The sequence below is a fragment of the Hemitrygon akajei genome, chromosome 27, assembly GCF_048418815.1.
Source record: "Hemitrygon akajei chromosome 27, sHemAka1.3, whole genome shotgun sequence".
Classification (NCBI taxonomy): domain Eukaryota; kingdom Metazoa; phylum Chordata; class Chondrichthyes; order Myliobatiformes; family Dasyatidae; genus Hemitrygon; species Hemitrygon akajei.
Window position 1 is genome coordinate 40,259,362 of NC_133150.1, and position 72,089 is coordinate 40,331,450.

The 72,089-nt window shown below is 41.0% G+C and overlaps 1 protein-coding gene and 1 long non-coding RNA gene across 2 annotated transcripts; both read right to left on the reverse strand.

Moving 5' to 3' along the window:
• Positions 1-1,150: 1,150 nt before the first annotated feature.
• On the reverse strand, positions 1,151-6,296 carry LOC140717285 (uncharacterized). The gene is made up of 3 exons (XR_012096509.1): positions 5,995-6,296; positions 4,127-4,205; positions 1,151-1,481 (listed from the first exon to the last, which is right to left on the reverse strand). It is a non-coding gene; the product is annotated as an uncharacterized lncRNA (long non-coding RNA).
• A 3,483-nt stretch (positions 6,297-9,779) lies between these two features.
• Positions 9,780-50,807, reverse strand: LOC140717007 (uncharacterized). Its single transcript, XM_073030202.1, has 7 exons — positions 50,448-50,807; positions 44,028-44,099; positions 38,317-38,376; positions 19,660-19,729; positions 14,899-15,219; positions 13,636-13,956; positions 9,780-9,880 (listed from the first exon to the last, which is right to left on the reverse strand). Exons 1-7 carry the CDS (start codon positions 50,805-50,807, stop codon positions 9,780-9,782), a joined length of 1,305 nt encoding a protein of 434 aa, XP_072886303.1.
• Positions 50,808-72,089: the final 21,282 nt, after the last annotated feature.

A 72,089-nucleotide genomic window follows, 5' to 3' on the forward strand; every position in this document is an offset into this window, starting at 1 on the left:
ATTGCTCACTGAAAGTGCTACCTTGTGGATACAATGGTAATGAAAGCATTCAGCACATTCTCCTTCTTCATCTTACATACTGGAAACTAAAGCTGAAAAGGCATTTTGTAGACTCAAAAGACCCTGGTTAGGGCACTTTTGCGAAACACAGTAATTTGTAATTCTGATTGCAACACTATAGGAAAGATGTGGAGGTGAGGGTAAAGAGTGATGGTAAAGATGTCATCAGAATGTCACAAGGGTGGCATTGTAATATAATGGTTAGCACAAGGCTTTACCATGCTAATTCCTGCTTCTGTCTGTAAGGAGTTTCTATGTTCTCCCTATGTTTGTGTGGGTTTCTTTCAGGTGCTCCAGTTTCCTTCCACAGTCCAAAGACCGAGAAGTTGGTAGGTTAATTGGACATTGCAGATTGCCTGAGGTTTAGGCTGGGGTTAAATCTGGGGGATTACTGGGTGGCTCAGCTCTAAGGGCTTGATATCTCTATTCCACACTGTATCTTAATCAAAGAATAAATGAAATAAATAAATAGATAGATAGATAGATAAATAAATAAATAAATGAATAAATGTTACCCGGGTTGTAGCTACAGGGAGAAGTTTGACAAACTTGGAATGTTTTTGGTGCAGTATAGTAGGCTGAGGAGAGGCCTGATGGAGGTTTATAAAGTTACAGAAGTCACAGTAGGAAAGATGGTCAGAATCTATTCCCAGGGTTGAAATATCAAATAATAGTGAGCATAGTTTGAAGGCAATAGGGGGAATGCTTAAAGAATGTTTGCAAGATGAGTTTTATTTACACTGATGGTGCTGACTGCATGGAACACACAATCAGACGAGCTGGTAGAACGGGATATCATAACTATATTTAAGAAGCTTTTGGATGGGGATATGAAAATGAGGGATTTGAGGGATATGGACCATGTGCTATAAGATGGCAGGAAAGTGTGCTGAGCCTTCCAGTGGAAATTGTTGGCCACTCAGTGCACGGACAACATGTGGGGTTTCCCAACCCCTGCCCACTTCCCACAGCATCTGCACTGCTGAGGAGCCTCAGGATATCCATGCTTCCCTGACACTTCCTGGAACAAATATGCATCAGACATTTCACTGGAGACATAAAGGTAATCAATGAGAAACCTACCGTCCGATACTTGTAGATACACATCAAACACCAGAGTCTTGCCAGATGTTGCAATTCCACATCTGTAAACTCCTGTATCTTGAAAGACAAGATTCTCCATTGTAACAGTAAATATTCCTTGGGATGTCTTATCTCTGATTGTCATTCTTCCAGACTGTTCAGTTTGCTCATTTGTATTCACTAACGATGTGCATTGGTGACCCCGCATGTGGCAGAAATACTTTGTGTGTGAACGGTACATCGGTGCATAGTGACAATCGATTGTGACCGCTCTTCCCACAACTCCTCTTACTTTATCTTCTGCCCATAAATCACCCGAAACTGAGGGAGAAATTGATCTGAAAATGGACAGGTAAAATCAAATTTACACAAGCAGATTCAAGATTACTTAATGTCATTTCCTGTATACAATTGTAAAGCAGAACAAAATCATTGTTCTTCAAGATCTGAAGCAGAACAGATAAAAACACATGATAAAGAAAGCAATAATAATGTGTTCTAAGGAATCTACCACAATGTCAATTGATGTAATTGAATTCGACATTGACTGGAAAGAGAACAGCATCGTCCCTCATCATGTCCTCAGAGCTCTTCACAAGTAATGATTTTTATTTGATTGGAGTCATCATTATCACTGCCCAGTGATATCTCAGTGTGTTTCCACAATTCTGAATCAACAGAGTACTGATCCAGTCCCATTCCAGGCTGGTGAGCAAAAGATCTGTGGTGGATAAATGACCAGAAGCAATTCTCTGAGACAGGGTCTACCTGAATTTGCAAAGGCAAGATCTGATTTTGGATAGTCAACATGATTTTAAAGGGGCAGTGTGGCTTGAAGGGCCAGGATGTCCTATTCTGGGCCAAATGTTAAAATAAATAAAAAGAAAGGATGTTCTTGTAATGTGCAAGCCCAGGTAGATTAGAAGATCAAAAGCCCATTTTATTATACTAGGAGACCATCCAATAGTTTTATAAAAGTGAGAAAGAAGCTGTCCTTGAAGATTGTAGTACATGCTTTCAGACTTTTGTAATTTCTGCCCAATAGGAGGGAAGAGGAAGAAAGCATGTCAGTGGAAGTTGGGTCTTCAGTTAGACTGGGTGCTTTACCAAATCACTGAAAGGCATTAAAATCAATAAAAAATATAAATTATTAAAAAGGTCCAAAAAGTATAATTATGTATGTATGAACACTTGTGTGTACCAATCAAGATATGGGGAGAAGCTGAGGTAATATCTACAGATCTCACTGCACTCACCATTGAAGGATCTAATAAAGGAAACACTACATCTGCTTAAAACCAGCTCTCCTACAAAAGTCAACTTCCTCCAAATCCCACACCAGTTTCCACATTGATTGTTGCACTGATGCTAATGTCATGTCAACATTTTTTCTCATCTGGACTGTGGAACATCTTCAACAGACCCAGAAGAAGTCCTGCAGTGAACGTCCCAGGGCAAGCAGTTTGACAATCACATGAGCTCATTACAGACAGAGCAGATTCATGAGGAAAGGGTAATGGATGTTGTCTATCTGAAACTTAGCAAGGCCTTTGATAACGACCCAAATGTTCAGGCTGAGCAAACAAATTGAATATATCATTGGCTTGGTGGGATGAGTTAGTGGATTGCTGTGGGGTTTTTCAAATTGGAGGTTTTGCATTTTGGCAAGTTAAACCAGTACAGTACAGTACATGTACATGTACAGTAAATAGTAGGAGGAAGCTATGGAGAGTGTTGCAAAAAAGTGATCTAGTCCTCCAGGTACATTGTTACCGGAAAGTGATGAAACAGGTAGACAGGATGATGAAGAAGCCATTTGGTACATTTATTTTGTTTGGGCACTCTGTACAAGATTGTTATGCTATGTTATGGCTGTACAAGCTGTTAGTGAGACCAAACTTCAAATAGCATGTGCAGTTGTGGTCTTCTGGTTACTGGAAAGATACCATGAGACCTGAAAGTGTGGAGCCGAAAAATCATGAGGACATTCCTGAGATGGAGGGCTAGAGTCATAATGGAGGGTTGGATTGACAGTGATTTTTGCCCTGGAGCTTAGAATGTTGACAGGACATTTAACAGAGGTATATAAAATCATGAGGGGCATCGATAAGGTGAATGATCACTGTCTTTTTACACGGGGAGGGTACGGTAAAGCAAGCAGGTGCAGGCTTCCGTTTAGTGGGGAAAGTACCTAAGGAGCAATGTTATACACATAGGGTCTCAGGTGTATGCAAAAATCTGCCATAGCAATCCATAGAAGGGGATACATTTACAACATTCAAAAGACATTTTGACAGATACATGAGCAGGAAAGGCTTAGAACAGGGGTCTACAAACTTTTTATGCCATGTGCAACTAAGGAGTCCATAAAGTCAGTGTCACTGGTTAATCTGTCCTGTTCCTTTTAATACTTAATTTATGCACCTTTGTTAGTTTATTTATGTGTAATCCAATTGTAGATTTCATCCTTACTTTCATATGTTACTATGTGCTATGTGTGTTACACCTTTGTTTGGAGAAACATTGTCTGATTTGATGGTATGCAATCTATAGTTATATGACAATAAACTTGACTTCACTCGACTCAACTTGATCCTAGGTTGGGAATCCCTGGCAGAGGAGGGTATGGAATAAATAAAATAAAATGTGCTGAACTAGATGAACATCTTGGTTGACTTGGATGTGTCAGGCTGATGGGCCAGTTGTTCTAACACACAACAAACACTTTATGACTCAGAACATGAGCTTCAACTACGATATTTAAATTTTTAAATATTTGGAAAAAGAAATTTATCTTTGATCTCAGGCTTAATGCATATGCAAGAACATCAGGAATACTCAGTTTCCAATACATCATTTCATCAACGTTAATCCTGTCAAATATGTTTAACACCAGTTAAAGAGAAATATATTTCTCTCCCAGCTGGCTCTATTTTCAAGCAGTAACATTGAAACCACCTGTAGAGAGAATCTTATACTTTACATTTGAGGTGAAGTAGTTTTTTCCCTTTGAGCAGTTGTCATCGATTCTGTCACAGTGTTTTCACAGAAATGAATTTTCCCTGTTAAAAGAAAATAAAATTCAATTTTGTCTTCTTTGTATTTAGAGGAACAAAAGAGCACAATTGTTAGACCGATAGGTACCTGAGCATGGTGGACCAAAAGTGATCAATACTTACTGCACATTAAAAATATTAAAGATAACCTTTTTTCGTTATATGTACATCAGATCACTCAGTGAAATTCATCATTTACAATGACCATCACAGAATAAGTGCTGGGGGCAGCCTGCAAGTGTTCCATGCTTCCAGTGCAATAACAGCTTGCCTATGACTTACCAAAGCTAACCTGTGCGTCTCTGTAATGCTGGAGGAAAGCACGGCACCCGGAGAAAACACCTGCAGTCACTGGGAGAACTTACAAACAACTTGCAGACAGTGGCTGGAATTGGGCCCTGATCACTGATCACTAATTGCTAGTCTACTGTGCACCCAATTACATTTACTGACGCCTTAGATTCTTCCCCATACTCAGAAACTGATGGTGTGGAGATGCATCTGGAGAAGTTAAAGGTCTTGGAATAATTCTGTCTAATTAGGGAAAGGCCCAGTCAGGGAGATGACCTCAGCCAGCATCCGGAAATCTCCTTCTAGGTCCGCAACACTCTGCAGAGGTGGTCATAGCTGTACTTGAGTATTCAGGGAGATAATGGTTCAAGTACACTTTTTGTCCAACAGGATAATGCAGGAGACATTTTCAATGAAAAGGCAAGACTTTTGTTTCCCATATCTCTTGATCCCTCTACCTCTGATAAAAGTAACTCTATCTTTCTTGAATACAGGTTCAACACATTCTGGGAGAAGAAATGTTTCCTAATCCCTGTCTTAAGTTTCTCACCATTCAGATAATTTCGAATCCTCCATGCTTACTTACTTACTGCCCATTACACCACTGGCCTTTAGGGCAGCAATGCAGGTTTTCCATCTCTGGTGGTGTTCAGGGCTTCCTTCATCATGTCAGTAGATTCCTCTTGGTCTTCACTGCTGACAGTCATGCACGTCCCGAATTGAGACTGAGCAATACCATAAATCACTGAAGTAGAAGGATTCTTCATTCCTGTTTCCATAACCGTTTTGTTTTACCACTCAAGTTTATTAGTCCCGAGCGAAACCCCCGAACCTGGAGGAGTGGTGGATCACTCTGAGTCTGGCCTCTACACTTTGACCTATTTAGGTATGGGTGACCCTACAAAGAGCCAATGCATAAAGCCCTCACTCCAGCCAACATACATTTACAGGTTATTGAGGCATGCAAGTCCCCAAATCTAAGAAGAAGCTTGTGATCCTCTTGGAGCTGAGATTCTCTTGACTATCCAGAATTCCCTGGTACTGGAAGTGTCCTAACTGCATTTGTATCAGCCTGGTAAAATATTGCAGGTTTTTCTGAGATCACCTTTAAGCCTGCTGAACAGCAGCAAATAAAAACCTAATCAACCGGTTCTCTGTTCTGTGTCACTCATGACATCCCAGAAATCAGTCTGCTGATCCTTTGCTAGCTTCCTTCCATAACAAGAACATCTTTCATCAGACCAAAACTGTTGGTAGCATGAGAAGGAGGAAGAAGAGCTTGTCTGACTTATTGAAGCTTCTGGCCAGAATGGGAAGGACAGGTATGGGCCAAATCAAGACAGAGAGTCCCAGGCACAGCAGTGTATCGAATCAGCAAGAACACCTTACCATCTAAGCCATGTTTATTGGATATTGTGTTCCAACAATACAATATCCAGTACACATCAGTCATTCAGTTGTACTCCTTTGACCATCTTAATGAATCAAACTCTGAACTACTTACCCATTCTGTTGACTTCAATCACATATCTGCAGTTCCTGACATTGTTGGAAGTGGACACTCTGATCATTTCACTGGACTTTGTTCCATTACCATTTGAGACTTTGCAATAATACAGATAGTTATTGTATGTTAAGGATTGACAATGTAGATCCAGTTTATTGGTATCAGAGATCTTTGAATCCCCAGATGCGGTCTTTTCGTACCATGAGTACTGAATGGGAAGGGATCCATTGACAGGCTCACAGAACACTGACACATAGTTCCCACAACTTGAGCCTCTTGTTAGTGGTGAAAATCGAAGCAAAGGAACAGACACAGGTTCTGTGGAAAACAACCAAAAAACATATGAAAATCAAACACACAGTAGATTTCAGCAGTTCTGTATCTGAACCAGGACCCACACATCTGGAATCTCAGCAGCTCATCTACCTCTCTGTGTCTCTGCATCCTTGTATCTGCCTGAACTGCCTTGTCTGCTATTATCCCCGAACACAGCAGGTCTCCAGATCAGGACAGCAGTAATGACACTGAGTATGTATCTGCGTGAAAATCGGAGTTACAATCTCTCTGAGCAGCAAGGAGACAGGCCGAATGGCATCCAACAGCTTGTCTTGCAAAGGGAGCACTTGTGGGTGTCCTTGAAACTTATTGAGTTCTGCTTCAAATATACCCAACAGTTTGGCCTCCACAGCTGCCTGTGGCAATGAATTCCACAGATTCTCCAGCCACTGGCTAAATAACTTCCTCCTCATCTCTCTTTGTTTCTGAGTCTGTTCCCTCTGGTCCTGGAGGTCCACACTATAGGAAACATCCTCTCCACAACCACCAACTTTTCCGTGCTCATTCTTCTGAGCTCCTGCAAGTACAGGCCCTGAGGCTTCAAACACTCCTAATACATTTGGGGAGTTTGACATCACCTGGAATTTAATATCTGGATCTCTTTAGAACTGATGTACAGGGAGTTCTTGGGGTTCAAGTCCATTGCTCCCTGAAAGTGGCAACACAAGTGGATTTAATGGTAATGAAAGCATTTAGCACACTTTCCTTCTTCATTTTACATACTGGAAACTAAAGCTAACAAGGCATTTTGTAGCTTCAAAAGTCTTTGGTTAGTGCACATTTGCAACTTACAGTAATTTGTAATTCTGATTGCAATACCATAGAAAAGATCTGGAGGTTTCAGGGAGGGTAAAGAGTGAGGGTAAAGATGTCATCAGGATGTCACCCGGGTGACATTGTAGCATAAAGGTTAGCACAAGGCTTTACCATGCCTATTCCTGCTGCTGCATGCAAGGAGTTTGTATGTTTTGCATATGTCTGCATGGGTTTCTTTCAGGTGCTCCGGTTTCCTCCCACGGTCCAAAGACCGAGAAGTTGATAGGTTAATTGGTCATTGTAGATAACCTAAGGTTTAGGCTGGGGTTAAATCTGGGGGTTTACTGGGTGGCACGGCTCTCAGGGCTTGAAACACCTATTTCACACTGTATGTCAATCGATGAATAAATCAAATAAATGAATAAATGTTACCCTTACACTGTGGGTGGTGACTGCATGAAACACAGTCAGAACAGTTGGTGGAAAGGGATATCATATCAATATTTAAGAGGCTTTTGGACAAGGACATGAAAAGGGAGGGATTAGAGAAATATGCATCACATGCAATAAGATGGAATTAGTTTAAAATGATATCACAGTCAGTGTAGACATGGTGGGCCAAAGAGTCTGTTCTTGTGCTGGACTGTATCTCAAGTTCTCTCTAACCCCGTTGTGCTATTTCCAACCAGGAATGGGCTGGATGGGGAGGCTGATGGCTGGTCAGTGGGTGCCGGTGGGTGGATTACGAGAGCACAGAGGGAGAGAGTGCAGGGTAGGGGAGGAAGTGACTGACCCATGAAGCAGGGATGGGAAACGGAATAGACTGCCTTAGGAGGACTGAACACAATCTGTTGTGATCTGGCATTCCTTTTTATGCTTTTTGAAGTGTTTAGACTATGTGTAACACATGTTTCTCAATGACCTGTTAATATCAGATTACTAGTTTAGTCTGAATGCAAACCACTGACAGTGATATTTCATACGGTTCAGAAGCTGGCTAATGTGCTGAGCCTCCCACTGGAAACCAGTGGGTCAGACCCCACACTGGGTGAGAGCAACAAATGGCGTTTCCCGAACCCGCACACTCCCCATAGAGGTCTGCACTGCAACAGAGCCTCGGAATATCAGTGCTGCCCTGACACTTCCCAGAGAAAACATGAATCAGACACTTCAATGGAAAACTAAAGTCAATCAATGGGAGACCTACCATCAGATACTTGTAGATACACGACAAATATTAGAAGATCGTCAGATGATGTAATTCCACATAGATAATGCCCTGTATCTTCAGAGACAAGATTCTCCATAGTAACAGTAAATATTCCCTGAGATGAGTTATCTCTGACTGTCATTCTTCCATACTGCTCAATTTGTCCTTTTGTATTCACTAAGGATGTGCATCCGAGATCCCACACGCGGCAAAAAATCTTTGGGTTTGAGCGATATATTGGCGCATAGTGCCAATCGATTGTGATCGCTCTTCCAACAACTCCTCTCACTTCATCTTCTGCCCATAAAGCACCTGAAACTGAGGGAGAAGTTTCTCAGAAAATGGACAGGTAAAATCAAATTTACACAAGCCAATTCTAGATTCTAGATTCAAGATTGATTAATGTCATTTCCAGTGCACAAGTGTAAAAGAGAATGAAATCATTGTTACTCTAATGCAGCACAAAAACACAAAAAATAAACAACATAATAATAATAAATAAAGATGCTTTATTTAAAGCTGTTGGAGTGTTCTAAGGAATCTGCCCACACTGTCAATTGCTATCATTGAATTCCCCATTGACTGAGAAGACAACAGCATCGTCCCTCATCTCATGCTCACAGCTCTTAACAAGTAATGATTTTTATTTGATTGGAGTCATCATTGTCACTGCCCACTAATGTCTCAGTGTGTTTCCACATTTCTGAGTCAATAGATTACTGATCTATCCTATTCCAGTCAGGGGAGCACAGGATCTGTGGTGGGTAACTTACTGGAGGTGATCTACCTGAATTTGCCAAAACAAGATCTGATTTGGGATGGTCCATGTGATTTTGTGCATGGGACATCCTCTTTCAAACAAATATGGCTGAGTTTTTTGGAAGATATAATCAAAGGGACTGAAGAGAGCAGGACAGTGATGTTTAGCCCATGGACTTTAGCAAAGCTTTTGACAAGATCTTTCATAGTAGACTGATCTATAATGTAAGACCACAGTGTAAGCTAACTGGATGGATACTGAATAGGCTTAGTGGAAGGGATCAGATTGTGATCGTGACATCTGACAACGTCAGACTTTATCACCAGTGGTGTGCCATCGGGACCAGTGCTGTTATTTATTAACCACTGTAATTTGCCATTAATATTAATAATTTGTAATGATAATATAAGTAGCATATTTGATAAGTTTTGGATGACACTGTAGTGCGATGGACAGTGGAAAGAGTTGCCGAATTTCTGGAAAATGAACCAGTGTTCAGCCACATTACACTGTACCAGCACAATCCTTCCACTTGAGTCCATCCCCCTTGCCTGAATTTGAATCACCTACTTCTCTTCTCACTACCACCATTGAGTAGGATGTACAGGGGTCCTGGACCCGTTTCACTCGTCTCAGCGCTGAACTGAATCTGCAGGTGAGGACGCACTTTCGGGGACTCTGCGACTCATGTTCCACGTATCATTTGTTTACATGTTCCTATTATTTGTATGATTCATCCTCTTTGCACATTGGATGTTTGTTAGTTTCTGTTCCGTGTAGTTTGTCATGGATTCTGTTGTGCTTCTTTGTTTTATGGGTATCTGGAAAAAGATGAATCTCTAGATTGTTTATGGTATACATAGATTGGTAATAAATTTACTTTAAACTTTAAACTAAGGAAGTGGCCAATGGAATTGAACTCAGGCACTGTGAAGTGATACATTTTGGGAAATTAAACAAACACAACTTACACAATAGGGAACGAGGTGTGCAACTACATTGGTCCCTGAAAGTGGCAACACAGTTGGATGAAGTGGTGACCAAGGCAAATGTCATGCTTGCCTTCATTGAATGGGGCATTAAGTACTGTTGGGATGGCATGCTAGAGCTGTAAAGGATGTTGACAAGACTTCACCTTGTCCAGAGGAAGAGTGTGATTAATTTAGAGAAGGTACAGAAAACATCCACAAAGACGTGGCTGGGACTGGAAGGTTTGGGTCATGGGTAGGCTGGGACTGTTTTCCCTGAAGTGAACTCTGCTGAGAGGTGACCTCACTTTAAAATTTAAGAGGAACAAAGATATGGTGGATAATCACAGTCTTTATTGCAGAGTAGGGACTTCAAAAATAAAGAGACTTGTCTGAAGGTGAGAGGAGAGTCTTAGAGGGCTGGGAGGGGTAGTGTTTTCCACATAGAACAGTGTGTGTGGAAAAGGTCAGAGGAAGTGCTGGAGGTGGGTACAAATACACTATTTGAAATGCATTTGGACAAGTTAATCTACAGGAAAGCTTTAGAACAATGTGGACCAAATGTAGGGAAATGGGTGAAGCTCAGGAAGACACCATGGTCAGCAGGAATGATTTGGGCTGAAACACCTGTACCCATAACCTGTAACCCTCTGACTCTGCAGCATCCTCTCTAAACTGGATCACACTTCTGAAAGTTTACATTCAGAATTCTATTTCATTGCAAAAGTGTGACAGCTTATTGTCTCAACCAATCAGATTACACTTCAATTTTAAAATTCAAAGTTCAAATCAAAGTACATTAATTATCAAAGTATGTATGTGTGGTGAACTAGATATACCTGTCTGACTGCTCCTGTGGCTCCTCCCACAGACCCTGCTGACTGCTCCTGTGGCTCCTCCCACAGACCCCTGTATAAAGGCGACTGTGGTTTGCTGCTCTCCCTCATTTTCCCAGGATGTAGTGTTGTTCTTCAGTCAATAAAAGCTGATATCTCACTTCCTAAGTCTCAGTGTGAGTTATTGATGGTGCATCAGTATGCTATATACAAACTCAAGATTCATATTCCTACAGGCAGCCACAAAACAAAGAAACCAAATGGAACCCATTTAGAAAAAAAACTGTCAAACACCCAATGTGCAGGAAAAAAAATCGTGCAAACCATAAAAGTAAGCAAATGACATTCAGAACTGAACTTTGTGAAAGTGAGTCACAGACACAAAGCCAATCATCACTGCAGCCGATTTAGGAGCCAATTACCGTAGATTTCGCACTACAGAGCGCACCTGATTAAAAGCCGCTGGTTCTAATTTTAGAAAGAAAATCAATTTTGTACTTGTACAAGCCGCACTGGATTTTAGGCCGCACCGGATTTTAGGCCGCAGGTGTCCCACGTTGTAATATGAGATATTTACACAGAAAGATATTACACGTGAGGATTTTTTAACTTTTAATTAAATCCATATGGTAACATAAACAAATACATATTGCAAATGCTTTTTTTTGAACCGTGCCTGTAACGCGGCTACTTTTAAATATACATACGTATCGGTAACACACAAATTAAGTTGCGTATACTTTTTTACTGAACAACATTCCAATATCTCCTAACGACTGGTAAAAAATATATATACTGCAGCCTACCAGGAAAAGTTATTGATCGCCTTTAACTTAAAAGCAGCGTTTTCGCTCGGCTAATGTGCTCCCCCCCACCTTCCCGTTTATCGCAAACCGGTATTTCCCACAAGACGCGGCGAAATCGGATGTGACGTCATAGCATCCCGGGATGTAGTACAGAAAACAAATATAGTTAAAACACTTCTAACTTTAACTAGAAAATACTAACAAATGAATTACTAAGCGAAAATATTATAAACTAAATAACTGCCATAAAGGCAGCACAATGCTTTTCTTCGAGTGTTTTCCATGTTGATGAGGGTGAGTACAAATGACTGATTTACAATAATTTAATTGTGAAAGTGCGCTTGATTTATCGTACAATTTCATTGGACCTCTGTGAACTACTCATCAATTTTATTGGTCTACTGTTACGAGGCAAAATGTTTTTGGCGGCATGAAAAAAAACCATGCATTAGCCGCACCGTAGTAAAGGCCGCAGTGTTCAAAGCTGTTCAAAATGTGGGAAAAAAGTAGCGGCTTATAATCCGACATCTACGGTAATTGAAGGCCACAGACTCAGTTCAGGACAGAGATATATCAGCCTTTCAGAGCAGAAGTTGAACACTGGACTTTCCCTCACCTATGACAGGCATTGCTGTAGTGTTTTATAAGAGTTTTGAATTTTTATTATCCTGTTCAGAATCATGAAATGAGGCAGCCTTGTTCGTATCTGTAAATTCACTCTTTCTAGTCCATTCAATATTCAATAGGATTCAATGAGATACCCCTTCATCAAAGTCAAAGTAAAAATTTGTTATTAGAGTGTGCACTTCTTACCACATATAACCCTAAGATTCTTTTTCTGTGGGCATACTTAGCAAATCTACAGAACAGTAACTGGAAACAGGATCAATGGAAAACAAGCTGTGCAAATTTTGACTTTGACTTTATTGTCCCCAAACTTGGCCACAAAGCCATCAATACTGTCATCCAAATCACTGACATGAAATGTGAAAAGAAGTGGTTCCAATACTGTGGAAAACCTTGAGTCATTGACAGCCAAACAGAAAGGCAGCATTTTGTTCACCCTGTTTGCCTCCTGCCAGTCATCCAATCTTCTAACCATTCTTGAATCTTTCCAGTACCACAGTGGCTTCTTCTTTAGCAGCCTCCAGTGTGGCATCTCATTAAAGGCCTTCTAAAACACCAAGTAAACAATATCCACTGACTCCTTTGTCTATCCTGCCTGTAATTCCCTCAAAGAATCTTAACTGACTTTTCAGGCAAGATTTCCCCTGTATGAAACCAAATTTAATCATATGCCTTCAAGTAACCCGAAGGCACATCCTTGATAATGGACTCCAACATCTTCACAACCACTGAAGTCAGGCTAACTGGTCTATATTTCCCTTTCATTTGCCTCCCTCTATTCTTAAAGAGTGGAAGAACATTCCCAATTTTCCAGTCCTAGAAAACCATTCCAGAATCTAGTTATTCTTTAAAGATCACTTCTTATGCCTCCACAATCTCTTAAACTGCCTCTTTCAGAACCCTGGGGTGCATTCTATCTGGTCCAGGCAACCTATTGACCTTCAAACCTTTCAGCTTCCCAAGCACCTTCTCCTTAGTAGCAACTGCACTCACTCCAGCCCCCTGACATTCTCGAAGTTCTTTCATATGGTTTTGTCTTCTTCAGAGTTCTTCCTTTTGTTTATATGACAGTGTCACTGTCTCACAACACGACACCCATTCTCACATCTTCAATTCAGAAGTCACAAGTGCAATTATGTTTGAGATGTTCCACATCTTCCAGGAGGAAGTGCCAGACTTAACTGTTCTTTGCACTTTATTTCTACCCCATGGAGGCTGCAATGTGTAGCTTCTACAAATGCAAAGAAATTCCCTACCCTCACTAGAAGTATAAGAGCAGCAGTAACAGAGTAACAAAAAGAAATATTTAAATGAATCCTCCCTTGAAAGTAGAACTTACTGGTGCCATTGATTTCTGTCACGTAACTGCAGATCTCTCCGTTGTTGAAGACTATCACTTTAACTATTCCACTGGATCTTGCTCCAAGCCGATTCGAGGCTCTGCAGTAATATTGATGGTGCTGGTGGGTGAAGGATTGACAATGTAGAGCCATTTCATTGGCATATGAGATCTTTCGATGCCCAGATGATGTTTGTTCATACCAAGCGTACTGAATGGGAAGGGATCCCCGGAAAGATTCACAGGAAACTAACACTGAGCCGCCGACACGTGAGACATTTGCTGGTGACAGATATCGAACCACAGGAACAGACACGGGTTCTGTGAGAAAGAAATAAACATTCAGACACTGAATGAACATCTGAAAATCAAAAACTCTTCTGCAACTTTATTAGGTACACCTGTTCACCTAGTCATTAATGCTAATATCTAATTAGTCAATATGTGGCAGCAACACAGTCCATAAAAGCATGCAGACGTGGTCAAGACGTTCGGTTGTTGTTTAGGCAAAACATCACAATGGGGAGAAAATGTGGTCTTAGTGACTTTGACAATGGAATAATAGTTGGTGCCAGATGGGGAGGTTTGAATATCTCAGAAACTGTTGATCTCCTCAGATGTTCATGCACAACAGTCTCCAGAGTTTACACAGAATGGTGCAAAAACAAAAAGTGAGCAGCAATTCTGTGAGCAAAAATGCCCTCTTAATGAGAGAGGTCAGAGGAGAATGGCCAGACTGGTTCAAGCTGACAGAAAGATGACAGGAATTCAAATAATCATGCATTATGACAATGGTGTGCAGAAGATCATCTGAATCTTGAAGTGAGTGGGTCACAGTAGCAGAAGACCAGGAATATACACTCAGTGGCCTATTTAATAGTTATGGGAGACACCTAATAAAGTGGCCACTGAATGCTTAAAGGCAGCAACGTGAGATATCCGTCACATGTTTGGTGGCTTTCATGAGAAAATAACCTGCCATAGAGAGGGAAACTTTGGCACTGATATTAACGCAAAGGTAGTGAGGGATGGACAGGGTCTGGACAAAGATCTTGGAAACTGTGCTGAGGCTGAGCAGGAGGAGGAGTTTGTTGTTCTTCAGACACATCCACGAGATGGGTTTTTCTCCATTCTACAAGATTAACCCTGGGATCGGCACATCGTCACTTCCCAGGACATCTAATGCACTGACCCTTCCCAGAGGAAACACGGATGAGACATTTATTTTACTGAAGGCACAAAGTCAGTCACTGAGAAACCTACCTTCAGATACTTGTAGATGTAAATAATATCTCGTATCGAGACCTGATGTTATAATTCCACAGCTGTACCATCCTGTATCTCCAGAGCGAAGATCCTCCATAGTAACAGTAAATATTCCCCATTCCGGGTTATCTGTGATTGACACTCGTCCACTCCATCCGTGTCGCCCATTTGTTTCCACCACAATTGAACATAGTGGAGTCCACCCATGGCACCAATACTTTGTGTTTGAGCGGTGCTTTTCTTGATAGTGACAATCGATTGTGGTTGCTCTTCCCACAACTCCTCTTACAGATTTCTCTGCCCACAATGCACCTGAAACTGAGGAAGGCATTTTCAGATTTGAGGGGACGGGAACAATGAATGCAAACTAATATTTTTGAAAATGACGATAAAAACCCATTCAGGTCACGTCCAGCATGTGACACGTGTTGCCATGGCCAATGATTTTGGTGTGAAGTGCTGACAGTGCTGTTAGTGTCAGTGCTCTCTCCCCTGTGTCAGTACATTGTGGGTTCACTTCCCACTCTAGAGTCCTGAGCAAAAACCCAGGGCTGACCTTCCACTGCAGTACTGAGGGAGAGCGGCAATATTAAACTTCCAATGACCTCCTATCACCCTTTCAAATGTACACAAAGTTCCCAACGAATTAACTTGGGATGCTCCCAGATTTTTGTGTGTGTGTCTCAGATTCCAGGAAATTGGAACTGGAGGCAGAGCCTAACGGCAACTCCTCAGCTTGCATCTTCGGAAACAGCTCTATTTCTATCTTTGATAGCTCTTTTTTTCCCTCTCAAGATTCTTTTGAAGTCCCTGACCTGAAGTTACACGCTCAATTCAGTTCTTGGCGGAAAAAGGACCCGCTTTCAGGACCTCACGACTGATCGCTTTTCGATATGCCAAGGTTGCAGCCTGGAAGACCAGCATGCTTTCAGGGTGCCGGATTTTCGTGGCTCTGGAGGCGGGCGGATTCAAGGCTGGTGCGTCGTGGGAGTACACGGAAGATCGTAAGCAGCGAGCTGGCTGCAGGCTGAGTACGCAGGGGCCCCGAGTTCTTTGGGCACAGGGCTTGGAAAATGCAACGCAACAGACTTCTAACACCATAAATCAGCGAGTCACTTTGTTATGTCTCCCTTCTACCTGTGAAACGGGGACACCTCTTTTCCCTTATTAGGGAGAGAGAGAGCCTGTGATATGTCAAATTACCGGGTGAACAAATAGTCTTTAGGGAACTTGCTGGGGGGGGGGGGGGGAGTGGGTCATTGCTTTGTTGCTGCTTATACATGGGAGGAGGAGTTGGGGGGTTTTTGGTGTTCAAACATTTAACTGTCATTCATTCTTTGAGGCACTCCTCTGTTTTTGTGGATGTTTGTTCAGAAAAAGAATTTCAAGATGTACATGGTATACATTTCACTGATATTAAATGTACCTATTGAAACCTATTGAGATGGGGTGGGTAAGATTATTTGAGATCATGTTTCAAATCTCACCATTAGGCTGGTGTCCTGATTTACTCCTCACTTACAGACAAGTTTATAAATTGCAGAAAGAAACCCCTCATGATACCTAAATCCAGGACCTCTGATTCTGATGGAAGTATATATTTTCTACCTATCAAGTATTTCTCTGTGTAATTAGTAGGTGGTGCAACAATGGTCATTAGTACTTTAGTGTCTAGAAATCCAGGTGCAATTTCAATTTCTCAGAGGGTACATTGAGAGTTTATATGGATGATTTATTAATTATTTCTGGATTAAAATCACATATCAATAATGATAATGAACAACTACCAGACTGTCAAAATCCCATCCGGATTGGAAAGGCCTTTCAGGACAGAAATCTTTCATCTCTACCCACCCTGGTTTACCTTTGACACCAGATCTAGTAATGTTCTTTACTAATTGCCCCACTGAAATGGCCCAGGAATGACACTGATTTCAAGACAATAACGTCAATTGTCATACTGGTCCCTGCAGACTGAGATAGACAATAGACAATAGACAACAGGTGCAGAAGTAGACCAGTCGGACCTTCGAGCCTGCACCGCCATTTTGAGATCATGGCTGATCAATTACTATCAATACCCGGTTCCTGCCTTGTCCCCATATCCCTTGATTCCCCCATCCATAAGGTACCTATCTAGCTCCTTCTTGAAAGCATTCAGAGAATTGGCCTCCACTGCCTTCTGAGGCAGTGCATTACACACCCCCACAACTCTCTGGGAGAAGAAGTTTTTCCTTAAATCTGTCCTAAATGACCTACCCCTTATTCTTAAACCATGCCCTCTGGTACTGGACTCTTCCAGCATCTGGAGCATATTTCCTGCCTCTATCTTGTCCAATCCCTTAATAATCTTATATGTTGCAATCGGATCCCCCCTCAATCTCCTTAATTCCAGCATGTACAAGCCCAGTCTCTAGAACCTCTCTGCGTAAGACAGTCCGGACATCCCAGGAATTAACCTAGTGAATCTACGCTGCTCTTCCTCTACAGCCAGGATGTCCTTCCTTAACCCTGGAGACCAAAACTGTACACAATACTCCAGGTGTGGTCTCACCAGGGCCCTGTACAAATGCAAAAGGATTTCCTTGCTCTTGTACTCAATTCCCTTTGTAATAAAGGCCAACATTCCATTAGCTGTCTTCACTGCCTGCTTCACTTGCTCATTCACCTTCAGTGACTGATGAACAAGGACTCCTAGATCTCGTTGTATTTCTCCCTTACCTAACTCTACACCGTTCAGATAATAATCAGCCTTCCTGTTCTTACTCCCAAAGTGGATAACCTCACACTTATTCACATTAAGCGTCATCTGCCAAGTATCTGCCCACTCACCCAGCCTATCCAAGTCACCCTGAATTCTCCTAACATCCTCATCTCATGTCACACTGCCACCCAGCTTAGTATCATCAGCAAACTTGCTGATGTTATGCTCAATGCCTTCATCTAAATCGTTGATGTAAATCGTAAACAGCTGTGGTCCCAATACCGAGCCCTGTGGCACCCCACTAGTCACCACCTGCCATTTTGAGAAACACCCATTCACTGCTACCCTTTGCTTTCTATCTGCCAACCAGTTTTCTATCCATGTCAATATCTTCCCCCTAATGCCATGAGCTCTGATTTTACCCACCAATCTCCTATGTGGGGCCTTATCAAATGCCTTCTGAAAATCAAGGTTCACTACATCCACTGGATCTCCCTTGTCTAACTTCCTGGTTACATCCTCAAAAACTCCAATAGATTAGTCAAGCATGATTTGCCCTTTGTAAATCCATGCTGGCTTGTCACAATCCTATCACTGTTATCTAGATATGCCACTATTTCATCTTTAATAATAGACTCTAGCATCTTCCCCACTACTGATGTTAGGCTGACAGGACGATAGTTCTCTGTTTTCTCCCTCCCTCCTTTCTTAAAAAGTGGGATAACATTAGCCATTCTCCAATCCTCAGGAACTGATCCTGAATCTAAGGAACATTGGAAAATGATTACCAATGCATCCACAATTTCCAGAGCCACCTCCTTTAGTACCCTAGGATGCAGACCATCTGGACCTATGGATTTGTTAGCCTTCAGTCCCATCAGTCTACTCATCACCGTTTCCTTCCTAATGTCAATCTGTTTCATTTCCTCTGTTACCCTATGTCCTTGGCCCATCCATACATCTGGGAGATTGCTTGTGTCTTCCCTAGTGAAGACAGATCTAAAATACTTATTAAATTCTTCTGCCATTTCTCTGTTTCCCATAACAATTTCCCCCAATTCATTCTTCAAGGGCCCAACATTGTTCTTAACTATCTTCTTTCTCTTCACATACCTAAAAAAGCTTTTGCTATCCTCCTTTATATTCCTGGCTAGCTTGCGTTCGTACCTCATTTTTTCTCCCCGTATTGCCTTTTTAGTTAAGTTCTGTTGTTCCTTAAAAATTTCCAATCAGCTGTCTTCACACTCACATTAGCTCTGTCATACTTCTTTTTTTTAATGCTATGCAGTCTCTGACTTCCTTTGTCAACCACTGTGGCCCCTTTCCCCCCTTTGAATCCCTCCTTCTCCGGGGGATGAACTGATTTTTCACCTTGTGCATTATTCCCAAGAATACCTGCCATTGCTGTTCCACTGTCTTTTCTGCTAGGATATCCGTCCCTTTAACTTTGGCCAGCTCCTCCCTCATGGCTCCATAGTCTCCTTTGTTCAACTGCAACACTGACACCTCCGATCTGCCCTTATCCTTCTCAAATTGCAGATAAAAACTTATCATATTATGGTCACTACCTCCTAATCAGTTTCCAGAAACAGGAGACCTGATGTTCTTGCTTAACAGCCCCCAGGCGATTTCTCCATCTGGACACATTCTCTCCCAACTGACTCCACACTATTCCCCTTTTCTCCTTATCTGCTTCCACTTCTCACCCACTCAAAACTCCACCCCTTTCCCTCTCTGTTCTATTTGTCCACTGTGCTTCAGCCCTCCTCAATCCCTGACCACCTAGTGGACCCAGACTCACACATCCCCCTCTTCTATTTACATGATCTCCCTCTCCACTCACACTTGATGCAGAGTCTCGAACTGAACTATTGATGTTTCCCCTCCCTCTGACACACGCTGCTTGACCCACTGAGTTCCTCCAAGAGCTTACTATGAACTCCGGTTTCCAATGTCTTTCGTGTCTCCAGGTATTCAAGTACTGTTCTGAAAATGGTCTACGACTCCCAAACCAAAACTGATTATGCGAATGTCCAGCGCAGTTTGTTACTCACCAGGTAGGAAACCAATCAGAAGAAATGAGGTCCACATCATTTTATTCATGGAGACCCAGCCAGGACCTGCCTGTCCTCAGAGAGAAATAACTGCGAAATAAAAATGAGGAAGAAAGCAACAGGGAGTTTGATCGAAAACCACAACTGGAGTGTGGGAAGTGACGATCTGCAAAGCTTTTAGCTATACTTAGCAAGAGAGAAACATTTAAGCAGTTCCCAAAAATCAAATTAAATGTTGACAAGAGCTAAAATATTTGGATTAAGAAATTTATCAACGGGATGAGTTGTAAAGTAAAAGGCAGACAAGATTGAAAAGGTGATTACAGGACTGAAGGTGTTATATCTGAATGTATGCAGTATATCAAATGAGGTAGATGATCTTGAGGCACAGTTGCAGATTGGTAGGTGTGATGTTGTAGGCTTCACCGAATCATGCTGATAAAAGATTTTAGCTGGCAGTTGAATGTCCAAGGATACACATTGTATCGAAAGGACAAGCAGGAAGGAAGATAGGGTGGAGTGGCTTTATTGGTAAAACATAAAATCAAATCATTAGAAATAGGTGACATATGGTTGGACAGTCTTGAATCAATTGTAGATAGAGCTAAGGAACTGCAAAGGTAAAAAGACCCTGATGAGAGTTGTATACAGACCCCCAAACAGTAGTAAGGATGTGGTCTGCAAGTTACAACAGGAGATAGAAAATGCATGCCAAAAAGGCTGAAGGAACTGAGCTGGCCAGACAGCATCTGTGGGCTCAAAATATTGACTGCCCTTCATTCCATAGATGCTGCCTGATCTGCTGAGTTCCTCCAGTGTTTTGGGTGTGTTGATCAGATTTTCAACATCTACAGATTTTCTCGTGAATGTTACACCAGTCATGGGAGACTTCAATGTGCAGGTATATTGGGAAAATCAGACTGGTGCTGGATTCCAGGATAGGGAATTTATAGAGTGCCTCTGGGATGTCTTTTTAGAGCAGCTGTTGGCTAAGCTCACTGGGGGATCAGCTATTCTGGATTGGGTGTTGTGCAATGAATCAGGATTTATTTGAGAGCTGAAGGTAAAAGAACCCTAAGAAAAACTGATCATAATATTGGAACACCACCCCTGAATTTCTAATGACCAGCACTATTTATTGTTCTTGTGTTAAAATGTTTTTATGTGATTGTGGTGGGAAGTTTCAGTTCATTTATTGTTACAGTTTAGCTTGGATTATACAGTTATTTGCTTGTGTTTTTGTGGGTCACATTAACTGTAATGGGGGGGGTTGTGTGATGGTTAACTCCCCCATCTGTATGAGGCTGGTTGGGTTCACTCTCCGGGTCATGGTTCCCAGCCTGTTTTGTGTTTATCACATTACAATGGTTGTCGAGTTCAATGAGTATCCTCATCTGTCATTGTGAACCAAATGTTCGCCACATTGGTGTCAGGTGTGGGATGTGAAATTGACCACGAGATTGAAGAGCTACGATATTGTATAGAGTGCCTTAAAATATGGGTAATAAGTCCAGGACTGAGCAGTATGCCTGCCCCGTACTGGGCTCATGAGACGAGACCTGAGGGAGGACCTTGGTGCCCCAACGGAGCGAGCGTACCAGGCTCCCCAACCTGGCGGGCATGGTGGAGCACATCACCTGTCTCTGTCACGACCCGCACCGGGGAATATAAGATGTTGTAGCTATGGGAGGATACACTTGATATGATATGTTTCAATGAGGTCACTCCTCATTCTTCTGAATTCTACTGAACGCAGGCTCAGAGCCATCAAACGCTCTTCATATGATAATCCATTCAATCCTGGAACCATTTTTGTGAATCCTCTTTGAACCTTCTCCAGTTTTAGCACATCCATTCTGAGATGAGGGACCCAAAACTGCTTACAATATTCCAAGTGAGGCTTTGCCGGTGCTTCAGAAAGTCTCAAAGTTACATCTTTACTTTTATATTCCAATATCACATTTGCTTTCTTCACCACAAACTCAACCTGCAAATTAACCTTGAGGGAACCCTCCACAAAGATTTTGAAATCCCTTTGCACTTCAGTTTTTAGTATTTTCTCTCCATATAGAAAATAGTCTGCCTTTTATTTCTTCTACCAAATTGCATGACCATACACTTCCATCTAACATTTATTTGCCAGTTCTACAAGTCTATCAAAGTCCATCCATAGCCTCTCTACTCCCTCAAAACTACCTGCGCCTCCACCTATCTTCATATCATCTGCAAACTTTGCAACAAAGCTATCAATTACATTTTTCAAATTATTGACATATGTAATGGCTTCCTTGTAATGTTATCTGCTAAGGCTAATGTAATGGCTTCTCTGTAATGCTAGCTGCTGAGGTACTGTAATGGTTTCTCTGTAGCAGGAATGTTTGGGTTATGACGAGAGATAACAGGATTTTGGAATTCAGTGCTATCCAATGAGAGAAATGTTATTCTTTCTTGTGTGTCTGGGAGCCAGGGTTTTTGTGGGTTTTCATTGAGGAGAAAGGAAGAGGAATGACACTTGTGGAGAGCACTGGTAAACCACCGGAGGGCGTATACTGGGATCCGAGGGTCCGATGGTCGGTGACGTTCAGTGGGGATTGATGGTGGAGGAATGCCTGCTGAGTGAGCTCCAACAATACTGTGACTTTAATTTGGGCCCTTTTATTTTGTTTGCTTACTTTCATACTAACCTTTTATTAAGATTAAGTATCATAAAGTCTATCATTTAATTGCATATGGTGTATTGTCTGATATTTTGCATTGTGGGTTTGTAATTGGGGGTATATTACACAGCATCCACACAGACGTGAATACCCAGTTTGGCGGGGCTGAAAGCTGATTCCCCTAGACCAACGCGATCTGGGCGAGCCTGAGGGTTACAATTGTGGGGGCTCACCCGGGATTGTTTCTGTTTGGTGCTGTGTGACTGCCCTGTTTAAATCTGTAAATCTCTGCTGGTATGGATGCCACTGGATTATAGCAATGGTGTGCATCTGTGGGATTGCGGTTAGTAATGCGTGTGTGTTGAGTGGGGTGGATATTCGTACCCCAGATGAATTGTTAATTCGATGTTTGAGTGTGGTTAAAGCTGTTGGCGAGTTTGAAATCGTAGCACAGAAGTTTGACAAAATGGTGGGCTCAGACCTTGTTTTAGTTCAGACTAGCTCTGACATAACAACAGCGGGGCTGCCAGCATCTATTGGTGACCCAGGTGAGGCGAGGCCATGGCATGTCCATACTGTCAGGGAGGAAGAGAAGGGAGCCCAGCAGGCTGGGTCACAAGCTGAGCTGCCTGCAGTTGGGATATTCAGTGACAGGGTCCTATCATTTCTGAGGAATGAGGGGAAAGAGTGGTCGGGTTTGGAAAGTTTAATAATTCCCCGTCCCCCAGTGAAGAGTAATGGTTCTGAGTTGGCATCAGCCTTTACCTCCCTGGTGAATAAGGCAGCAGGTCCCCGCCAGATGCTAACAATTTTCTCTGGAATAACACCCACCCCCAAGGGGGAAGAGGAGTATGAGACATGGTTGGAGCACATCTCTCAGTTGTTAGTTGAGTGGCAGTGCTCTGATGATGAAAAGCGACAGAGATTGGTCGAAAGTTTGAGGGGTTGGAGGCTGGGGTAGTAAGAGCTGTGAAAGTCAGAAGACAAACCTACCAGCATTCCAGGTGAAACCAGAGGAGGGAATGGACCTGTTAAGATTCTTCATCAGAACCACTTGTTACCCCTGGGACAAGAGTTGCAGGTAGACCTGGAGCCCGACTTGGAGCCTACACCTAGTAAGAGGACTCTGTGAAAACATGGGGAGACTGCAGGGCCCCCAGCGGGAGAGGCTGGGTTGGGGCCCGTCCCTGAGAGGGATACTGATTCAGAGGATGATGATTTGGATGTGTGACTCATGCTGCCTTTCACTAACTCTCCATTGATTGAGGAGGAGACTCCTGGCCTTTCTCCCACTGAGTCAGGGAAAGTGGGAGGGGCTACCTGTGGGCATTCTGGGGTACAGCAGGACCCTGAAGAAGAGGAGGCAGGTCCTGGACATGGGACAGGGGGATCCGAGTTGCAGAGGGGCCCGAGTGATAGATCGAAGAAGGATTCGCCAAGCAGAGCCGAGATACCCCCAGCAGTACCTGAGCCTGAAGAGTTAGGTGAGGAGGTACGGAAGTCTCAGAGAATTAGGAAACCACCGGATAGGTTGGCCTATATAGTGCCTGGGGAACAGGACGTGATATCTACTGTTTTGGGGAGCTATGTCACTGCCTTTTGCACCTAGATTGAGCTTTGTGTTTTGCAGGAAGGGTTGGCGAATTATCTCAATGTCATGAGGACATGACTAAATTTGGTGGGGTGGGGGGGGGGGGAGAATGTAATGGCTTCTCTGTAATGCTGAGGTAATGGTTTTTCTGTAGCAGGAATGCTTGGGTTATGATAGGAAGAGGGTGACACAATTTGTTTATATATAGCATCTATTGGTACTTCTCTATATTCTGCTGATAAGATAAATAAAGAAGACAGAAGTTCTGACCACATCCTTTGCTGAGAGTGAAAATTACAGAGGACAGCTGTGCCTGACACAACAGAGTCAGCACTCTTACTATACAAAGTACAGAATTTAAGCAGATATATATTCATATCTAATATACTGTACTGTTTCCCCTAAAACATATGTAACAAACTCAAAGTAACAAAAGCTCTCTGTCTGTACTGAATTATTTTATCATTTATCCATTTCTATACAATGTGAAAATAATTGTGTATAAAAAATTGCAAAGACAGCAGCAAAAATTCAGGACAATATAAATATATAAATCAGCCACATTCTTGGATCACCTCAACCCTCACACTACAATGAAATCAGTGTTAAACAATGAAACAACACACACAAAATGCTGGGGGATCTCAGCAGGCTGTGCAGTTGAACAATTAACATTGTTTTGTTAAACTTCAAGATGGTGCTGATACAGATAATTTCAGAACATGCAGTATGCCAGTGATACTAAACATGATTCTAATTCTGTATTATTTCTCCAATAAGTGTGACCTGTGAGAATTGTTATCCCTTGTACTAAAGCTCTCTCAGACTTCATCTGGTCCAGGGAATCGCACAGCAGGACTCTGGATAGATCACTCTTCGAGTAACATTGAAAGATCTAACCTGTTGAACAGGGATATTGGGAAGCTAGCAACTGAGAATCCGTGTAAAGGTATGCAGAGTTATGATATGGAGGTAAGACAGGTATGATAAAAATATCTTCTCCTTAGACAAGGGTGACCTGTCTGTTTACAAGGCCCTATGATTTTATGAGAAATAGAAACTGCAGCGGTTGTCTACTTACATAAACCATTTCCTGTCAAAATGCAGTTGAGTTGGTTTAGGAGAGGGTCCGATGTGGCTTTTATCCATTGTGAATATGTAATTCCATTCAGTAGCTTTTCCCCTCACATCTAACTACAGCAAAGTGAAATCCCATCAGAGCTTTTGAAATTGCACTAATGGAGGGAAAAGAATTCAGAAGAGGTGAGCTCTAAAAGTTACTTCAAAGAGTGGGCACAGCCTTCAGAGAGGGAATGAAGTGGAGTACTGTGTGCTGAGTTTGCACGAAAAGCTCCTTCTACATCCCACCTACTTCCTACTTCCTCATCTCTATTCAAAAGGGATGTCTAAAATTGCTTCTGCCCTCTCTGCCCCGGCCAGCGACGCTGCCGATGTTGGGCGAACATGCTGCTGAAGGCGCTCTGACGTCCACACGTTTACAGAAGTGAAGAAGGCAAGCTCTTCCTGGGCTGCAGGAGGGAACTGGCGGTAGCCTTGCCCAGGAGAGTGGCAGTGATCTGCTGAAAGGGCCCCCAAGCTTTCTCCAACACGGCGCTGTCTGCAGCACAGTTCTTCCCTCATTGCTCGAAACGGCGCTCCAGCACTGATACAAGGGCCCAGTAGTCACGCTGCTCAGCCAGTGTTAGGTCGATGAGGGCTTACAGGGACAACCCCTCCAGAGCCAGGGCAAGGTGCACCGCCATCTCGGTGGGCTCTACCTGTCGTGCCATGCGGCAAGTTAGTTTGACTTACTCCAGGCGGCTGGACCGTTGTGTCTGGGAGCTCCAGGGTTGATCTTGTGGCGCTAATCATTGAGGCCCTTTGACTTCCTCTTGCTCCAGTGACATCTGCCATCATGCCCATCCTCCCATAGCTTCAACGTCTTATGTTCCCCGCTCCGGGTCATGACAGACACAGGTGATGTGCTCCACATGGCACAACAGGTAGCGCCCACAAGTGTCATTCCTCTTCCTCTCTCCTCAACGAAAACCCACAAAAACCCTGGCTCCCAGACACACAAGAAAGAATAACATTTCTCATATTGGATAGCACTGAATTCCAAAATCCTGTTATCTCTCATCATAACCCAAACATTCCTGCTACAGAGAAACCATTACAGTACCTCAGCAGCTAGCATTACAGAGAAGCCATTACATTAGCCTTAGCAGATAACATTACAAGGAAGCCATTACATATGTCAATAATTTGAAAAATGTAATTGATAGCTTTGTTGCAAAGTTTGCAGATGATATGAAGATAGGTGGAGGCGCAGGTAGTTTTGAGGGAGTAGAGAGGCTATGGATGGACTTTGATAGACTTGTAGAACTGGCAAATAAATGTTAGATGGAAGTGTATGGTCATGCAATTTGGTAGAAGAAATAAAAGGTAGACTATTTTCTATATGGAGAGAAAATACTAAAAACTGAAGTGCAAAGGGATTTCAAAATCTTTGTGGAGGGTTCCCTCAAGGTTAATTTGCAGGTTGAGTTTGTGGTGAGGAAAGCAAATGTGATATTGGAATATAAAAGTAAAGATGTAACTTTGAGACTTTCTGAAGCACCGGCAAAGCCTCACTTGGAATATTGTAAGCAGTTTTGGGTCCCTCATCTCAGAATGGATGTGCTAAAACTGGAGAAGGTTCAAAGAGGATTCACAAAAATGGTTCCAGGATTGAATGGATTATCATATGAAGAGCATTTGATGGCTCTGGGCCTGCTTTCAGTAGAATTCAGAAGAATGAGGAATGACCTCATTGAAACATATCATATCCTGAATGGCCTTGATAGAGTGGATGTGGAGAGGATGTTTCCTATGGTGGGACAGTCTGATATCAGTGAATACAGCCTCACAACAGGGGTGCAACCAGTTAAAATGGAGATGTGGAGGAATTTCATAGCCAGAGAGTGGTGTATCTTTGGAATTGTTTGCCATAGGTAGTTGTGGAGGCCAGGCCTTTATGTATATTTAAGGCAGATATTGATAGATTCTTTATTGGTCAGGGCATGAAGAGACATGGGGAGACAGGGAGGAGATGGGTGAGAGAGGAAAAACCCATGATGAAATGGCAGTCAGACTCGATGAGCCAAATGGCTCAATTCTGCTCCTATTATGTTATCTTATTAGACACAAGAAACAGCAGATGTTTTAATCTGAAGCAGCTGGAGGTTTCCTGAACCAAAGGGTTAATCTGAAATATTGACCACTCTGACTCCATAGAATCCACCTGTCTCCCTTGGTTTCTCCAGAAATTTTATTTTTTGCTTGAATAAAAATTATATTAGGTGTGTTGAGTCATTGGGGTAAATGCTCATGGTGTATACATACATTGATAATAAATGTACACTCAACTTTGAACTTTTCAACTTTATAGAATGGTGGAATAGATCAATGGGAAGGATGCTCTAATTCTTCTCTTATGTTTTCTGTCTGATGGATTACCTCTCCTACAATCCCTCCAATGTTTCCACATTATTCCTCTTATGCAGCAAACACAACTACACAACTATCCAAGTGTGTGTTAACCATATTCTTGTACATTAGCAACATGAATTCTTGAATTCTCAAGTGCTGGCCCAATGCCATAAGTGCTCTTCACCACCTACTTTACCATCTCACTCTGTTCCAAATTTCAGAGAATTATTGACTTGCACCCCAAGATTTGTACATCATTCTGGATTTGCCCTAGTCATAAAATCAATCAAATCTGTTTTGGGGAGCTTGCTGCTGAAGAGGGAGCAAAGTAGGAAATAATTGTAATGTAGAAGGGGCTTATCATGCAAATTCAGCATACAGTTCTTGGCTTCATTCCCTCTCCAGTCTAATGTTCTGTCCTCTCTTTGAAGGAACCTTGGGAAAGCTCACCTCTTCTGGATTCTATTTAATCTGTCACTGCAATTTCAGGAGCTCTGAAGAGATTTCACTTTGCTTCAGTTAGATTTCAGGGAAAAAGCTACTGAATGGAATTACAGAGTCACAATAGGTAAAATCCATGTCAAATGTGTTCTGACACCAAATCAATTCCATTTTGACAGGAAATTGTCTGTGTAAGTAGGCAACCTGTAGCTTCTATTTCTCATTGAATCATAGGGCACTGTAAATGGACAGGTCACACTTGTTCAAGGAGAAGACATTTCTGTCTTACCTATCTCACCCCCATGGTCACCCTGACCCTTGACCCTGCATACCTTTGCTCAGATTCTCAGTTACTAACTTCCTAATACCCCTGTTTAGCTGGTTAGATCTTTCAAAGTTAGTCGAAGTGTGATCTATCCAGATTCATGCTGTGTGATTCCCTGGGGCAGATGAAGTCTGAAGGAACTTCAGTACAAGGGATAACAATTCTCACGTCTCGCACATATTGGAGAAGTAACACAGAATCAGAATCAGGTTTAATATCACCATTTTATATTGTGAAATTAACTGCAGCGTTCTGAAACAGGATTATTTGATCATTCCCATTGGAGCTATATGCAGAGTCACTGCTTATCCACGCCATCTTGATGTTTAACTAAACAATGTCAATTGTTCAGCTGCCCAGCCTGCTGAGTTCCTCCGGCATTTTGTGTGTGTTGCTTCATTGTTCAACCTTGATTTCATTGTAGTGTGAAGGTTGAGGTTATCCAGGAAAGCAGCTGATTTATTCCTGATTTTTAATTGTTGACTTTGCAATTGTTTATAAACACTTAATTTCACATTGCATATAAATAAATAAATGCAGATGACAGTTGTCGTCAGTATTTTTGTATTGTCCATACAGGCCCGTATTGGTGGTAACCTTTGACAAAACTGTAGCCGTTTTCCTCCCGCAACCCATTTTGAGGCTCTGATAATGAGCTCCATTGCCATAGTGAAGGCCAATGGGGAGATGGTGTAGGATATTATGTCATATTCTTCCTTGTCAGTGAGGCATTTCAAAGTTCAACATTCAAATTAAATTTATTATCAAAGTACACATATGTCACCATATACCACCCTGATTATAACTACAATTATACAGTCACCTTCTGTTTTCTTTATTCTATGTATGCACATTTATGGGTTACAGTCCCATGTTAGTACTGAGAAAAGTTACACCATTTATTTGCAGATTCGTGTCCTGACAATCAATGAAAATTCCAAAAATTTGCAGCTTACTCATTTTTATCCTCATCAACTTGCTCATTCTCCTTTAGGATATTTGTGCAATGACTGGAAATCTTCATGCATGTGTCTCTTTCTCACTCCATTTCTACAAAATGCATTATGGCAGGTCAGTCGTCATGCAGCCTATCGAAGTTCAAAAAGTTCACGTAAACCTATTTTCAACACTCGTATGTGTCACCACATCCTACCCTGAGATTTGTTATTTTGCAGGCATTCACTGTAGAAAAAATACAGAATCAATAAAAAACTACAGACAAAGACTGACAAACAACCAAAGTGTAAAAGAAGACAAACTGTGCAAATAAAAAAAAAGATATAAGTAAATAAATAAGACCGAGAACATGAGTTGTAGAGAACTTGAAATTGTGTCCATAGGTTGTATAGTCAGTTGAGGTGAGTGACATAATCCACACTGATTCAGGAGCCTAATGGTTTAAGGGTGAAAAATATTCCTGAACATGGTGTTGTGGGACCAAATGCTCCTTTACTTCCTTCCCAATGGCATCAGTGATATGTAAGCATGGCCTGGATGGGGGAGTAGTTTTTACCTGAGAGCTGATCAAGCACGTGATGAGGAACTGTTGTGTACTTGTTCTTGCAGAAAAGTAGCTCCAGGACAACATCCCCTGCACTATCAGACTTCAGGCCATGTCACTCAAAGGTTTGGACTAATATTATTATTATTTTTTTGTGGATGTATGTTCTCTCTAAACTATATGTGCTATGTGGTGTATGCTGTGTGTAACTGCATGTACTTCATTTTGCACCTTGGCTCCAGAGGAGCTTTGTTTGTTTAGCTGTTACAAGTGCAGAGCTGAATGATAAATAAACTTAAACTTCAGATTGAACTTGAAAAGGAATGAATAATCCTTTGCATTTTCTGACTTCGGGATTATAATTACAAAAATGCAATTCACCTTCTCTCATTTTCAGGTCTCTTTATTGTACATTCATGGGTTACAGTCACAGATCAGCATGAAACAAGTTATACCATCAGTTTGCAGATTCACACCCTGGTGACCAATGCAAACTGCAATAATTTGCAGCTCACTCATTTTATTCAGCACCCAACTTATTTCCATTGCTCATTCTCCTTTAAGAACTTTGTAGAGTGACTGGAAATTTTTCATGCTGTGTTTTTTTCTCACTCCATTTCTACAAAATGCATGGCAATAGATAAATTATCATGCAACTTATCAAAGGTCAAAAAGTTCAAAGTAAACTTATCAAAATATGTTTATGTCATGATATACACCCAATTTTCTTACAGGCATTCACAGTAGAACTAAGAAATACAATAGAATCAATGAAAAATGCTACTCAAATACGGAGAAGCAACATATGTGCAAAGGAAGCCAAACTGTGCAAAACACAACAAATAAGTAAATATATAATACTGAGACCATAAGCTGTAGAATGCTTGAAGGTGAGTCCATATGTTGTGCTCACTGATCATTGCAGTGTTGGGGTGCCTGAAGTTATCCAACCTTGTTCAGGAGTCTGATGGCTGCTCTCTTCCTGAACCTCTTGGTTAGGGACCTCTGCCTCCTTCCTGTCGGTAGCAGTGAGAAGAGAGCATGTTTGGATGTTGGATGTCCTTGATGATGGATTCTGCTCTCTTGTGGCAGGACTCCTTTGTAGATGTGCTCACAGGTGGGCTGGGCTTTACCTAACAACTGATCAGATCAGTCTTAACCAATCTCCATACAGACTCCATACTGAGTCATGAATGGATCTGTTTTGACAGATGCCTATAAGTCAATGTTGTCTGTAAGTCTGAAAATACAACAAATATCATTCATTATGGTATCCAGACCTCCATGATATTGTAATGAAAGGCATCAACTGCATATAAAACTGAGAAGAAAGAGTAATTCTGAAAAGTGGAGAGAAAGAAAACTCATTCTGTTATTCGCGTGAACATAGAACAGTAGAGCAAAGTTTGGATCTTCAGCCCATATTATTAAAACAATCTATACTGCATGATTAATCTATCCTTCTCTCCAGCAGAGCCCATAAGACTCGCTTGACTGTTTTGTTTGCTTCTGACTCTCCAAGTAATCCCAGACAGCCTCGATCAAGAGATCAGGGCTCAATGGAGGCCATACCATCTGAAATCATAAATAATTAGGGTGGCTAAGACTGTTGCATAGAACTGTACTTGGACTTTTGAATTAAGTAACAATACAGAGGTTTGTTTGAATATAGAAGTGTCCATATGTCAGGAGTTTATAAGCTAAGAATGAATTGTATAGTCTTTTATCTTTCACATCATTCCTCCTGCTGGTTTGGCTTTCTCAACTGATACTCTTACACCTTAAACCAGATCCGAGGAGGGTCCCTGACCCAAAACTGGATTGAAAGTAATGTTCCCTTTATGGAGATCACTCTGCTTGGCTGGTGAGACTTGTTGCTGTGAAACCATCTCAGGTTCTGGGGCCTCCTCCACAGTGGTTGTAGGAGTTGTTGACCCTGAAACTGCAGGAAGTGGTTCCAACTGTGGTGGACACCTTTCTTCTCCTTCCCATTTCTTCTTCTAGTTCATGCATTTAGTTCAGTGGAGTCTGCCATCTGATTCCTAAATGGACATTGAACCCTTGGACACTACCTCACTTTTTAATATATATTATTTCTGTTCTTTGCACCATTTTTAATCTATTCAATATACGTACACTGTAATTGATTTACTTTTTTATTTATTACTATTATTTTATTTTGTTGCTTTTCTCATCTATATTAAGCATTGCATTGAACTACTGCTGCTATGTTGATAAATTTCATGACACATGCCGGTGATAAATAAACCTGATTCTGTATTCTCTTATTAATCTTTCTATTCTCCCTTTATGATCTGATCTCTCCTTTTGGTTTCCTCATCCACAACATCATGTAATGAATCCTCTGTTTTTGTCTCTCCTTTGACTCCTTTCTTTTTGGCCTTCCATTCATAGATCTGGGCTTTAGTCTGGTCTTTGCAGCTGCTTTTACAAGCAGCTTTTTTCTCCCGCTTGAAGTTCCTGCAATAAGCATAATGCTCGCAAAGTAGATGCTGGTTTTTATACTCACACAAGCCGAGTGCTTCCAACTTTCCTGAAGACCCTTGAACTCTCTTCCAGTTTGAAACCAAGCAATATTTCACAACTGACTGATTAATGTATCAAAAGCTTTCTCAGACATGATGCCTATAAAAACTGTTGTCGTTAGATTAGTGCTTTCACTATTTTCACATTCCTCTGAGTAGCATGGTCTTTCCTTGGTACAATATGCTTTCCAACCACAGGCACAGATGTCAGCATCAACACATATTTGTCCTCTGTTGGGCAAAGGTTTATGGTGTTCGTCATGAAGACAATTGTGGCATTATCCAGTAACTTTCTTAATTTGCTTTCGGTTGACTTCATTGCAAGGGATTTGGCATGCAACTGGTGGATAGATCTCCAATCTGGTTATAACTGTCTCAGCCAATCAAGCTCCCACAATGCTGGCCCTTCTGGTTTTACCACATTCAAGCTCAATGAGGCTTGTTAGTTGTTGTATTTCACAGATATGGATGTCATTCCCACAGGAATTATCTTTTTGCCAGTAAAAGTACTTAGTTGAATATCTGTGGGCTTCAGTTTAGTACCTTTGAAATGCTGTTCAAACTCATTTTTGTGGAATGACTGAAACAGATTTGCCATTCACTCCTGGTGTAAGCAGTATTGCTAGTCTATTGTTAATTTTCATACCGTAAATCTCAAGGCTACACAGTCTTATTTTACTCTGATCATTATCAGGTTTTTCATTGACCACTTGACACTTTTGCTTTTTCCTTCTCTGTGCAGTCCATTTATTTTTGTCTACTTGACATGCTCTTTGCATGTGCCCTACTTTGCCGCACGTTCTGCAAGTATCACTTTCATATATGCCTTTGTTTTGCGAATGTAAGCCCCTGTCACAATGGTAACACAATTTATTAGGCCTGGCCTGTTTCTGTTCAGTCATTGCAATTTTGTTCACACTCACTTAATTTTTGACTGCAACACAATTGTATCTCTGTCTGCAGTTTCCATTGAAACAGCAATGGTAACTGCTCTCCTGAATGTAAGTTGTCCTTCAGATAGGAGTCATACTTGAATGCTTACCTGTAAGATTCCACAAACTAAAGAATCTTTCAATGCATCATTAAGCCCATCATTGAACTGACAATGCTCAGTCAATCTCTTCAATTTGATGACAGACATGAAATAGACTCCACTTCTTTTTGATTCTTCTTATTATTCCTCCTCAAGTGCTCTGCAAACAACAATGTCATTGTTTCTAAATTCTCTGGGATTTATTTCTCCTCTTTTGGTTGAAGTAGTCAAACTTTGAAGCAAACTGTATGCATTTAAACGCAACGTTCTCAGCAAAATTGGCACTTATTTCTCATTGTATGTTACATTTGTTCCAAGCAGTTGTTGAATTAGTTCAGTATACAAATATCGGTTGTGGAATCAAACATTCAATCTTTCTGATGTATCCAGCTACATGTATAGTTCTAAATTACTACGATCACCCGGCATTCACTCTTCATGAATTTGTGAATTCTTCTGATCTCGGATTTTTTCAAACAAGATCATATCCTCCCTTTCAAAGAACATGTGCAGTGCAGTTTTTTTTAATTAAACTTGACTGACTCTGCATGTGTTTTTTTTACTCACTGTGTATTTTTTTAGTTTGAATCTTTTGCTGTATTTCAACAGGTCGATAGCCATCTAGGAGTAATTTTAAAAATAGCTCGTCCCCAGGCTATGTTTGATAACTTCAACACATTGAACTAAATCAAAAGAAAATACGTGTCTAAGTTCATTCTTTACTTTAATTGAGGCACACATTTATCACTTGAATTGCATACATCATCACAATAGCACAAATTTATACGTGTCTTGTAGTAAATTATTTAAAAAAAAAGAAAGTTTAATCGAACAAGATAAACAAGAAAATCGAGGAGCTTAAATATGATCTGCTTGCCATGTATGAATTTTCATTTGCAACTACACTAAAAGGATAAACTTATTAATATCACGTTTATTAATAAGAATTTCAAATAATTATTTATTGAAACATAGAACAACAACCACAGGCATTTGAATCCATACAATATAATTTAACAGAGTAAAATGTTTTAAGCTGTTCACAGCCATGATGGGGTTAAAAATTGTTGCTTGTGCAGCGAAATAAAACATTGAAAAAAGGTGCCAATGTGGAGTTGACATGGTGGAAATGGAATGCAAAAAATGTCACTGCCTTGAAGTATTTCACTTTCATTTAATGACAAGAGAGGATAGATCTCCACAAATGATAAAAAGTTCCACAAAGTAGGAAGAAGTATGAATATTTGATCTTGATGCAAAATTCCAGCACAGTCTGTGTGATCCAGAAGCCTTCACTTTACCTCATAGACCAGTCTGTGAAGATCTGATTCAATGTGTCTCTACAAAAAGCAACGGTCAAATTATCAGACTCATCGACACTGGGAAATCTGCTTTAGAGTTGTATCTGGAGTTCAATATATTCACATCAAGCATTCTGCACACATACAGTGTGTCAACATCTTGTCAATATCATCTGCAAATAGTTTTAGATTGACTGTTGGATAAGAAAAGGTAAATGTGTTTAAATGTCTTTCCTCAATAGATGAGTATATTTGAAAGCAAATTCCATTGATGTCCATAAGCCTACCTTAGTTTCCCTTGTGAACCATGTGACTGAAATAGTGCAGATCATCAGGAGGGCGAAGAGCAGCCAATGACCAACCTTCCATATCATGGAAGTGAGCAAAATGGAAAAGATACAGAATTAATGAGACAAAACAAGATGGCTTTGTATTTGAAACATTTACCTTCTGTTTCCTCTGTAATCTTAGAGGAGTGGAGAGAGATAAATAAGCAGAGCCAGAGGAGTTAAATGAGAAGAGTAAACTAGAGTTGATTGAGGGGCAGAGGGGGGGGAGGGCAATCAACCTGATTATCAGTTATAGACCTAATCACTGGGACTTGGTCACAGATATAAAATCTTTAAATTAGGAACTACAAAGTGAAAATGCATTAAGGAACAATAGAGAAGTTAATAAGATGGAGGTTAGTTTCAGAGCAGTCATGAAGAATGCTGTATGACAACCCTTTGAGTGGAGCAAATAATTCTAATTTCAGAAGGATAAACATTATGAGGAGAGAGTAGATTTGTTTCCTTGGAGCACAGTGGATATAATTGAGGGATGTTAAATTATGAGATGTGCAGGTTGGATAGATGACAGAAAACGTTCCCATTCTCAGAGGTGAATAAAGCTAGATGACATAGATTTAGAAGGGATTTGAATGGATTGTTTTTACCTAGAGAGTGGTGGAAACAGAGTCAGAGTCAGTGTGTGTGATATGTCTGAATGAGGTCTTAACTCACATCTGCATGGAAGGCTTTGGGCCAGGTGCTGGAAGATAGGTTTATATACAGTGCTGTGCAAATGCCTTAAGTGCATGTACCACAATCTGTGTGGATTGGTGATAATATCTCCTCCTCACTGACGATCACCACTGGTGCACCTCAGGGGTGTGTGCTTAGTCCACTGCTCTACTCTCTCTAAATCCATGACTGTGGCTAGGCAAAGCTCAAATACCATCTATAATTTTGCTGATGATACAACTATTGGTAGAATCTCAGATGGAGATGAGAGGGCGTACAGGAGCAAGATATACCAACTAGTGGAGTGGTGTCGCAGCAAAAACCTTGCACTCAATATCAGTAAGATGAAAGAGCTGATTGTGGACTTCAGGAAGGGCAAGACGAAGGAACACATACCAATCCTCATAGAGGGATCAATTACAGTATATGTATATTAGATAGATTGAAAATCATGGAAGAACAGAAATAATATATAAGTGGAGAGAGAGTGAGCATTTTCAAGTTCCTGGGTGACAAGATCTCCAAGGACCTAACTTGGTCCCAACATATCAATGCAGCTATAAAGAAAGCAAGACAGCGATTATACTTCATTAGGAGTTTGAAGAGATTTGGTATGTCAATAAATACACTCAAAAACTTCTATAGATGTATCATGGAGAGCGTTCTGGCAGGCTGTATCACTGTCTGGAATGGTGGGGGTGGGGGTTACTGCACAGGACCGAATGTAGCTGCAGACAGTTGTAACTTTACCTGGCTCCATCTTGGATATTAACCTACAAAGTACAGAGGACATCTTCAAGGAGTGGTGTCTCAAAAAGGCAGTGTCCATTATTAAGGACCCCCAGCACCCAGGGCATGCCCTTTTCTCACTGTAATCATCAGGTAGGAGGTTCAAAAGCCTGAAGGCACACACTCAGCGATTCAGGAACAGCTTCTTCCCCTCTGCCATCTGATTCTTAAATGGACATTGAACCCATGAATGCTACCTCACTTTTTTAATATATATTATTTCTGCTTTTGCGGGATATTTGATCTATTCAATATACATATACTGTAATTGATTTACTTATTTATTTATTATTCTTTTTTCTTCTTATTCTTCTGTATTATATATTGCATTGAACTGCTGCTGCTAAGTTAACAGATTTCCAGACACATGCCAGTGATAATAAACCTGATTCTGAAGTAATTATGTAAAGTGACCATGCTTTCAAAAAATATGAAATGAAAAGTTCCTGAATATCAAAAATATTTCTATACAGTCCACCTAATAGTAAAAATCTAAATCAAATCAATATTGACTGTGACCACATATTGCCTTTAAAACTGCATCAATTCTCTTAGGTACAATGTCATGCAGTTTTAAAAGAAAATTGGTTGCCAGGTTGTTCCAAACACTTGGAGAACTTGCCACAGTTTTTTTTCTGCAGACTTTGGCTGTATCACTTGCTTTTGTCTCTCGACGTAATCCCAGACAGCCTTGATGTTGAGGCTATACCATCTGAAATCATATAAGAGATCTAGGGTGCCTGCGATTTTTGCACAGTACTGTAGATAGATGCCCAGTGGAAAGCCTCATGGTCTTTGTCTATGCTGTATGACTCTGTGACCTTAAGAATTTACTACACAACAGCAGGATGTAAACCCTAAACCTTATAGTTCAAAGTAGATTTATTAACAAAGTCTGCATAGGTCACCTTATGAAACTCAGATTTATTTTCTGTGGGCATACTCTATAGAATAATAACCACAACAGAATCAATGAAAGACCACCCAACTAGGGCATTCAACCTGAGTGCAGAAGACAACAAACAAATAAGTGAGCAATCAATATCAAAAACATGAGATGAAAAGTCCTTGAATGTTGAGTCCATTTGTTGGGGCAAGTAATTATCCGTTCCAAGAATCTACTTCCAAAATAAAAATGAATATCAACTTCTATGGCAACGTTATTGCAGAATATTTAGAGTTTGATTTATCTTGGATTCTTGAGCTTAAAACATGTAGGAGATTGTTGGTTGTACCATTGGTTGTAGAACTGAAAACAATATTCTCACAGACATTCTGTACAAGAAAATAAAATTGTATTTTCCTCCCTAATCATATTGATGGGGCAAATGGCCTAATACAGCTCCTATATCATATGGTCTTATTTAGGAGCAGGGCCATAGGACCAGCAATGAGAACATTGTACCTTTCAGCAGAACTGGATCAAATGATTTACCTTGCAGTTGACACTGTTGTAAATGTTTCACATGAATATTCCCATCCTGTTAAGGCAAGGAAAGAAAATTCAGTCTATTCTGTTTTCCAAGTGCAGTCAAGCAAGTGTACATGCCTTGAGTAAACTCATGCCTTGGTTGCATGGAAGTGAGTAATTTCTGTTTCCTGTGTATATCTGAACACCCATGTTGCTAGGGAAGTTGCAGGGCTTGATTGCTGGGATTGCAAACACTATTTAATTCTGTGCAGACAGAAGTGAAAGTTCCAGCCAGGTAACTGACATCTGCCAGCTCTGGGAGATCTGTTGTTGGGGCTGCAATACCTACCAGAGGATAAACACAACTCTGCACTGTGTAGGTAGAGATATTAGACCAAGTACAGTTTTTGATACAACTGGATAATGCTCCTATTCTCAATGGCAAGACAATTCCTGTTATAACACAAAATGGTGGAGGAATTCAGCAGGTCGGGAAGAACTCAGCAGATCACCAGAAAGGGCCTCAGCCTGAAATGTCGCCTGTTTCTTCCTTTGCATAGATGCTGCCTGACCTGCTGATTTCCTACCACATCTTGTATATGTTGCTGTTGTTGTCCAACATCGACAGAATCTCTTGTGTTCTTGATCTAATAGTGGACAGAAAAATGCCTTAAGCATCATAGAATTATGCAGTATAAGAACAAGCCCTTCAACTCAACTCATTCACACTGATGAGTGTGTTAAACTGATCTGGACTCACTTGCCTGCATTTAGCTCACATCCCTTTCCCAGAAAAGTTTTAAAATCATTTTTTATGGTATCCATCTCCTCAAATTTGTTCAGTAATTTGTTACAGTTACCCCCTCTCTCTGTGTAAAAATTCTGCCCCTCAGGTTCCTTTTATATACAACATAGCACAATACAACACAGTACAGGCTCCTTGGCCCATGATGTTGTTCCAGCCTTAAACCTAGTCCATGATCAAACAAACCCTTCCACCTGCACAGCACAAAACTATCCATGTGCCAATCTAAGAGTCGCTTAACTACTGTGTCACAGATATATTAGTCAGCATCACGGTAAATCTCCTCTAAAGCCTCAAAAATTTCCATATTCTTCATATGATGAGGTGACAAGAACGGAACACAGTCCTCCAAGTGTGGACTAATCAGAGTTCTATAGGGCAGTAATAATACCTCATGGTTCTTGAATTCAACACTGGAATTAATGATGTCCAACGCAGCATGTGCCTTCTTCACCATCTTATCAATTTGCGTGCCAGTTTTAACCAATATTTGGGCTTGGACCCCAACATCTTGCCATTAACCTTATATGCTGTCTTCAAATTTCATCTTTCAAGCTGTATTTCTTCAGAAGGTGGAGCTTAGGAGGGATAATTGCGCCTAACAGCAACTCCTTTGTTTTCCTCTTCAGAAACAACTCTACTTCCATCTTTAATATCTCTATTTTTCCCCTTCAGGGTTCTTTTGAAGACCCTGACCTGGAGTTATATGCTGACTACGGTTCTTTGTGGGAATGGGACCTGCTCTCGGGGTTCTATAACTGGCCGTTGTTTGGCACGCCAAAGGCTCAGCCCAGGAGTCTGGGTCGGATTCGGAAGCCTAGGATCTCGGGGCTTTGGAGATGGGCAGACCAAGGGTCGATGTCACCACGGGTGACCCATGTGTCATCGGGGGGGTTCAGGATGTCTGTGACTGTGTGCCTGGAGACATGGGATCCTTGCGATCTTCAGGCACAGAGCTTGAAAAAAGTGACGTAACGGACTTTTAACATCATAAACCAGTGAGTTGTTGCTATCTCCCCACTCGCTGTGAAAATGGAAACACCTCTTTCTCCCTTATAAGGGAGAAAGAGAGCCTGTGGTATGTCAAATATTGGGTGAAATGCGAAGCCTTTGGGGTAACTGCTAGTCTGTGTCTTTGCTGTTGCTTTGCTCACACTTGAGTGCTTGGTGGTGGTGCTGATGCTTTTTTTTTGCTGGTGAGGGGAGGGGGATTGTTGCTCGCTGCCACTTATGCGCGGGAGGGGGGAGCTGGGGGGGACTTTGGGGTTCTAACATTTAACTGTTGTTCATTCTTGGGGCACTCCTCTGTTTTCGTGGATGGTTGAGAAGTAACAGCATTTCAGGGTGTATATTGTACACATTTCTCTGACATTAAATTGTTCCTTTGAACCTTTGAACTTTTCCAGATAGACCTCCATCCGCTACTTCTCAGCCCAGCTCTGCATCCTGTCAATGTCCCACTGTAACCTATGACAATCTTCTGCACTGTCCACTGCACCAGCAGCATCTGTGTTCTCTGCAAACATGCTAAGCAATTCTTCCACTTCCTCAGTTAAGTACTTTATAAAAATCACAAAGGACAGGGACCCCAGAACAGAACAACCTTTTGTTAGTCGGAGGATTGAGATCAAGTGCCAGGAGGTAATTGTGTAACAACTCTGGTCACTACCTCCTGGCAGAGTACACTCTTTCTATTGCCATCCTCCGCCTTCTGTGGGCAAGCCAGTTTCACCTGTTGGAGTGTCTGAAATGAGGAGGCATAGTAACAAGCTTATATTTGGGTAATTTAAAAAGGAGATGCATAGGAACGTCTTTACTCTCTTTGGAATTCTCTGCCTGGAAGGTTGTGGAGGCTGGATCAATGGGGCTACTTAAACAGAGAGTTGATTTTTTATATATAGGTCAGGGAATGGCAAAGTGGAAAAATGGGACAGAAGAGCAGAGACAGCCAGGTATAGATCAACCAGAGTTACATTGATAATGGAGTAGAATTGAGAGACAAAACAGCCTGATGCAGCCATTCTTCCTGAGTTCTTACACTAACTGCATATGATTTCCACTGTTTTCTTCACCTGTACAATTCTCTCTGTTTTCCATGAAACAAACCACTGGAAACTGGTTAAAAATCCAGAAGGAGCGAGCTTGGGCACTTGCTGTTTTTCAAAGATGAGAAAATCGCAGTCAGTAACTGGAAGTGTCAGCAACTTAGACACAAAGCCACCATGCACGGCAAGAGCAGGCTGCAGGCAGGAAGCTCTCTGGTGAGGGACTCACTTCTCAGCTACTGAATGTGGTGTTCTGCTCTCTGCAAGACTTGTCACAGTGCAGAAAGAATCATCTGAAAATGTCTGAATGGAATCCTAAGAACATAACAGATGAGCACTCCCAACCACACACCCCTCCACAACCCCGACCACCACAACTTTATCACTTCATGTCAGCCACCTTAGGTACAAACACTATTGTGGCTAGTGTCACTTTATAGACATACAGTCACTATATATAAACCATCTTATGTATTTATATTTATTGTGTTTCTTTAATATTTTGTTCAATATCTTTTTTTGTGTTGCATTGGATCCAAATTAACAATTATTTTGTTCTCCTCACACTTATGTCCTGCAACCGACATTAAGCAATCTTGAATCTTGAAAACAGTACATGATACACCCTACTGATTCACACCCTCCACCACTTACCAGTGTTAGTAAACCAAATCACAAGACTGCAGTTGTCTCCTCTGTTGTAGATGGACACATTCACTATTTCACTAGACTTTGCTCCATGAGTATTTGAGGCTGTGCAGTAATATTGATGGTGTTGGTGTTTGAAGGATTGACAATGTAGATCCAGTTTACTGGTGTCAGAGATCTTTGAATCCACAGACGAGGTGTTTTCATACCATGCGTATTGAATAGGAAGGAGTCCCAGTACAGACTCACAGGACACTGACACGGAGCCCCCAACACACGAGACATTTGCAGGAGACAGAAATTGAAGCACAGGAACAGACACCAGTTCTGTGGGAAAGAATCAGTGAACATAAGAAAATCAATAAAGATGCAACAGGTGGGCATCTGAACCCCACATCAATCTGTGTCACTGTACCCTCTCAGCTGCCTGAACTGCCAAATCTGACGTTATCTCAAAACAAAGTAGGACTCCAATTCAGGACAGATGTGATGATGAGACTGAGGATGTGTCAGAATGAAAATCAGAGTACAATCTCTCTCAGCTTCAAGGAGACAGCCTCCGGTGCTGTTTGGAGAATCAATGCAAGCATACTTTACGGAGACGGAGCGTAGTGATGATAGCGCTAAACAGCGACTCCTTTGCTTGCATCTTCAGAAAGACATTTACTTCCATCTTTAATATCTTTATTTTCCCATTTCTGGGTTCTTTTGAAGACCCTGACCTGGAGTTACATGCTTACTAACATTCTTTGTGGGAATGGGACCCACTCTCGGGGTTTCATAACTGGCCGTTCTTCGGCACGCCAAGGGCTTGGCCAAGAGTCCGGCTCAGCTTTGAAGGCTTTGGAGGCCGAGGATCTCCGGGCTCTGGAGATGGGCAGATCGAAGTTCGGTGTTAAGGCAGGAGATCATATGTTGTCAGGAAAGTCAGAATATGTATTGCTGTGTGCCCAGATCTTTGGGCACGGAGCCGGAAAAAAGCAACGTAATGGACTTTTAACATCATAAACCAGTGAGATGTTTGTTATCTCCCCACTCGCTGTGAAAACGGAGACACCTTTTTTTCCTTTATTAGGGAGAAAGAGAGCCTGTGGTATGTCACATATTGGGTGAAACATGAAGTGTTTGGGGTAACTGCAAGTCTGGGTTTTTACTGTTGCTTTACTCACACTTGAGAACTCGGTGGCGGGTGCCGATGCTGAATTTTTGCCGGTGGGGTGAGGGGGTGGGATTGTTGCTCGCTGCCGCTTACATGCAGGAGGGAGGTGAACTGCTGGGGCCTTTGGGGTTCTAACGTTTAACTGTTGTTCATTTTTTGGGGTGCTCCTCTGTTTTCGTGGATGGTTACGAAGAAAAAGCATTTCAGGATGTATATTGTATACATTTCTCTGACATTAAATTGTACCTTTGAAAACTTTGTGCCTTTTAAGATGAGAAGTAGCCAGTTTAAAATAGATTTGTGAGACAATTTTTTTAGCTATAGCGAGTGTGGTGACTGCCTGTAATGCTCTGTCAGGCAAGCAGGTGGAGCAGGTAGAACAACAATAGTTAAAAGGCATTTAGATGAACCCACCAAAAGGTAGGCACTGGAGTGATTATACACATTTGTCGCCAAATGGAATTAGCTTAAACTGACATAATAAGATCATAAAACAATAAGACATAGAAGTAGAATTAGGCCATTTGGCCTATTGAGTCTGCTCCAGAATTCAATAATGCTGATATATTTTCCATCTCAACCGCATTCTGCTGCCTTCTCCCTGAAACATTGGATGCCTGTACTAATCAAGAACCTATCAGCCTTCACTTTAAATATACCCAATAGCTTGACTTCCACAACCTTCTGTGGCAATGAATTCCACAGGATCACCACCCTCTGGCTAAAGAAATTTCTTCTCAGCTATGTTCAAAAGGAATGTCCTTATAATGTCTTTGACCGCCAGTCTAGACTCCTCCACTGCTGGAAACATACTTTCTATGTCTTCTCAAACTAGCCTTTCAATGGTCTACGTTTCAATGAGATACCCTCTCATTTTTCTAAATTCTAGCAAGCAAAAGACTCAGTGCCATCAAATGCATCTCATATGTTAACTCCTTCATTCCAGGTCATTGGATGCACATGATGGGCTGGGGGGGGGGGGGGGGAATCTATTTCTGTGCCAGAATGTTCCTTTTTCAATTTTCTAATGTAATTCCATTGTGCTATTTTCCACATGGGAATGGGTTGGATGGAGAGGTAGGCTGTCGGGTGTTGGGTAGTCAGCAGGTACTGAGTGTGGGGACTCACAGCTCCTAGATGTGGATGGAGGAAGGGGGTGAGGGGGGATGAGATGGAGAGGGGGATGAGAGGGAGAGGGATTGAGATTGAGGGGGTTGGGGAGGGAACAACTGATCCCTGAGGTGAGGTGGGAAGTGGGCTGGCCTGCTCCATGATGACTGAGCTGAGTCTTTTGAACTCTGAAAATTGACTCCCTTTTAATATTTATTGAGGTATTTAGACCACAAGCAATATTTGCATCTCACTGATCTGTTGCTGTTGCATTATTAGTTTAAGTCTCAATACAGACTCTGACAGGGTGACATTTTACACAGTTCAGAGGCAGGAAAATGTGCTGGGCCTCCCACTGGAAATCACTGGCCAGTCAATGGGACGGACAACATGAGTAGGGTTAATCGACCCCTGCCCACTCACCACAGGCCTCTGCACCGCTGAAGAGCCTCAGGATATTCCTGCTGCCCAGACAAAACAGATTAGATATTTGATATCAGATATCATACAGTCAAACAACTGGAAACCTACCGTCAGGTACTTGTAGATACATATCAAACATCGGATGATTGCCAGATGTTGCGATTCCACATCGGTAATGTCCTGTATCATTAGAGACAAGACATAGTAACAGTAAATATTAGCAGGGATGTGTTATCTCTGATTGTCATCCTTCCATACTGTTCACTTTGCCCATTTGTATTCACTAACGATGTGCACTGGTGATCCCACATGCGGCAGAAATACTTTTTGTGTGTGCGGTACATTGGTGCATAGTGACAATCGATTGTGATCGCTCTTCCCACAACTCCTCTTACTTTATCTTCAGCCCATAAAGCACCTGAAACTGAGAGAGAAATTCTTCAGAAAATGGACAGGTAAAATCAAATTTACACAAGCAGATTCAACATTTTTTAATGTTATTTCCTGTACAGGAGAGCAAAATCATTGTTACTCTGGATCCAATGCAGCACAAAAAAGCAAATGATAATGCATTAACAATATAAAAAGATGTTTTATTTAAAGCTGTCACTGTGTTCTGAGGAATCTGCCCACACTGTCAATTGGTACAATTGAATTCCACATTGACTGAGAAAGACAACAGCATCGTCCCTCATCACGTGCTCACAGCTCTTCTCAAGTAATGATTTTTATTTGATTGGATCATCATTTGTCACTGTCCACTAATGTCTCAGTGTGTTTCCATATTTTTGAGTCAATAGATTACTGATCCAGTCCCATTCCAGGCAGGGAAGCACAAGATCAGTGGTGGATAACTTACTGGAGGTGATTGTGTGAGATAGCATTCCCCTGAACTTGCAAAGGCAAGATCTTATTTGGGATACACACAAAATGCTGGTGGAATGCAGCAGGCCAGGCAGCATCTATAGGGAGAAGCGCTGTCGACGTTTTGGTCCTAGACCCTTCGTTGGGACTAACTGAAAGGGAAGATAGTAAGAAATTTGAAAGTAGGAGGGGAAGGGGAAAATGCAAAATGATAGGAGAAGACCGGAGGGGGTGGGGTGAAGCTGAGAGCCAGAAAGGTGATTGGCAAAAGGGATACAGAGCTAGAGAAGGGAAAGGATCATGGGATGGGAGGCCTAGGGAGAAAGAAAGGAGGAGGGGAGCAAAAGAGGGAGATGGAGAACAGGCAGAGTGATGGGCAGCGAAAGAAAGAGAAAAAAGGGAGAGGAAAAAAAACTAAGTATATCAGGGATCTGATTTGGGATAGTCAACATGATTTTTTGCATGATAAATACACTCTCAAAAAATTTTGACTGGGTTTTTTGAAGAGGTGATCAAAGGGACTGATGAGGACAGGGCTGTAGAGTTTGGCACATGGAGCTTCGCAAGGCCTTTGACAAGGTTTCACACCGTAGACTGATCTGTAATGTGAGATCTCATGGTAAGCTAGCTGGATGGATACTGAATAGGCTTGATGGAAGGAGTCAGATTGTGATGGTGGAGTGTTGGTTTTCTGACAACATCAGACTTTATCAACAGTGGTGTGCCATTGGAATCAGTGCTCTTATTTGTTAGCTACTGTTATTTGTCATCAATATTAATAATTTGTAATGATAATGTTGGTGGCATGAACCAGTGTTCAGCCCCGTTACTCCGTGCCAACATGATCCCCCCCCCCCCACCTGAGCCTGTCCCGTCTGCCTGCATTTAATCTGTTGCCTTCTCTTCTCACTCATGCCATCAGTTCAAGTTTAACTTCAAGTTTAATTGTCATTCAACCATATATAAATCCCGCAAAACGCAACAGCATTACTCCTGGACAAAGATGTAAAACAAAGGACCAACAGTCACACTCAGCACAAGGCACATACAAAATAACTGTAAAATACAGTCACACAAAAAAAAATATATAGTCCACTGGGTTTGTCAGCATTTAGTGATCTGCAGCTATAGGGCTCCTGGATTAGTTTCACTCTCTGACTCACTTTCATGGACTCTGTGTCTCATATTCTTATTTGTTTACATATTTTTATTATTTCCACGATTCATCCTCTTTTGCACGTTGAATGTTTGTCAGTCTTTGTTGTGTGTGCCATGTTGAGGATTCTATTGTGTTTCTTTGTTTTGTGGATATCTGTAAGAAGATGAGGCTCTAGGATCTTTACGGTATACTTTGATAATAAATTGAACTTTGAATAAGGAAAGTGGCCAATAGAATGGGTGATGGGTTTGAACCCAGACAGTGTGAAGTGATGTATCTTGGGAAATTAAACAAGGGCACATCTTACACAGGAGAGAACTCGGTGTGCAACTACATAGGTCCCTGAAAGTGGTAACACAGGACAAAGCAGTGAACAAGGCATATGTATGCTTGCCTTCAATAGATGGGGCATTACGTTCAGTTGGAATGGCCTGTTACAACTATAAAGGATGTTGACCAGACCTCACCTTGTCTACTCTGTGCAGTTCCAGAGGAAGAGTGTGATTAAATTAGAGAAGGTACAGAAAACATTCACAAAGATGCTGCTGGGACTGGAGGGTTTGGGTTATCGATAGGCTGGGACAGTTTTCCCTGAAGTTAGGGCAGCTGTGGGGTGATCTTATAGAGGTTTGCAAATTAAGAGGGACAATAACATGGTGTATAATTGTGGTCTTTATTCCAGGGTAGGGGTATTGATAATCTGAGAGGTTTGAGGTGAGAGGGGAAAGTCTTAGAAGGCCTGGAGGGGCAGTGTTTTCCACACAGAGCAGTGTGTACGTGGAAAAGGCTGCCAGAGGAAGTGTTGGAGGTGGGTATACATACACTATTTAAAATACATTGGGACAAATTCATCTACAGGAAAGCTCTAGAAGGATATGGACCAAATGTAGGGAAATGGGAGAAGCTCAGGAAGACTCTGTGGTCAGCATGGACGACTTGGGCTGAAGCTCCTGTTTCCATAACCTATAACTCTGTGACTCGGCAACATCCTCTCTAAACTGGAACACACTCTTGGAAGGTTAAATTCAGAATTCTATTTCACTGCATAGATGTGACAGCTTATGGAATCACAGTCAATCAGATTCCACTCAATTTCAAAGTTCACAGATCAAAGTACATTTATTATCAAGGTATGTATACTATTTGCAGGCTTGAAGTTTGTCACCTTACAGGCAGCTATACAAAACAAAGAAATCCAATAGAACTTATTAAAAAAGGACCATCAAACACCCGATGTGCAAAAGAAGCGAAATGTGTCAACAAGCAAAGTAGACAAATAACATTCAGAACTGAAATTCACAGAAATGTAAAAGTGAGGCCATAGCCACAAAGGCAGTCATCTCTGCAACCGATTCTGGAGCCCATCAATTGCAGTCCACAGCCTCAGTTAGGCAAAGAGACAGGCAAGCCTCACAGAGTAGCAAGCTGAACACGAGCCCATCCCTTGCTTCAAATGGTGTTCCTGTATCATTTTAAATGTGTTTTGAAGATCTATTATCCTTGTTGTAATCATGAAAAGCAGTAGCCTTGTTCTTGTGTGCACATAGATGCAAGGGTTCCCTTCTCATATTTCAGCAGCCAGTATGTTATTTGGCTGGGACCATAGAAGTACCATAGAACACTACAGCACAGTACAGGCCCTTCAGCCCTCCATGTTATGCCGACCCATATAATCCTTAAAAAAAAGTACTAAACCCACACTACCCCATAACCCTGCATTTTTCTTTCATCCATGTGTCTGTCCAAGAGGCTCTTAAATACCCCTAATGTTTTAGCCTCCACCACCATCCCTGGCAAGTCATTCCAGGCACTCACAACCCTCTGTGTAAAAAATGTACCCCTGATGTCTCCCCTAAACTTTCCTCCCTTAATTTTGTACCTATGCCCTCTGGTGTTTGCTGTTGGTGCCCTGGGAAACAGGTACTGACTATCCACCCTACCTATGCCTCTCATAATCTTGTAGACCTTTATCAAGTCCCCTCTCATTCTTCTACGCTCCAAAGAGAAAAGTCCCAGCTCTGCTAACCTTGCTTCATATGACTTGTTCTCCAATCCAGGCAACATCCTGGTAAATCTCCTCTGCACCCTCTCCATAGCTTCCACATCCTTCCTATAATGAGGTGACCAGAACTGAACACGATCTAGAAATTCAAGAAATTCAAAAGCTGCTGCTGGCCATCAAACAAAGGGAGCATAAGACCTAGGAGGAGAGTTAGCCATTTGGTCATACAGTGTGCTCTGCCATTCCATCATGGCTGATTTATTATCCCTCTAAAACCAAATCTCCTGCCTTCTCGCTGTAACCTTTAATGCTCGTACTACGCAATAACCAATCAAATTCCACTTTCAATAAACCCAATGACTTAGGCTCAGCAGCATCTGAAGTAATGAATTCCACCGATTCACCACCCTCTAGCTAAAGAAACTCCTCCTCATCGCTGCACTAATGCCATCTGTTGGTAGAGTGCATAAGCTTTCCCCGGTGGTCTGGTTTCCTCCCACAGTCCAAATACATGTTCGCTGGTCATTGTAATTTGCCCTGTGATTTGGTTATGGTTAATCGGATTTGTTGAGGGTTGCTGGCTCGAAGGGCTGGAAGGACTAACACTTAAATAAAATAAAGAGCTGATCTTGTAATCTGCCATTGTGCCCTCTGGTCTTGGACACCCCCAGTATAGGAAACATCCTCACTAAATCCAAACTTTCTGAGACTTAAAATATTTGATAAGCTTCAAGGAGACCCCCCCCCCCCATTCTTTTAAACTCAGTGAATACAGGCTGACAGCCACCAAATGATCCTCAAGCATTAACCCTTTCATTCCTGGAATCATTCTCATGAACCTCCCTCTAAACCCTCTCCAAGTCCCAGAAGTGCTCACAAGCTTCCAAGTGCAGTCTGACCAATGCCCTATAAATCCTCAACATTTCATCCTTGCTTCTATGTTCTAATCCTCTTGAAATGAATGCTAACATTGCACTTGCCTTCCTTACCACCAACTCAACTTGCTGTCTATGCTTTTATTACTTCTACCAATGTGTAAAACCATACTCTTTCCTACACTATCACATCTTTGCCATTCTCTTAACCTGCCTGAGTCTTTCTGTAGTCACCATGCTTCCTCAAAACTATCTGTCCCCCTACCTATCTTTGTATTGTCTGCAAACTCGGCCACAAAGCTATCAAAACTGTCATCCAAATCATTGATGTACAATATGACAAAATGTGGTCATAACACCAGGCCCCACAGAACATCATGAGTCATTGACAGCCAGACATGAAGGTTCTCTTTATTCCCAATCTTTGCCTCCTACCAGTCAGTGAAACTTCTATCCAAAGGAGTATTTTTCCTGTAGTACCATGGGCTCTAATCTTGTTTAACAGTCACATGTGTGGCACCTTGTCAAAGGCCTTCCAAAAATCCAAATAAATAACATCTACTGACGTTCTTTTCTCTATCCTGCCTGTTTTTTTTGTCAAATTTTTTCAGGCAAGATTTCCCCTGAAGGAAACCATATTTTATAATGGACCTCCGTGTACTCGGAAACCTCATCCTTAATAATGGATTCGAACATCCACCCAGCCACTGAAGTCAGGCTAACTGTCCATAATTCCCTTTCTATTGCTTCCCACCCTTCTTAAAGAGTGGAGTGACATTTCCAATGTCCCAGTCCTCCAAAATCATTCCAGAATCTAGTTGTTCTTTAAAGATCAGTACTATTGCCTCAACAATCTCTTCAGCTACCTCTTTGAGAACCCATCTGGTCCAAATGACTTATCTGCATTCAGACCTTTCAATTTCTTCTAAGCACCTTTTCCTTAGTAATAGCAACTACACTTACCTTTGCCCCTGTCATTGTTGAATTTCTGTCACACTGCTTGTGGTTTCCTCAGTGACAAATATTGCAAAATATTTATTAAGATCGTTTGTAATTTCTTTGTCTCCCAGTACTGACTCACCAGTGTCATTATCCAGTGGTCTGACATCAACTCTCGCCTTCTCTTTTACTCTTCATGTATCTGAAAAACTTTTGGTACCTTTTTTTACAAGATTGACTAGTTTCTCCTCATGTTTAATCTTTTCTCTCCTTGTGGCTTTACTAGTTGCCTTCTGTTGGGTTTTAAAAGCTTCCCAAGTCTCTACCTTAACACAACTTTTTGCTATATCATATGTCCTTTCTTTTGTTTTGTTTTTTATGACAATGCCACTGTCTCACAACTCAACACCCATTCCAGTGTCTTCAATACCGAGGCCAGAAGTGTGAATGAAATGCTCTCAGTTTGTCTGGATGTGCAAGTCCAACTATGTTAAAGATGCTCCACATTTCCAGGAGGAAGTGACAGACTAAACTGTTCACTTTATTTCTACCCCATGGAGGCTGTAAAGCGTAGCTTCTACAAATGCAGAGAAATTCCTTACCCTTACTAGAAGTATAAGAGCAGCAATAACAGAGTAACAAAAGGAAATATTTATATGTATTCTCCCCCCCTTGAAATTAGAACTTACTGGTGCATTAATTTCTGTCACGTAACTGCAGATCTTTCCATTGTTGAAGACTGTCACATTAACCATTCCACTGGAGTTTGCTCCAATCTGATTCGAGGCACTGCAGTAATATTGATGGTGCTGCTGGTTGAAGGATTGACAATGTAGAGTCAGTTCATTGGTATTTGAGATCTTTGGATGCCCAGATGAGGTTTGTTCATGCCATCTGTACTGAATGGGAAGGGATCCCTGGAAGGACTCACAGGAAACTGATACTGAGCCCCCGATACGTGAGACATTTGCTGGTGACAGATATCGAAGCACAGGAACAGACACAGGTTCTGTGGGAAGGAATTCAACAATCAGACACTGAATGAACATCGGCAAATCAGACACTCTTCTTCCACTTTATTAGGTACACATGTTCGCCTGCATGTTAATGCAAATATTAATTAGCTAATCAAGTGGCAGCAAAATTGGCTCAGAAAAGCAAGCAGACACAGTCAAGCGGTTCAGTTGCCATTTCAGACCTAACATAAGAATAATGAAGAAACGTGATCTCAGTGTCTTTGATTGTGGAATGATTGTTGATACCAGACTGTGAGGTTTTAGTATGTAGGAATCTACTGATCTCCTGGGATTTTCTCATACATCCTTCTCTAGAGTTTGCAGGGAATGTTGTGAAAAACAAGAAATATCTAGCCCGCTGCAACTCTGAAAGCAAAATTTCCTTCCTATTAGAGAGGTCAGAGGAGAATAGCTGCACTGGTTTACGCTGATAGAAAGGTGACAGGAATTCAAATAGCCATGCGTTACGACAGTGGTTTGCAGAGGAGCATCCGAGTGCACAACACACCAAACCTTGAGAAGTGTTTAAAAAAGGATCAAAAAGAAAGCCCGGAAATTATAGGCCGGTAAGTTTGACATCGGTACTAGGTAAGTTATTGGAAAGAATACTAAGAGATAGGATCTACAAGTACTTGGATAGACAGGGACTTATTAGAAACAGCCAGCATGGCTTTGTGCGTCGTAGGTCATGTTTAACCAATTTATTAGAGTTTTTTCGAGGAAGTTACCAGGAAAGTGGATGAAGGGAAGGCAGTGGATGTTGTATACATGGACTTCAGTAAGGACTTTGACAAGATTCCGCATGGGAGGTTAGTTAGGAAGATTCAGTCGCTAGGTATACATGGAGAGGTAGTAAACTGGATTACACATTGGCTCAGTGGAAGAAGTCAGAGAGTGGTAGTGGAGGATTGCTACACTGAGTGGAGTCCTGTGACTAGTGGTGTGCCACAGGGATCAGTGCTGGGTCCATTGTTATTTGTCATCTATATCAATGATTTGGATGATAATGTGGCAAATTGGATCAGCAAATTTGCTGATGATACAAAGATTGGAGGTGTAGTGGACAGTGAGGAAGGTTTTCAAAGCTTGCAGAGGGATTTGGACCAGTTGGAGGAATGGGCAGAAAAATGGCAGATAGAATTTAATGCAGAAAAGTGTGAGGTACTGCACTTTGGAAAGTCAAACCAAGGTAGAACATACAAGGTAAATGATAGGACACTGAGGAGTGCAGTAGAGCAGAGGGATCTGAGAGTACAGATACATAATTCCCTAAAATGGGCGTCACAAGTAGATAGGGTCGTAAAGAGAGCTTTTGGTACATTGGCCTTTATAAATCAAAGTATTGAGTATAAGAGTTGGAATGTAATGATGAGGTTGTATAAGACATTGGTGAGACCAAATTTGGAGTATTGTGTGCAGTTTTGGTCACCTAATTACGGGAAGGATATTAATACGGTTAAAAGACTGCAGAGAAGGTCTACAAGGATGTTGTCGGGACTTGAGAAACTGAGTTACAGAGAAAGGTTGAATAGGTTAGGACTTTATTCCCTGGAGTGTAGGAGAATGAGGGGTTATTTGATAGAGGTGTATAAAATTATGATAGTATAGATAGAGTGAATGCAAGCAGGCTTTTTCCACTGAGACCAGGGGAGAAAAAAAACAGAGGTCATGGGTTAAGGATGAAGGGGGAAAAGTTTAAAGGGAACATTGGGGGGGGGGCTTCATCACGCAGAGAGTGGTGGGAGTGTGGAATGAGCTGCCAGATGAAGTGGTGAATGTGGGCACACTTTTGACATTTAAGAAAAACTTGAACAGGTACATGGATGAGAGGGGTTTGGAAGGATATGGCCCAGGTGCAGGTCAGTGGGACTAGGCAGAAAAAAATGGTTCGGCACAGCCAAGAAGGGCCAAAAGGCCTGTTTCTGTGCTGTAATGTTCTATGGTTCTATGGATCTAAGTGGATAGGCTACAGCAACAGTACATCAAGAACATGCACTCAGTGGCCACTTTATTAAGTACAATAGGAACCTAATAACATGACAACTGAGTGTTTAAAGGCAGCAAGTTGTGAGATATCCATCATGTGTTTTGTAGCTTTCAGGAGAAAATGAAATTGTGACTGGGTTCAGTGATCTGTCATATAGAGAGAAACATTTGGCACTGATATTAATGCAGAGATAGTGAGGGATGTACAGGGTCTGGAAAAAGATCTTTAATCTGCGCTGAGGCAGAGAAGGAGGAGGAGGAGGAGGATATTTCTGTTCTTCAGACACATCCATGAGACAGGCATTTCCCTATTCAATAAGCTTAAACCGGTATCAGCAATTCATCACATCCTGCAACATCTAATGCTCTGACGCTTTCCAGAGGAAAGATGGATGAGACATTTATTTTATTGAAGTCACAAAGTCAATCACTGAGAAACCTACCTTCAGATACTTGTAGGTGTATTTTAAATAGCAGATTGGTGCCTGGTGTAATTCCACAGCTGTACCATCCTGTATCTCCAGAGTAAGGATTCTTCATAGTAACAGTAAATATTCTCTGTTCCGGGTTATCTGTGATTGACACTCATCCACTCCGTCCATGTTGCCCATTTGTTTTCACTAAAACTGAACATTGGATAGTCCATCCATTGCACCAGTACTTTGTGTGTGATTGGTACTTTGCTTCATAGTGACAATCGATTGTGATCACTCTTCCCACAACTCCTCTTGCATATTTCTCTGCCCACAATGCACCTGAAACTGAGGGAGGCATTTTCAGATTTGAGGGGAAAGGAACAACTTAATGCAAGCAAAATATCTTTGAACATGACAGTAAAAACAGGGCAGGTCACATCCAGCATGTGGTCCATTATATTTACTTATTTATTTATATGTATTGTGTGTGTGTGTGTGTGTGTGTGTGTGTGTGTGTGTGTGTGTGTGTGTGTGTGTGTGTGTGTGTGTGTGTGTGTGTGTGTGTGTGTGTGTGTGTGTGTATGCCCCAGATTCCAGGGAACTCTGGGGTAGAGGGAGGTCAGTAGGATCATTTGAGGACATATTTCAATTCTCTCCATAAGGCCATTGCCTTGACTTCTCCTCACTTACAGACAAGTTCATAAAGAAACCCCTAGTTCCGATGGAAATTTTGTATCTTGTACCTGTCAAGTATTTCTATGTATAGTTAGAAGGTACTGCAAGAGTGCTCATTACCACTTTAGTGTCTAAAATTCCAAGTGTGATTTCAATAGCCCTGGTGAAATGACCCGGGAAAGACTCTGATTTCAAGACAGCAATGTTGATTGTCATAGTGATCTCTGCAGAGAGAGATTAGATTCCACCAAAGGTAGGCCTGGTGTTGCTGCTTAATAGCGCCTAGGAGATTTCTCCATCTGGATGTATCTTCCCCCCACCTGGCTCCACACTATTCCCCTTTTCTCCTTATCTGCTTCCACCTCTCAGCTGCCTTCAAACCTCGCCCCTTTTTCTCCCTATTCTCTTTGCCTGTTGTGCTTCACCCCTCCTCGGAACCCGTCCACCTAATAAACCCAGTCTCACACCTCCCACTCCTATCTACATGATCACCCTCTCCACTCACACTTGATGCAGGGTCTCCTCCCAAACCTTTGACAACTCCCCTCCCACTGACAAACATTGCTTGGCCTGATGAGTTCCACCAAGAGTCTACTCTGAACTCTAGTTTCCGACATCTTCTGTGTCTACAGATATTCAAGTACTGTTCTGAAAATGGTGTATGACCCCCACACCAACACTGGTTATGCAAATGTCCAGCACAATTTGTCACTCACCAGGTAGGAAACTGATCAGAAGAATCGAAGTCCACATTGTTTTATTCACAGAGACCCAGCCAGGACCTGTCTGTCCTCAGAAAGAAATAACTAGGAAATAAAAATGAGGAAGAAGGCAGCAGGAAGTTTGATCAAAAATTCACAGTGACAAAACTGGAGTCTGGTATGTGACAATCTGCAAAAGCTTTTAGTTATACTTAGCAAGAGCAAAACATAAACAATTCCCAAAGACTAAACAAAATGGTGAAAAGTGTTAAAATATTAGGATCAGAAAATATATCAATGGGATGAGTTGCAACATAAAAGGCAGAGAAAATTGAAAAGGGGGAATACAGGACTGAAGATGTTATATCTGAATGTGCACAGTATATGGAATGAGGTAAATGAGCTTGCAGCCCAGTTGCAGATTGGCAGATATGATGTTGTGGGCATCACTGAATCGCGGATGAAAGAAGATTATAGCTGGGAGCTTAATGTCCAAGGATACACATTGTATCAAAAGGACAGGCAGGGATGCAGAGGGGGCAGCGTTGCTCTGTTGGTTAAAAAAAAATCAAGATGCTGAATCATTGTGGATAGAGTTAAGAAATTGCAAAGCTAAAAAGACCCAGATGGGTTTACACAGAGCCCCAAACTGTAGTAAAGAAGTGGCCTACATATTCAATGGGAAAATATATGTCAAAAGAGCAGTGTTACCATAGTCATGGGGGACTTCAATATGTAGGTGAGTTGAGAAAATCGCATTGTTGCTGGATTTCTGGAGTGCGAGTTTCCAAGAGAACCTATGAGATAGATTTTTAGAGCAGCTTGTGGTTGAGCCCACTAGGGGATGAGATATTCTGGATTGGGTGTTGTGCAATGAACCAGAATTGATTAGAGAGCTGAAGGTAAAAGAACTCTAAGTGTCAAGTGACATTAATAGGATCAAATTTACCCAGAAACTTGAGAAGGAGAAGCTAAAGTCAGGTGTATCAGTATTACAGTGGAGTAAAGGAAATTACAGAGGCATGATAGGAGAGTTGAACAAAATTGATTGGAAAAGAATATTGGCTGGGATAATGGCAGAGCAGCCATAGTTGGAATTTCTGGAAGCAATTCAGAAGGCACAGGATATATACATCCCAAAGAAGAAGTATTCCACAGGCAAGATAACACAACTGTCGCTAAAAAGTGAAGTCATGACCAACATAAGAGAGGACATATAATAGAGCAAAAATTAGTAGGAAGTTAGAAGATAGGGAAATATTTAAAAACCAACAGTAGGAAACTAAAATAGTTACTAAGAAGGTAATGATGGAATGCAGAAGTAAGCTAGCAAATAATATTAAAGAGGATATCAAAAGTTTCTTCAGATGCATAAAGTTTAAAAGAGAGTCAAGAGTGGATATTAGACCACTGGAAAATATTGCTGGTGAGGTAACAATGAGGGACAACAAATGGCAGACAAACTGAATAAGTATTTTTCATCAGTCTTCACTGTCGAAGACACTAGCAGTATGGTGGAAGTTCCAAGTGTCAGGGTCATGAAGTGTGTGAAGTTACCATTACTAGAGAGAAGTTTCTTGGGGAACCGAAAGGTCTGAAGGTAGATAAGTCACCTGGACCAGATGGTGTACACCCAGGGTTTTGAAGAGGTGACTGAAGAAATTGTAGAGGCATTAGCAATCATCATTCAAGAATCTCTAGATTCTGGAATGGCACTGAAATACTGGAAAATTCCAAATTTCAACTCTTCAAGTAGGGAGAGAGGAAGAAGAAAGAAAACTATAGACCATTTAATGGTCGGGAAGATGGTGGAATGTAAACTATAGGCCAGTTAGTCTGGATGTCAATGGCTGGGAAGATGTTGGAGTCAATTATTAAGAATGAGGTCTCAGGATACTTGGAGGCAAATGACATTATATATGCCATAGTATGCATGGATTCTTCAAGGGAAAATCTTACCTAACACATTTGCTGGAATTCTTTGAAGAAATAACAAGCAGGATAGTCAAAGAAAAAGTGGTTAATGTTGTGAACTTGAATTTTCAGAAGGCCTTTGACAAGATGCCACAGATGAGGCTGCTTAACAAACTATGAGTGCATGGTATTACAGAAAAGTTCTAGCATGGATAAAGCAGTGCCTGATTGGCAGGCAGTAAAGAGTGGGAATGAATGGAGTGTTTATGGTTGTTGTTCCAGTCGGGGCTGGGTTCAGGAATGATTATTTTTACATTATATGTCAATGATTTGGATGATGGAATTTATGGCTTTGTTGCAAAGTTTGCAGATAATATGAAGATAGGTGGAAGGGCAGGTAGTTTTGAGGGAGTAGAGAGGATAGAGAAGGACTTAGCGAGATTAGGAGAATGGGCAAAGAAGTGGCAGATGGAATACAGTGTTGTGAAGTGTATGGTCATAAACTTTGGTACAAGAAATGAAAGGGTAGACTATTTTCAAAATGGAGGGAAAGTATAAAAAAACTGAGGTGCAAAGGGACTTGGGAGTCTTAGTGCAGGATTCCCTAAAGGTTAATTTGCAGGTTGAAACTGTGGTGAGGAAGACAAATGCCACGTTCACATTCACTTCAAGAGGAGTAGAATATAAAAGTAAGGATGTAATGTTGAAACTTTTATAAAGTACTGGTGAGGCCTCACTTGTAGTATTGTGAACAGTTTTTGGACCCTTACCTTAGAAATGATGTGCTTAAGCTGACAGGCCTAGATAAAGTGGATCTGGAAAGGATGTTTTATATCGTAAGGGAGTCTAAGACCAAAGGACACAGCCTCAGAGTACAAGAACGTTCTTTTAGAACAGAGATGAGGAAGAATTTCATTAGCCAGAGGGAAGTGAATATGTGGAATTCACTGCCACAGACAGCTGAGAGGCCTAAGTCATTAGATATATTTAAAGGGGATAGGTTATTGACTAGTAAGAGCATCAGAAGTTCCAAGGAGAAAGCCTGAGAATGGGATTGAGAGGAAAATAAATCAGCCATGATGCAATAGTGTCTCTTTCTATTGGTCTTATAGTCTTTTAATATGGAGAAGAATCTGGTAAATCTCTTCTGCAATTCCTCCAAAGTTTCCACATCCTTCCTGTTAGGCAGCAAATAGAACTTCACACTTTCCCCAAGTATGTCCTAACCATATTTTTATACATTTGCAACATGAAATCTTGAATGCTCAATGCCATAAGTTCTCTTTACCACCTACATTACCATCTCCCTCTGTTCCAAAGTTCGGGGAGTTATGGACTTGCACCCCAAGATTTGCATAACATTCTGGATCTGCCTTGGTGATAATTCAGTCAAAGATGTTTTTGAGGATCTTGTTGTTGAGGAGGGAGCAAAGTAGGAAATAGGTGTGATGTTGAAGGGGCTTTTCATGCAAACTCAGCAGACAGTATTTCACTTCATTCCCTCTCCTGTATGAAGGCCATGCCCACTCTTTGAAGGAGCCTTTAAGGCTCACCTTTTCTGAATTCTATTCCATCTGTCACTGCAATTCAAGAGCTCTGATGGGATGTCACTTTGCTTCGGTTAGATGTGAAGGGAAAACCTACTGAATGGAATTGGAACACAGCAGGCCAGGCAGCATCTAAAAGGAGAAGCACTGTCAACGTTTTGGGCCCAGACCCTTCGTCGGTCCTTCGGCCCAAAACGTTAACAGTGATTCTCCTTATAGATGCTGCCTGGCCTCCTGCATTCCACCAGCATTTTGTGTGTGTTGCTTGAATTTCCAGCATCTGAGATTTCCTTATGAATGGAATTGCACATTCACAATGGGTAAAATTCACATCAGATCTGTTACTAAACCAGATGAACTCCATTTTGACATGAAATGGTCTGTGGGAGTAGACAACCCTGTAGTTTCTATTTCTCATAGAATCATAGGGCACAGTGAATGGACAAGTCATACTTGTCCAAAGAGAAGACATTTCTATCTTACCTGTCTCATCCCCATGGTCTCCCTGACCCTTGACCCTGCATACCTTTGCTCAGATTGTCAGTTGCTAGTTTCCCAATATACCTGTTCACCTGGTTAAATCTTTCAAAATCATTCAACGGCTGATCTATCCAGATTCATGCAGTGCAATTCACTGGGGCAGATGAAGTCTGAGGAGAGCTTCAATACAAGGGCTAACACTTCCCACACATCATACATATTGGAGAAGTAATAGAGAATCAGAATCAGGTTTAAGTCTACTGACATATTGTCTGACATTAAGTTAGCTGTAGTAGTCCAAAACAAATGGAATATTTGACATCTAATTATTCCTATCTGAGCTATTCACAGGGTCACCACTTTTCAGTGCCATCTAGAAGTTTAACTAAGCAACATTAATTGCTCACCATGATTTCATTGTAGTGCGAGTGTTGAGGTGATCCAAGAATGTGGCTATTTGATATTGTCCTGAATTTTTGTTGCCGACTTTGCAATTGTTTATAAATACAATTTCACATTGTGTAGAAATAGATAAATGATAAAATAATTCAGTATACACAGGCTTTTGATACTTTGGGTTTGTTACATTTGTTTTAGGGGAAAGCAGTGCAGTATATTAGCCATGAATGTATTCCTGCTTAAATTCTGTACATTGTATAGTATGAGTGCTGACTCTGTTGCATCAGTCACTGCTGTCATCCGTGTAATGTTCACCCTCAGTGAAGGATGTGGTCAGAACTTCTGTTTTATTTAATTATCTTACCAAACAGAATATAGAGAAGTACCAATGGAAACTATATATTGACAGATTGTTCTGGTCTCTTCCTGCATTACCCCATCACCTCTTGGAAAACTTCTCAACCATGGTGTAATATGCTAATGAAAACAAGTGCAGAGGTCCAAAACACCTACAGCTAAGCACTTTTGTTTCAGCAACTAGATAACTGAACAACAATAACAATTCCGTAAAAAAAAGAGAGAAGGTCAGGTCATTTAGCCATTGTGTTTAAACCTAATCCCAGTCTTGTGCACATCTGTAAATACAACGGTGGTGTTGTGTCTGTGCACAACCTTATATTAATTAAATAAAAAGCAGTACACAGGAGATGTCTTTAACTGCTGTATTCGCATTGCATTGAGAGAGAGATAGAGAAAGAGTGAGTGAGAGAGAGAGAGAGAGAGAGAGAGAGAGAGAGAGAGAGAGAGAGAGAGAGAGAGAGAGAGAGAGAGAGAGAAGAATATACTTGTGGGGAGAACAGATCAATATGTAATGCTCTGAAAGAAATGGATCCATACATTATAGGTGGGAACACAAAATGATTTCCAATCTGTTGATGGGAAGCCATCGAAGAACTGAGGCTTCATAAGGTATTGGTCAGTGCGGTTGGAATACGGTTTATAGTTTTGGAACACCCCCCTTCTATGAAAGGATGTGCTGTATTTGGAGAGGGTCCAGAGGAGGTTCACAGGAATGAAAGGGTTAACATATGAGGTGTGGTTGATGGCTCTGGCCCTGTACTTGTTGGAGTTTGGAAGAATCAGGGAAATTTCACTGAAGCCTCTTGAATAGTGAAGCACCTAGATGGAATGTGTGTGCAGAGGATGTTTTCTTTAGTGGATGGGTCCTCTGCTCTTATGGTCTTAAGGGACGGAGCAATATAGGAAGGAGATGCAACAGCTTGTTTATGTGAGGCATCCACTGGTACTTCCCTAAATTCTGTTTTGTAAGTCAAGTGAAGAGCATAGAAGTTTTAAACATATATGTTGAGAACTGCACTGGGATGTCCTGAGACAGGGCAAGAGTCCCTTTCAGAATCAGAATCAGAATCAGGTTGATTTTCACTCTCTTCTGATGTGAAATTTGCTGTTTTGTAGCAGAAAAATCACAAAGCAAGTTCCTTCCCTCAGACCATTAACGAGCCCAGGTTTAACAGGTCCAGATTCACAAGTGGGACATTGCATCTGGAATTATCTCCAGCTAATCAACACCCAAGAGATAACCCCGAGCTGAAGAGGTCAAGAGCTCCAAACAGACTGGAGTTTTTGCTTCACATCCTCACAGAGCAGGTGAAGGATGTTGTGCCATATTCCTCCTTGTCAGTGAGACACTTCAAAAGTCAAAATTCAAATTTAACTTATTATCAAATTATATATATATCACTATATACTACCTTGGTCCTAATTAGAATAATGCAGTTCAGCTTCTGCTTTATTTCCAAGACATTTTATTCTGTGTATTTTATTGTACATTCATGGGTGACAGTCACAGATCAGTTACTGAGAAAAGTTACTCCTTCTATTTGCAGATTCACACCCTGATGACCGAGGCAAGCTGCACTAATTTGCAGATCACTCATTTTGTTCAGCACCCAACTTTTATTTCCATTGCTCGTTCTCCTTTCAGACCATTGTACAGCGACAGGAAATGTTCATGCTCTGCCTCTTTCTCACTCCATTTGTACAAAATGTGTTCCGAGAAGTCAGTAATCACATACCTTATCGAAGTTCAGAAAGTACAAGGTAAATTTATTATCAAAGTACAATTATGTCACCATATCCTCCCCTGAGATTCTTTCTCTTGCAGGCAGGAAACAAATACAATAGAATCAATGACAGAACAACACACAAATATAGACATAATGTGCAAAGGAAGACAAACTCTGCAAGTAAAATAAATAAACTAATAAATACTGAGAACATGAGTTTATAGAATCCTTGAAGGTGAGTCCATAGGTTGTGTTCAGTGATCATTTCAGAGTTGAAGCAAGTGAAGTTATCCACCCAGGTTTAAGCACCTGATGGCTGAACTGTTCCTGAACCTGTTAGTTTGACAGTCCTCTTTCTCCTGTACCATTGACAGCAGCAAGAAGTTTTGTCAACAGTCATAAAAGTCATCAACTTTATTGGAAGCAGGTCTCTGATTAATCACATTTTAAAAATTCACAAACAGATGGGTACAAAATATAAAGTGCTTCTCTTTCACACGGAAGTTCGCTAGCTTCAAGAGGGCAGATCTTGAAGTGCTTGTTCAAACTAAGGACAGAACAAATTACTTAAAACCATACAAAATATTGAATTTCAAAAAAAATGTCAATGGGATCAAGTATATTAGTTCTGCTTTACTTATTCTGCAGACCCAATTTAAGATGAAATATCGAAGCAAAGAAAGTATGATGAAGATGTTAGGACATTTCACAAAAACCTTTTCTTGAAGCACTCTATGATGTTGCTCATTGGAATGCCAAACAAAAGAAGCCCCACACTATAGTAAACCTATGTGCACTGCAAATGGTTGAGCTGATTTGTGGACTGGAACAGAGAGGAAAAAAACTGGAGCGGTTCACTAATCAAACAATCTGATAGGATCTAGTATAGTTGATATTTCTTTTAACATGTTGAAACAGCTCTTTGAGGAATTGGCAGCCTCCCAGCTGGTGTTCAGTATTCAACTGTATGACGTCTCTCAGTGCAGTCAGCTCTTAGCTTTTTTGTTTGTTGACATCATCAAAGAAAAATTCTTATTTTGTGTGTTCCTTTTGGAAACTGCAAAGGCTGTTGACATTTTTGAAATGGTTAAAAGGTTTCTTTTGGCCTAACGAAATGTTGACTGGAAAGAAAAACGTCATTCTCTACACAGATGGAGCTCCTGCTAGGCTTGGTAATACATCTGTTTTTGCTACTTTCGTGAAAAGGGAAGCTCCTCATGTCATCACCACTCATTGTTTTTCACATAGACATGCACTGATAACAAAGGCACCTCCAACAATCCTGAAAGAAGTTTTGTCAACAGTCATAAAAGTCATCAACTTTATTGGAAGCAGGTCTCTGATTAATCACATTTTAAAAATACACAAACAGATGGGTACAAAATATAAAGTGCTTCTCTTTCACACGGAAGTTCGCTGGCTTCAAGAGGGCAGATCTTGAAGTGCTTGTTCAAACTAAGGACAGAAGTCTTACTTTTTCTGAAAGAAAAAGAAAATCCACTCAGAACAGTTCAGAAAAAAAGGATTGTACCCACGTACAGGTTTATCTGGCAGATATTTTTAACCATAAGAATGAAACACATTTTTCAATTCAAGGTCCTGAAGTCACCATTATGGATACAACTGAAAAATTATAAGCTTTCTTGGCTAAACTGCCTATATGGAAGAGAGAGTATAGAGGCCAACATCTTTCCTTCACCACGATGGAGTTTGGATGCAAAATTCTCTGTCATTTTCTTTGAAGAGACACTTATGTAGACACCTAGAAAACTCCAGTACCCTTTCAAGAGTTAGTTCCATCTTGATGGCATTAAAGTTGAATCATGGATCTGCAATCCTTTTCTTCCTGATATAAACTGAACAGAAGATGTTGATCTAGTCATTGATGAACTCATTGATCATAGCACAAAAAAACTTACAACAGTTGGTGTCTAATTCAAAATGCCTTGGAGAATTCTGGTGTTCCTTCAGAGAAGTCCAATCTTGCCTTACAAAGTGAGCTGTGGAAGCTTTATTTACATTTGCAACAACATATCTTTGTGAATCAGGATTTAAATACTTTTTACATTTAGAACAAAAAAAAATCAAAAATACCCAACACAACATTCATGTTGCTTTGTCAAACCCACAGTTGAATGTTCTTATTTAAGCTAAGCAACAACAGTCTTCACACTGACATACCTTAAAAAATAAATTTTAACTTGCCTGTATTTTAAATGTGTAATCTTGTTATTTAGTGTGTTAGTAAAGAAGCTCATGTATTATGTACTATGTCACACATTTGTTTTTTTTCAAATACTTTGATAACTGTAATGTAATTGGTTTCTTTTGTAATCCAATGTATTTTATTTTATATATTTAAATACATTATTCTGGGAAGGTGTCTATAGGCTTCACTGGACTGCCATTGGGGTCCATGGCATAAAAAGGGTTAAGAACCCCATTGTAATGTTTTAATTTGTTTTACTTCTCATTTATTTTCTCCTCTATTTTCATGATTAAATACATTATGGTCATTATTGACTGGATATTCCTCTTATTCTGTATGCATTTTTTTCCCATTGCCTTGAACCAATTTGCATATCTTTCTTATTGGACCTTTTTCATGCTGATATATTACAAATCACTGAGTTCAACTGCTCTGACCCTGCTCTAGCGTGCTGAGTTTTATCAGATAACACATGATTATTTTCCAGTTTCTTTTAAAATGACTGTTATTTTTGTATGTACTTCCCCTTTTCCATAATTATTCACAAACAGTTGTTATCCTTCACATTTATCCACATGAATTTTATTGTTGTCTTCTTTTCTCCAAATATATTACATTATCACCATTGACATCATTATTCCATTCCTTTTCTAGCCTTTCCAAATCCATTTCAGCCGGTAGTGTCTAATTCCTCATTTAAATACAATCACATTTTAGTAATTAAATCTGTAACTGATGATCACTGGTTGCCCTCCCTCCCTCTCTCAGTCAAACTTAGTTGAGATTAGTTTCCTCTAAGATTAATGAGGAACCAGGAGGTAAATGTTTCAACCACAAATCTGTCTCATTTCCCCCTACTAATTCTGCATCTCTACTGGGGACTGAGGATGTGGATTGCCTCAGTCACATGATGCACAACAGAAACCAAGGATTTTTCTAGACATTAGTGAAATCAATGAATGCTTCAAACTGGTTTCCATGAATACTTTCAGATATATTGATCAATGTAAGAAGGGCGAGTTGTGGAAATCTATGTTTACAAAAAGCATTTCAAAACCTCTTGTCAAACCAAACCTCTATGCAGGTGTGTTTGGAAAGTTTTGACACACTGTGTGCAGTGTGAATTGATATTGAGTCTTTTTGCAAGTATCAGAGTGAATTTGATTGCGTGCAACCATATGAAATGAAAAAAATTGAAATGCAAATTAAATTTTATTATCAAAACACTTATATGTCACTGTATATAACCCCGAGATTCATTTTCCCAGTTTCAGTGTGTCTGATGACATGAACATCGATTTCTCAGAACTTCCAGTAATTACCCACTTCTTCTCTCCTTCACTATTCCCCATTCTTGTTTCCCTCTCGTACCTACTCTTCTTATCAGCCCATCACCTCCCTCTGGTGTTCCTCCCCCTTCACTTTCTTCCATGGACTTCTGTCCTCTTCTATCAGACTTCCCCCTCTCCAGCCCTTTATCTCCTCCACCAATCAACCTCCCAGCTCTTTACTTCACCTCCCCCCCTTCCCAGTTTCACCTATCACCTGTCACCTTGTACTTCTTTCTCCCATCCCCCCACCTTCTTATTCTGATTTCTTCCCCCTTCCTTTCTAGCCCTGGTGAAGGGGCTCACTGTTTGTTCCCATCCACAGATGCTACCTGGCCTCCTGAGCTCTTCCAGCACATTGCTTGTATTGCTCTAGATCGCCAGCATCTGTAGTACCTCTTGTGTTTATCACCATTGTCTTGTCGCAAAGAAGTAATTAAAGAAACCTTCACAGCCTTGTCCCTTGACGTAATAATGAAGCATTTCTAGTGATGACCAATGTGATGAAAAATATAATGTTCCTTGTTTGTCCAATTCTGTAAAGCTGTAATTGATGGTACAAAGGAGATATTTCAGGTTATTAAACCATTAACGTAAGAAATGTGGAACAATTGAAAATAATGTTGTCATCCTTCAAGGCAACATCTTTGCTTCCAGAGTTTTCCTCTTCTCTGCATTTGTTGTGTCACCTTTCTCAATGCTTGGAAGTCTTAAACACAGGGCTAAGGATTCAAATTTTGGCCATTGCTCTTGCTTATACACTAACAAACAAAATATAATGAAGCTTCTTAATTGCTGTTCTCAATGAGTAGTTTATGTCTTTGTTTTATTTTAACACATCAAAATTAATTCAGGGATAACAGATTGCATTCAGGTCCATGATCTTTTCTCAATGTGTTGATGGCTGAGGAGGGCGAAGCAGCTATTCTTTCAGTCCATGAGAACTCATGAGAACAATTTTTGAAGGCGGAGGTTGACCTGAAGCATTCCCTCACAGAGGCTGCCTGACCCACTGAGGAAGTTCCATCATCTGCTGTTCTTCTTTCAGATATACAACATTTTTACATCTCTGTTCAGAGGGATGAAAACATGGACAATGTGGCAGTGATACATTGAACTTGAGCACAGTTCCTTAAAGGCCAATGAGCGATAGTAAGAAAAGCTGGGTGATGAATTAAAAGAGTGAGCTGAAGCTTGTTGCAGCATGAAATGGTGAATGGGGTGTGAAATGTCTAATGGATGGTGTCACGATTACTTGAAAAGAAACCAAAACAGCTCAAAGACTAAGCATGGGGGTTGACACTATATAATTCACTCCACAGTAACAAAGTTCTGGGTCGTTGAAAGTATTTTTGATCCTTTATTAAGAGACGAGCAAAGACAAACAATCTTGTGTTGATAAAAAATGAAGAAACTGAAACTAGCAATATAATGAAATAAGCAGTCTAAGCGTATTTTAGAGTATTTCAGCAGTATTTAGAGTCCAATTAGCATTAAGCATATTTAGGGGGTCAACAAAAATATAATTCCATTGCAGCTGCCTCTCTGGTTCTACCCAGACTTAACTGAACTCAGACAAAGCGTGACTACATAACTATACTCATTCACTGCTACCATGCCCCAACCCTCGTGCCAGGTTACCCATAATAAATGTGCAACACAAGATGCAATACAAACAGACAGAAAATAGATACAGATGGTGTTGCTTTTCTCAATGTTGTCATGTGACTGGAATCCATGAATGTTCAATGACCCATGGAGCTACTACTGTGGATGAAGGGAATTGGTTACAAGTGAGAGAAAGTGGCCTACATTGCAGACTGCAGGAGGAGTCCTTGCAAAGGGATGGACATCTCCAGTGCTGCTTGGAGTTGCATGAGTGGGATGTGAAAGTTTACACCTACACTCAACATCTCTAAATGTAATTTGATTTTTCCCCCCAGTAAATACTTAGCAATAACCCTTTCCTCTGGGTGCAAATACCCATAGCTGCTAACAGGTTAACTCCCTTCAATTCACCATTATGTTGTTTAGCTTCAAAGCATTCATTTTATTTAGGAGCATGGAGACAGTGAGTCTAACTTTATGTTTTACTTTAACCAAGATGTACAGGTATATCATGGTAGCGTCATAATGTATTTAATTCTTGTATTTTTACACATAACAATCATGAATTATATAAATAAAGAATGATTAATCAAACAATATATTTAGAACGTTACTCAACTATTACTGAAATATTAAATACACAACAGTACCAGAATCATAATCCAAGTTTCTATCACTGACTTAGATGATGTGAGATTTATTGTTCATGTGGCAGCAGTACAGTCCAATGACATAAAAATACTCTAAATTACAAAAATTATAAATTACACAAAGCAGAAAAATAATAAGTCACAGTGTTTAGACATTTGATGGTGAAGGGAAAGAAAATGCTCGATCTGTGTGGACTGTGTTTAGAATTATTTGTTGACAGAACTAACAGCATTTCTGACACTTCAGCTGCTCATTGTGGTCTCAAGGTCAGACTTCCTCTTGCTCTTGCCGCATTTACTTTCGATGTAACGTTTCTATTTGTTGGTTATTCAGCTCTGAAGGACAACAGGTGAGCAACAGACAAAAGACAGAGCGGCTGGCCTGTGTATAAAACAATGTGGATTCTGATTCTTCTCATCTGTTCCCCAGCCGGTGAGTGATGGCCAGAGATAGACGTGCTAATAATCAGTGTTAGGTTGGGTCTCACCCACCATCTTCACAGCAAAGATGGTTAAGTAGGTAGCTTGATATAGGGTTGTGAAATACAAACGGTTTGTAGGTAGCTGAAGAGATTGTGAAGGCATTACTAATGATCCTTCAAGAATCACTAGATTCTGGAATGGTTCCTGAGTTTTGGATTATTGAAAATGTCACTCCTCTCTTTAAGAAGGGAAGGAGTCAAAAGAAAGGAAATTATCAGCCAGTTAGCCTGACATCAGTGGTTAGGAAGATGTCGGAGTGTATTTTTAAGGATGAGGTTTTGGGGTTCTTGTAGGTAATGATAATATAGGCTGAAGTCAGGGTAGTTTTCTGAAAGAAGAATCTTGCCTGGACAATCTGTTGGAATTCTTTGAAGAAATAACAAGCAGGATAGACAAAGGAGAGTCTGTAGATGTTGTTTGCTTAGATTTTCTGAAGGTCTTTGAGAAGTTGCTGCACATGAGGCTGCTTAAGAAGATAGGTGCCCAGGATATTACAAAAAGGTACGTACTAGCATGGATCGGCTGACTGGCAGGAGGCATAGTGTGGGAATAAAGAGGGATTTTTGTTTTAATGTTAGTGACTAGTCGTGTGCCACAGGGGTTCTTGTTGGGACCACTTCTTTTCACATTGTATGTAATGGTTTTGTGTCCAAATTTGCAGACAATATAAAGATAGGTGGAAGGACAGGTAGTGTTAAGGAAGCGGGGTGTCTGCAGTTGGTCTTGGATAGATTGGGGAAATGGGCAAAGAAGTGGCAGATGGAAGATAACGTAGGGATGTGCATGGTCATGCACTTCAGCAGAAGGAATGAAAATGTGGACTATTTACTACATGGGGAGAATATTCAAAAATCAGAGATGCAGAGGATGTAGGGAGTTAACTTGCAGGTTGCATCAGCAGTAAGCAAGGCAACTGCAATGCTAGCATCCATTTCAAGAGGATTAGAATACAAAAGTAGGAATGTAATGCTGGGGCTTTATAAGGCGTTGGTCAGACCACACTTGGAGTATTGTGAGCAATTTTAAGCTCCTTATCTAAGAAAAGCTGTGACATTGGAGAGGGTCCAGAGGAGGTTCATGAGAATGATCCCTGGAACGAAAGAGTTAACTTATGAGGAGCATTTGATAGCTCTGGGCCTATACTCACTGGAGATTAGGGGTAAGAGCGGGGATCGCATTGCAACTTATTGAAAATTGCAAGGTCTGAATAAAGTGGATGCAGAGAGGATGCTGCTGAAAGTGGGGGGAGTCTAAGGCCAGAGGGCACAGCCTCAAAAAATTGAGAACTATCCCTTCAGAAACAGAAAAGAGATGGAATTTCCTTAGCTGGAGGATAGTGAATCTATGGAATTCATTGCTACAATTGGCTGTGGAGGCCAAGTCATTGGGTATATTTAAGGCAGAGGTTGATAGATTTTCAATTAATCAGGATGTCAAAAGTTACAGGGAGAAGGCAGGAGAATGGGTTTGAGAGGGATATTAAATCAGTCATGATGGAATGGTGGGGCAGACGCGATTGATGGAATAGCTTATTTCCGCACCTATCTCTTATGGTTTTAAATAAGTGCAGATCTGTAAAAGGAGAAAATGTGACTCAATTATATTCTAGTGTTGACCTTTAATTGCTTCATATATGGACCACTGCCAGATGAATTGTCAGCAAATATATCTGATATTGTCAGCATGAATTATGGACATTGAATTTGCAAGGTCTATGCAAGTGATATAAACAAAATGTGAAGATCATTCTTTTCTGGAAAAAATAACACTTATAATACTCTCCGTGGTTTACTAAAGGCAACAGTGGAATTAATCTCTCAAATATAATGTCTCCAGTTCACAATCGGCTCTGTTCTTTAAAAATCCATTTGGGTCTTTTTACAGTCATCCTCATGGGATCATATTTCTCATTGTATTGTGGATAGGTTGTGTTGCTCCCGAAATCAGAAACCATTTCCTTGTCCCTTTCAATCTGTGTGCAGCTGTCTAGATCAATAATACCCAGTTAACCATTTCACCCTCATTGGCAATGGGAAGTTGTGATTGTGTTTCTGTTTCTCAGAGGGGAGGAGTCACTGCCAAAGTTAAGGCAAGTCTCTGTGGAAACTCAGAGGGTCAAGCAACTAGAATGGGGGTGTGGTGGAGGGGAAGAGTGATTGAAATTGTCTTGATGCATGTTTATTTAACCAATAAAAGACTTGAACCAACACTTTGACAATTCCTACCCCCAATCTGTTTCTACATGGCACACTGTGTTCCTCCTGCAATCTGCATTTATTGTTGCCATCACTGACTAATTGGACTCAACGTTCAAGCTCTCATCTACATCAAATCTGATCATGTTGAGAGCCTCAAGTTCTTACATGTGTTGTGGCCAAGAAAGCCCACCAAGCCTTTACTTCCTCAGGAGATTAAAGACATTTGGTTTGTCCCTGTCCAACCTTAACCAATTTTTAATTGATGCATCATAAAAAGCGTTCTGTCTGAAGGCAAAACAACTTGGTATGGCAACTGCTCTGCGCGTGACTGTGAGAAAGTGCAGAAAGCTGTGGACATGGTTCAGCATATCACAGGAAGCAGATTCCCCTCTATGGACTCTGCCTATACTTCTCACTACCTCAGTAAAGCAGCCAGCAAAATCAAAGACCCCATGCACCCCAGACATTCTCGTTACTCCTCCTGGAAGAAGATACAAAAGCCTGAAAGCACACACCACCAAGCTATATGACTGCTTCTATGCCGCTGTTATCAGATTCTTGAGCGGAACTCTTGCACCACAAGATGGAGTCTTAGCCTTACGGTCTACCGTGCTGTGATGTTGCACTTCATCATTTGCCTGCACTGTACTTTTTTTTCAGAAGGTTTTACACAATATTCTGCACTGTTATTGTTTTACCTTGCACTACCTCAATGCACTGTGCAATGATCTGCTTTGTATGAACAGGATGCAAGGCAAGCTGTTCACTGTATCTTGGTACATGTGACAATGATATACCAATACTGATGCGGAAGAATAATTCAGAGCCTGTCACTGAACTTTATCTCAGAAATGCCTTTTTGTACAAATATTGACCAAGTGAAAACTTGCAAACTTTAAAAATCTGTATTTGCATATTTCAGCTACCAATCACAGTGCATCATTTACATGTTAATAACCTGTATTTGCATCTAAGCTGATCGGAAAAAACAGAATTATACCCCAGTTTCGGTAAAAACTATTGTCCAATTGAAAAGTGCGCCTTTCAATCCTTCATTAGCATCCTTATTTCAGTACATCTGATGTCCTCTAACTGTACATAGAGAAGCCGTGTTTTCATTAACCTTACTCAACATGACTGATTGCACACTGCACACCATTTCTGCACACTGTTTTAATCCCCTCATAGCCTACATAATGGAACTCAATATTTTATTGGGTGATTTCACGGTGCAGCTCACAGAGGTGGGTTTGGAGTCACACATAAACTGAACTGGGCTGGAATAGTGAAGCACTGTTCTTGAAGGACATCAATGGCCTGGAAGGATTTTGCCAACAATCAGGTGGTTTCCTGATTAAAGACATTAATGACTTAAACACTGTTGCAGCTCACTCTAAATGCACTTTACAGGATACTTAAGAGCCACTAAATATAAGCTCAGTTTGTGAAGGGATTGGGATCTCGTGGGGCTTCTGTCTGAAGTGATGGGTTTTCCATGATCTGAACTGTGACTGGGTCAGGATGGCAGGTAGCCATGGACGAAAGGGAGAGGAGGATGTAAGAGACTATGAGGAATGGAAGAAAGTACAGACAGGTAGTAAAAGTGGAAATAAATGATAAAATTGTTATGATAGAGAGCAGCGTTTGAGTCAAAGGAAGGTGATAGGAGTTTAAAATGAGTTTGAGCAAGGGACTGAAGTAAGTACATTGAATCCAATAGCACTGACCAACAATCTAAAGAAAGTAATAGGAGATATAAATGCAGCAAAAATTCTGCATCATGGAGCAGCGTTAGTTGTTGGTAAAAATTCAGAGCAAAGGAACAAAGCAATGAAGGTACTAAATATTGGCAAAAGAGAGATTATAGAAAAGAGACTGTTGGGGGAAAAATGGTATTAAAGGGATGACATCGGCAATACCAATTGGAGAAAACTTAGAGGAAGTAAAGGAAAATATTATAGGAGGGTTGGTGACCAAAATAAAAAGATTGAAAGCAGTGAGTAATAGAGAAAAATGTTGATAGCATATCTGTTATGTTAATATTTCAGGGTTCAATCTTATCGGAATAAGCAACAACTGGATTCATGTGCTTTAGTGTCAGATTCTATGGTCCATCACCCCTTAGGCGTTACAAATGTCAGAAATATGGGCATGTGGCGGCAATGTGTAAAGGAAGGCAGAGATGTGGCAGATGTCGAGGAGAGCATCTGGATGAGCAGTGCCGAGAAGATGAACCAGTAAAATCCTGTCATTGTGGTGGGGCCCAGCAGTAGCCTATCGGGGTGTGAAACCAGAAAAGAAGCAATGGAAGTCCAGCAAATGAGGGTAGAGCGTAGTGTGCCATGTGTGGAAACAGTTAAGATAGTGAACGATGAGAGAAAAGTTAAAGAAGGGAATGATTCAGATACCAATGCAAGACTAGGTTAGTGAACTAATTCAACATTGGTGATTAGTACAGATAAATTAGTTTTGTTCATGGCAGATGTTATTAGGTGTTCTGAGCAGGCAAAAACTAAAACAGGGAAGATAAAGATGATAGTGAATGCAGCAGTGAGGTTTTTGAATATGAGAGAGCTATCAAGGGAACAAGTGCAGGTAGAACTGATTTGGAATGATCCAAGTCTTGAGGTTTAT

Coding starts and splice junctions, on each gene's coding strand:
- LOC140717007 (XM_073030202.1), bottom strand. CDS start 50,807: ATGTTCATTCAGTGTCTGATTGTTGAATTCCTTCCCACAGAACCTGTG. Junction 44,100..50,447: donor TGACAGAAATTAATGCACCA/GTAAGTTCTAAT, acceptor CTAATGATACAG/GACATTACCGATGTGGAATC. Junction 19,730..38,316: donor AGCAACATATACAAGATGTG/GTAGGAAATCAG, acceptor CTCTGAGGACAG/GCAGGTCCTGGCTGGGTCTC.